This window comes from Pagrus major, chromosome 13 (assembly GCF_040436345.1).
Source record: "Pagrus major chromosome 13, Pma_NU_1.0".
Classification (NCBI taxonomy): domain Eukaryota; kingdom Metazoa; phylum Chordata; class Actinopteri; order Spariformes; family Sparidae; genus Pagrus; species Pagrus major.
The window spans coordinates 1,967,858-2,039,946 of NC_133227.1; the positions used below are offsets into that span (position 1 = coordinate 1,967,858).

At 38.9% G+C, this 72,089-nt stretch overlaps 4 protein-coding genes across 4 annotated transcripts; 3 read left to right on the plus strand and 1 right to left on the minus strand.

Moving 5' to 3' along the window:
- The first annotated feature begins 20,005 nt into the window (after positions 1 to 20,005).
- Positions 20,006 to 26,256, plus strand: LOC141006739 (V-set and immunoglobulin domain-containing protein 1-like). Its single transcript, XM_073478961.1, has 7 exons — positions 20,006 to 20,048; positions 20,167 to 20,330; positions 21,855 to 22,062; positions 25,083 to 25,238; positions 25,484 to 25,600; positions 25,926 to 26,070; positions 26,160 to 26,256. The coding sequence occupies exons 1-7, from the start codon at positions 20,006 to 20,008 to the stop codon at positions 26,254 to 26,256; spliced, it is 930 nt and encodes a 309-aa protein (XP_073335062.1).
- A 1,715-nt stretch (positions 26,257 to 27,971) lies between these two features.
- On the minus strand, positions 27,972 to 38,146 carry tmlhe (trimethyllysine hydroxylase, epsilon). The gene is made up of 8 exons (XM_073478999.1): positions 38,062 to 38,146; positions 35,337 to 35,473; positions 35,078 to 35,254; positions 30,747 to 31,026; positions 30,526 to 30,645; positions 30,170 to 30,406; positions 29,263 to 29,401; positions 27,972 to 29,092 (listed from the first exon to the last, which is right to left on the minus strand). The coding sequence occupies exons 2-8, from the start codon at positions 35,470 to 35,472 to the stop codon at positions 28,961 to 28,963; spliced, it is 1,221 nt and encodes a 406-aa protein (XP_073335100.1). The 5' UTR covers position 35,473; positions 38,062 to 38,146; the 3' UTR covers positions 27,972 to 28,960.
- Positions 38,147 to 47,426: 9,280 nt separating this feature from the next.
- On the plus strand, positions 47,427 to 58,792 carry mpp1 (MAGUK p55 scaffold protein 1). Its single transcript, XM_073478997.1, has 12 exons — positions 47,427 to 47,793; positions 52,053 to 52,181; positions 52,271 to 52,349; positions 53,370 to 53,455; positions 53,565 to 53,633; positions 56,158 to 56,354; positions 56,489 to 56,592; positions 56,678 to 56,758; positions 56,940 to 57,020; positions 57,108 to 57,310; positions 57,840 to 57,914; positions 58,007 to 58,792. The coding sequence occupies exons 1-12, from the start codon at positions 47,671 to 47,673 to the stop codon at positions 58,181 to 58,183; spliced, it is 1,404 nt and encodes a 467-aa protein (XP_073335098.1). The 5' UTR covers positions 47,427 to 47,670; the 3' UTR covers positions 58,184 to 58,792.
- A 5,671-nt stretch (positions 58,793 to 64,463) lies between these two features.
- Positions 64,464 to 67,537, plus strand: LOC141007245 (vesicle-associated membrane protein 3-like). Its single transcript, XM_073479595.1, has 5 exons — positions 64,464 to 64,512; positions 65,839 to 65,845; positions 66,417 to 66,516; positions 66,819 to 66,977; positions 67,433 to 67,537. The coding sequence occupies exons 1-5, from the start codon at positions 64,464 to 64,466 to the stop codon at positions 67,535 to 67,537; spliced, it is 420 nt and encodes a 139-aa protein (XP_073335696.1).
- Positions 67,538 to 72,089: the final 4,552 nt, after the last annotated feature.

Sequence of the window (72,089 nt, forward strand, 5' to 3'; positions counted from 1 at the left end):
GATGTACTTTAATACAAATGTAGCGCCTCTCGTGCAAGAGCTGGTCGACAGCGAGGCATTCTACTGTAACAATATGCCTTTGAAAATAAGTTTTAGAAATGCAGGCTACTAGCTTGCAGTTAACATTAGGTAATATTGGGCTACACACACAAACAGCTCACTGTTCTCTTTTATTTATTATTTTGGTCGATTTACCCATCAATCCGCAGTTGGTACACTTAGCTAGGACTGCCATTTCAAATGTTTATGAAACACTGACTGACTGACTGCATTCTTCCTTATCAAAACTGGCACCTAAATTGAGGTTTGTTATGCTGTATGCAGACCAAACGCAAAGCCTTTTTTGCATCAAGCGAGCATTCGTGTTAGTTGAAAATATTGAACTCAAGCAAAATTTTCGCATGATGCTGTGTCACGAAGGCCTGTCGGCGTTGACGTTCACTCCGACATCATGACGTTCATGTCGCTGATGTTCATGAACAACAATGGAGGAGAGGATAATAATCACTAATGGCCTAGTGGCCGTTTGCAGACACCCAGTGCTGACCGATAGCACATCTTGTCCAAGACAGGATAAATAAGGAGCTGCTGTGGAGGGAAGTGAGCTAGAAAGTACGACTACCTGGTAAGTTTTGGAAATACGTCTCAGCACAGCACAGCATAGCTCTTATCGATCCGAATTCCATTCAGGGAACAAGCATTTTAAAAGTTGTTTGCTTGTCTTCTGGCCGACAGACCTGACGAAGCATGAATTCAGGCTTTTAGAGAACATTTTTAACATATCCAGTATCTCTCCTCACGACCTGTAGACAGACTTTGGTGTGTAAAATCGGTGGAGTCCACTTTAATTCGTCCCTGCAATTCTAACATGAAAACTGTTTTCATTTGATGCGTCAAATGTTAGACTTCAGGGGGTATTCGGGCATTTTTGAGGTGGTGATTACCAAGTGCATCACATTCATGTTTCAGGTAACTTTGTCCTTTTTGAAAACATAAAGGAAGGTGGTAGAAGTTGGTGGATAATGAATGCAAGTTCATTCAAATATTGCGCTTTACAGAGTGTATTTGTTTTATTTATTTATTTTGGTTTTTTTGCATCATTTCATCCCAGTTTGCACACTAACAGCTTGTCAAACTGTTACAAGGCAATATGATGGATCTCTACTAAGAGTTGAGTCAGACTGTGACGCCAGAGGATACTATTTGTTCTAGTGCAAGACGAGCACATACTGTTTGTAAAAATGTGGGACTTACGGCAACTTTAAGTGTTATTTTAGCCAAATCAATGGATCATGTTTGACCAGAAAGAAGACTTATCCATCTACTCTGTGGTTTCAATGAAATGCACTTAAATTTTGTAACGCAAATTCTCGTTCAGGTCACTTTACTCCCAGAAATGAATACGAACATGCCTATTCAGGTGTAAATTCTTTTTCAGATAGTTGATCTTTAATGAACTCCAAGAAAAAATTAGCAGCCCTTGCATGCTCGCAGTAAATATCACTCATTTCACTCAGAACATGTATTACCTGCTTTCTGGACATGAAATCAGCACATTCATCCCAAAAGCTGTGAGGATCTTCTGTTCTATGCTTTTCCTTTTAGGATATTTGCTTCTACAAGAGAGAAAATAGATTTTCTTTTGACACATATGTTCAAGGAGTAGAGGAGGAGGAGAAAAAAAGTGTTGAACTGATTTCAATGTGAATTTTCTTGCCTCTAGTGTATATGTGTAATTACATGTGAATTGTACTGTAAATATGATATCTTTCACTTAATAGTTCTTAATGCATGAACAAAAACATGGCAGTTCGTAATACCAGCTAGCCTCACTGCTAATGGCATGGACAGCTTCTCTAGCATTGGCATACTTCTGCAAACGAAACCTAAAAAATGAAACACAAGAAATACATGGTGTGGACAAAATAATGGAGAAATCGATGCAAAGTCCTCTCACAGTGACGGAGTTTCCTGGTGGCTCTGAGCTTGTATTGGTTCACCTTTTTAAGGCTAACGCTAATGCTGTTGAAGATCCCTAAAAAATTACAGTATGCCTTGGTTCACTGTCAGCGGATGGGATGGTGGCCCCATTTACCATATCCTAGCTTAGTATTTACGGGAGATTTCAGCACAGTATAGCTGCAGTGTTTACCTCAGTCATTGTTCATGAATCTGCTAGAAAAAAAAAAAAAAAAAGAAGGGCATGATCGGCTAGCTGGCTTATAGAGGCTAGAGGAGCAGGATGGCCTTAAGAAGGCGAGAGGGATGTTCTTTCCTGCTCCTCAATAAGACAGTCATGTGTGCCCTTGAGCAAGGTACTTAGCCAATTGCCCTAGTGCAGCTGCTCACTTGCTAACAATAGAAGTCTGTGCGGGCGAGCTCCCAGAAGTAAATATCTTTAGCTACGTTAAGGGGAATTCATGGAAAATTGTTCCCTGGATACATGTAAAGATAGAAAACAGTTCCACTAATGGCCCTTGGTTCTGCACAAGTCAATTACACCCAGAATTATAGTGTGATGATCATGACATTTTTTGTTGACTCCAGGCTCCATGTTGGAGTGTTTCATCAAGTGATGGGCTGAACCTGTGAACACAAAACTGTAGTGTGACTTAAGAATAAGAGGGAGGCCGACCTCCAACAAAAGACCGGATCACAACCATGCAAGACGATCTCATCCACCAAACACCAGAACATGGCTGACAGACTCCTCACTGTTGGACGAACTTTTGCTGGGTGCATTCATTATTTTGTATGTACCTTGTAGGTTTTGTTTTGCATGACCTGAGTTTTGGAAGGTTTATTTTCATATATTTTGAACTCCACGCCATCTGATTCATCGCCACAGCCAGGAAAAGAAAGATCCAGTGTTTACATGCTCAAATTGCACTTGTTTTACAGCCAGCTCTATAAAATCTTGTGAAACAAACTGTTCGAAAACTGGAAAGGAAAATGTCAAGGACGTACATCATGTGATTCATGTGAATCACGAATATGTACTTCTATACAATGTATTTACTGTAAATCACGCAATTTGGAATAGATGCACCAAGTGCATGCTGTAGTTTTATCAGGTTCAGCATAAGCATTGACATCAGTCGCCCTTCAACTACAAAGGATGTAAAGGATGCTCACCAGTAGCATCTGAACGTAAGCCATGTGATTGCACACTGAGTGGGTGTTCCCTGTATTTTCTCTTTAATAAGTTGCCTCTGGTTATGGTCTGTTGTCGATTACTGTATGATGATCCTTGCAAGAAGCTGTGCTGATTCCCAGTTACACACATCAGTATACCTCCCTCTTTGGAAGAGCATAGCAGGGAGACTTTCTCATGTTTAACCAGTAGGTAAGAAAGATTTTCCAACACTTTATAAAAAAAATAATAAAAAAATTGGCAACTAAAAGAAAGAAACCCACAAAAACCAACAGCCCATTTATTTTTCAGTATGAATTAGTAAATGATTTTATTCATTTCTGTGTTCATTTCTGATTTATTGTATTTGTTGCATTTGTTATGGATTGTTATTCTTACTGTTGTTGTTGTTTTATCATATGAAGGAAATGTAATTCATCTGATATACTGGCACTGGAAGAAAAATGCATTTGGTTTTTTGTACTGTAATTGTTTTGTTCACATTGGGCGCTTATTTGATTCAGTTGTTTAATAAGGTGTTTGATTTCATTTGGAGTCTGAGTACTCATGGAATCAACATTTGTGTAGTATGAAGTTGTATTTTTTTTGTCAGTGCAAATTAATGTTATAGTGTCAATCAGCTTTTTTAGGTGTTTGAACAAAATGTGTTTTTTACAAATACAAGGTGTTCAAGTATGTGGTATCAAAAGGGTTATCATTCAAACAACAGACTTTTTACAAATAAAGGCTTATACAGTAAAGAAAACTAATGTCTTTTCATTTGCCCTTTGAGGACTAATTCAACATCGTTTAATCTGACTTTTCATCAATTTATTTTCTGCTATTAGTCCCCAAAAGGTAAATAGCACACAATGTTGCAAAACGAGAGGATAAAATCAGGTACTTACCGTTGCTTTTGCAGGTTGTTGTCAGAGCTCTCACCTCTTAGTCGGTGTCTTGCTTGTGATAAGGACTGTTGGATATGAAGACAGTCTGAAAACAAAATTTAAGAAAACTCAAGAGTATCTTCTTTTAATTTGGTTACAAAACATTGCAAGTTTATGAGAATATACCTCCTTTAATACCTTATTTCCTGAATAAAGACGCAAAGTGACTCCTTCTGACAAGTGTAATATTTGCCCCATTTTGAATTCAGGAACTATTACCCTTATGCAACGGGAATATATTTTCCATATATGTAGATTTATTATAAACATTCTAGGTTCTTTATTCACTATTTGTGTCAATTTTTTCACCTTGTAATTACACTGATATAGGAGTTGACACAGGCTTATGTTTAAATTATTGTCATCTTCATATGCATTGAAAATATTAATATATTAATAATGGACTTACTGAATATATCAAAAGATGTATTCTCTGTATATTCGCAAGTATACAACAACTAAAACTTATCTACTAATATATGTAAAAAATATTTAAAGTAATAGCAAAAATGATAATATATTGGCATGTATTGTCAAATAGCCCGTTCTCACTCCCAACAAATATGGCAGCCTGGTCAGTGGCCCTACAGTATGCTTCTAAGTTTGAGCCTGGTACCCATCTAGCGTCACTTCTTAAAGCGCCTACTCTAGTGTAGTAGTATAAAGAGCAAGAAAAGTCCAAGTTGGGGGGTGGCTGAGTGGGTCAAACAGTGAACTTTCAAGTAGTAACAAGTAGCCCTTGGGCCTAATCCTAACCAAATCATGACCGTTTGACAACATTGGTAACAGTCCAAAACTCATAATATTCTATTATATGTGAACTGTTTGTCAGCAAGCTATATTTTGAAAGTCACACTAGACGTTGCATATAACGATTGTGCTAATTTGACTGCAGAGCCCTTCACGTGCAAAACTGATGCTAGAGGGGTAGGTAGAGCGCCATAATTTAGGCCACCAACGAGACCAAGTCATGACCAAAACCAGAGTGTATTGAGACTGAGACAAGACTAAGACTTTGGGGAATTGAGACCAACTCAAGACCAAGACCGAGTCAAGACCAACACGCAATAAAATGTGGAGCATACAAACCACAGGCACTCCTAAAATTAATCTAATCCTCATTTGCATACAAACACCCACAGAAGACAAATGGAAATTCCTCTTTATTCACCTCTTTTATTGCCATATACATATACTGTATGTGTGTGTATGTATAAGTGCACCATGAGAAATGTCTTGATAAAATAATCAAAAAGCATTGCAGGGATTATTTTTATGTGTGGGACTTTAACTTTGTCCATGAGCAAACAAATACAAACACAAAGGAGCTGAAATCAACATAAACATCTTTATTCAACACTCCTTTTCTATGGTTTACCATTTACCTAACACAATACAACTTTTTGTGCAAGCATCATTTGCAAAGTATCCTGTGTGACATGGTCTCGAGCACTACAACACTACACTGACCAAGCTGCTGTATCTAAAGAGTGGGGAATAAGAACATGTTGGTCAAATATATCTGAACCCCTTCCATATATTCAATTGTAATTTTAATAGTTTACATTGTATTCTATATGTCAATATATGCTTGTTCCGTAAGGGTAAATAGTATCTTATTTTACATTGTTGGCAAATATAAAATGAGTGAAAGTTATATACTGTAGTTCAGGTTGGATAAAGTAACTTTGTGGTCTACAAAGCACTAATAATTCATTTGTTTAGTCCAGAGGACATATGCTGTTGAAACTCTTTGCCCAGAATTTTTTGTCCTCTGGTCAAGAACACAATGCTATTTTTGGTAGCGCATTTTTTTTTTTTTTCTTTTTGGATGCACTCTTGGCTTGAACCACAGCAAATGTTTCGGTGGTGAAGGTGAATCGAATGGCCTCTGAATGCCCCTGAGCACAGAGAACAGTAATGATCCAGCCAGACATTTGAAATATTATGTTGCACATATGCCTCTAAGCATTAGGAAACAATGCATTGCTGTCCAAAGCAGCTCATTGATGTTATAGATTCAAAGCAGAGGTGGTGTGGGGGCTTTTGGGTACAACCTCTGCCCCAATTTTTGAGTTTCGTGTGAAGCAACAACCTGATTAAAAGCACAATCTATGCTCATGAATATAAACAAAACAGTCGCACCTACCACAAAACCCTATAACAGCTGCTAAGCACAGAAATCTTATCTCTCACATACACTATACAAATGAAATGGCAGCTGCCTCTCTGTGTGGAGTTTACATGTTCACCCGTGTCTGTGTGGATGTCCACTGGGTCCTCCAGGTTCCTCCCACAGTCCAAAGACACGCAGGCTGGGCCCACTGGAAACTCTACATTGCCTGTAGGTGTGAACCTGAGTGTGAATGTGTCTCTCTATATGTGTGTTGGCTATGTGATAGACTGGCAACATGTCCATGCCTCACATCCAATGCATGCTGGGACGGATTCCAGCCCTCAGCAACCCTCAGCGGCATAAGCGGTTCAGAAAATGGATGGATGGTTGGACTCTGCATGTCAAATTCAATGCATACCAGAGTGTGTTGTTAATCGGAAATTGATGGCTTTAAATAGTCATCAGTTCCAGGATTCATTAATGATTTTTGAGCAGCAACATCCCCAGACACTCATGCTTCAATGTCGTCAGGAGCAGGACCTGGGGCCACGTGTGAAACGGTACACATGCATACAAATGACACATGCAGGTCGGTGTGCAACATTTACAACCCATTATACAGAATAAATGTTGTCCATCTACATTTCAGCAAACCACAAATATGTTGAATTTCTTTCTGAGGAAACGTTGTGACAACGCTGTGCTTATGGTCTGGTTAGGTTTAGGCGCAGAAGGCACTTGGTTAGGGTTCGGAAAAGATCATATTTACTCCTGTTCCCTGACATCTTCAGGTGGTTCAATCCAGTGGTTTCATCCTACAAATGTTGAAATACTGTCTTGAACACTGGTCTCTGGCTTAAACGTGATTCTGTATGACAAGTATAGCTGAAATGTAAATATGGTACATATGATGTGTACACATTTGAACATTTCAATGGTTTGCAGAAACATAAAATGCCAACATTTTATTCCAGTGGCTGGGCTGACATTCAGGATTTACAGTATAATCTACACATTATTTAATTTTGGAAGGGATTTGGGTTTGGGATGATGAAGGGGATGGGGATTATGTACCTCTTTTATTACAGTACAGTAAGTGCACCGTACAAAATAGTTTTCTAATAGCCACTTATGATGTGGAAATATTACTTCACTACACAGTCCAAGAGATTAAAGATAAAACTGTGTTATATAACCTACCCTGTTGCTCTAGAAATCCTGACTCACATAATAAGTATTCAAATTCCAATTGATTCAATATAATCATATTAGACTCATGGGAGAATAAACAAGACTAAGAATCTACAGCCATGCTCGCAGCTCTGTGGTGTTTTGAGCTAAACGCTAACATCAATGACAATGCTAGCATGCTGATGTTTAACAGGTTTAGCATGTTAGTATGCCAACATTTGATAATTACCACCAAACACAAAGGAGTTTTGCAGGTATTTAATCATAAACCAAAGTTTTGGGAAAAATGTAAGTTTTGACCACCAAAGCTATCAATGATTTCAAATTTGATGTTGCCAACAAACTGCTAACACTGGCAGGTTAAGAGAGCCCAGAAAGGTAATATACATTACAGTGAACCAAATGAAAATCAGACAGTATGTAATACATTCTGCCTGTTCTCTTTCTTGGTTCGCAGAGGACATCAGTTGAGTAGGCGGCCCTGCAATGTGGCCCAGGACACATGTCTGCATGCACCGCCAAAAGAATGTGGCAGCATGCGGCCGAGACTACCTCTGAATGTGAATTGAGTGATCAGATATCAAATGTGTCTTCATTGCGTCTTTGGGGGTACTCACACCTGTACTTAGAGCTGTCCACATGTGATCCAGTCACTCAGGATGCATGTTGATACCAGGTCTGAACAGCCTCTAGGATTCATCCTGTGGTCACCATAAATGTGTATACAAACGTTTGAGGAAATCCATGAAATAGTTCTTGAGATGTTTCAGCGGTGCTATGCCTACAGCCATGGCTAAAACAGTTAAATTCTCATATAAAAATGATATTGTGATGAAGGAAAGTTTAGCAATTTGAAGAAAATAATTGTGGTTAAGATACATATAACTGCAACATCTCCTCTTTTTGTGATTTTGCTGTCAGAACTGGTACTGTTTCACATGTTTCTGTATGATGAAATAGCCGCATCCGTGCAAGCCAATCAGAGTGACGTCTCACTGAAAACAAATCCTGATAACCCGAGGCCAGTTATATCTGCTCGTTATTGTCAAGGGATGTGATGTAGCGGGTTTCGCTTGATGCCAGGCCTTTGTTTCTGCCTCGTCACAGTAGGAAAAGCACAGGTGTTAATAACAACAGTAGCAACTGCTGCGTTCCATTCAAGTGTCCCAGTAACTCATGACAGTGTGACAGCGAGCCAGCATGCACAGCCGAATGGAATCTGGCCATTGTTCATGTTGTTAATCACACCTGTCCTACTGTGACAAAATGTCTATTGTAAAAGCGGCCTGTTGAAGCCTAATGAATTATATTGTTTTATCTGTTACATTAAATGAAGACAAGGAATGGACACCAGACACCTTCAACTGAACAACCTTCAGATGGGTTAATGATGTTAGGATTCAACTCAAAATGCCAAATATTTGGAACTTGGTTTTAGGGTATTCAAAAAAGAGTTTCAAAAAGTTGTTAAGCTTGTTTGTGTTTTGCCTTGGTAGGAAAGCTAGCAGCTGGATAGCAGCTGTAGGCCTAACCTCCAACATGCAAAACACCCACCTACAGTAGCAACCATTAAAATAATAGCTATACAGCCTACCTTGCTCTTGTTTTTCTCCACTTCTGCTTTTTTCTGCTCTATATCACTCCTTTTTAGAGACATAGCTGTTTTACTATAAATAATGCATAGGGGCAGGAAAGGGAAATGCAGCAGCATAGTTAAAGGAGAGAGGGTCATTCTTAAAGTTCCCAATGTATACAGTATATACAGTAGTATGAACCAGTGTACGTTATATAACATCACAAAATGTAGGTTAAGATGTAGCATTACAATTGGTACATCATGTAGTCAAACTTACGATGATGAAGTGTTTTAGAGTTGTTTCTCAACACAGAACTTAAAAAATACAATTATATGCCCTATGAAAATGTCGATGTATGACTGAAAATTCCCACGTTATAAATTTACATTTTCACATGTAGGCCTAAATAACATACATTCACATTTAATTGCTGTTATTTCACATGTAGATAAGAAATTTAACATGCGGCAACAAAACATGGCACATGAAATCTGCTTGTTCACATGTGAATTCCACATTTTTTTTACAGACTTTCAAATGTGATTGGTTATCCTTACATGTGAACAAATATTTTGACATAAAAGAATAAATAAATAATGCCACATTCATTCACAAGTGATTTGCTTCTTCACATGAGAATGAAACTTTTCACATAAGAGACTGACATGTTCACATGTGACTTACTCATGTTTATGCACAATTTGCTTATTCCCCACATGTAGGTTGGAATTTCAACATGTGCAAACAAAACATGGCACGCAAAGTCACATGAACTTTGCCTTTTCACATGTAAATTCAACATTTTCACACATTTTCATATGGGGCTGACTATTTTCACATGTGAAATTGTAAAAATGAAATAAAAAAATGAAATTTTCAGAAGTGATTGGCTACTATGGAAATTAAAATTTTCACATAAGAAATTGACATTTTCAAAAGTGAATTACTTAACAATTTGCTTTTTTCCCCACATGTGAAATAGAATTTCCATGTGTGAAAAATTCTGATACTTATATGGTAGTTAAGAATTAAATTGTCAAGTCTGAAATTCAAATTTGTTACATATTTATTTTACATAGAAAGGAAACAACGGCACATTTAGTGAAGTAAAATGAAAAGTATTTAAGTATTTAAGTATATTTAATGATATTGAACGGTTTTATTTCAGGAAACGACAGTATGCTCTTACACACCATGTGCATATGGTATGTATTTAAAAAATCTCTAATGTCAAACAATTGATCAGCAGCTACAATTACTCTTCTTCTTAATCTTCTTAAGAGAACTGTTATTGCCAGTATTTACACGTATTAACAAGACTGATTTCAGGTCAGACGTCAAATATTGATTCCAAAGAATGAGAAACGTCAGATAGATAACCAGGGCGACCTTCATACTTGGACAGAATCAATGGCACTAATATGCAAGCAGGTCATTAAAAGCTCAGGGAAAACAGGTTGTTTGGCGTTTACTGTGACAACATCACCAATAGAGACACAGTAATGGAGCTTTAGATTAATTATCTGGACCATCTGAAGGCATACTGTATCTGTTTGAAATGTGATCGATCACCATTCTTTAATTGATTAAAACAGATTCAAGTCAAAGTTAAGATGAAATAGACTGATATCTTCTTACAGTAAGTGGTCGATAGGTTTGTCGCCAGTCACATTTAGACGGTCGTCTAACCTCTTTTGTTGTTGTTGTGTGTTTGATATATTTCATCATGGTTATCCTCCTCTAGTTGTGACCTGTGTAATGATCCTCTCCCAGCGCGTCAGCCTTCAGATACAAGGCAGATTTAATGCACAGGTTTGTCTCACCTAATTGATTTCTTTTAATTTACTCTCGGTCGCCTCTACCAAGCACTTCGACAGTTGATTACACTGCTAAGAGAGTTCACCTTGAGAGGAGCTAAGGTATATAAATAATCTGTGCAAGGATGCAAAGAGATCAACCTATATTAAATCACGATCAAATTATACCTTTTACAACTCATCACGAAGCACTGTAATCAGCAGTTGGAAAACAATGTCAAAACAAGGATGTACACTACTAAATACAACTACTACTAAATACTACTTTTGCCTTTCAATACACAACTGTTTTGGCGGGATTTCTCTTGCTGAATTAAGCCTGTATTTTCATCCTTCTTCGCGTGGATTGGCTCTCTCCACATTGGAGTGCATAGCTCTGTTGAGAAGATGGCTACGGAGCTGGTGAAGTAGCTCGGCAATATGTGCCTTCCATTTCTGCGTTCTATTGTCAGCACTCCATATAAAAACATAAAATATTGAAAGGATCCATTAACATGGGTCAGGAATTGATGGTTGTTCCTCTGTAGGGAAAAAAAAAAAAAACTGAAAGTGGTCAAAAAGCAATGAATGCTTTGGCTTTGTGGCCCAGAATGGCTGCTTGTGCTTTCTGCCATTGACATTTTTTTAATAAATTGCCTTAAATGAGTCCAACTGATGCATTAAAGGTGACCTGAAGTCTTTATGGAGCATGAAACATTAATTCTAATGCATAGATATTACATGTATATATATATGTATATATATATATATATATATATATATATATATATATGTATATATATATATATATATATGTATATATATATATATATATATATAATAATGACTTTAAGAATGAAGTCATGATTGGTCAATCAAGCATTTCAAGCAAAGCTCATGTGAACAAATGCTTATTACTGTAGACTTGACAACACAGTGGTCCTGATTCAGGGAAAAGATGCGCAGTTTTCAAGAGATTTACTGTAGCTGATTTCTTCCTGGATCGGCTGGCTAGATAATGTCCACTAAAATCATCAATTATTCACCCAACAAACAGTTAAATCTGCTGGCGGTTTACCCCAAACAAGAATCACAAATTCTCTAAGCATCTTTGACATGATAAAATGTCAAGCAGCAGTGCGGTGTGTCCATCTCTTTTTCCTTTTACAGGATGTTCATCTATGTGTTGCCATGGAGTTCTTGTTTGGGGGTTGAAAAGAGAGTGAAAAGATGAAGACGAGTGGTAACATAATGTGTCTAATAAAATATTAAGATACATCTCTTTTATGCAACGTGGCCAGGCTGAACCACTAAACCCAACCCCCCTAGGGACATCATGTAGAAAATCTTAGGGTATAGCGGAAGAGGCGGAAAGGCGGGTGGTGGTGGAGTAGTCAAAGGTGAGATTATACTTATACATATGTGCGAAAAGAGAAAATGTAGACACTGCATATCGAATGATGAATGTAACTACACATAGCATCTTTGTCAGAGGCAAATTTCACAATTAACTGATACAGTGTGGCTAACACTGGCTATGTTTGAGATTGTCATTGCCCTTCAACATTTGCATTATCTCATGAATATCATCAGCACACATAATCTCATTTCAAGACATTATTGGCTTAATCCCATTTCCATGTGCCCCCATGCCCCTCACAACAGAGTATCAAGGGGTATTGGATGAAATCTCCCCCTAAGAAACCGTGATACGTCATCAGTAGTCATGGTGTTAATGTAAACAGATGTGACTAGACATTTCCAATATGCCATCTTCAACTTGCAATTCTAGTATCATCACAATGCCATTTATCTGATGGAGATAAGAAAAAAAAAGCATGGATGCTTGCAATTTGTTTATGCTATCAATCAAGTCATCAAATAAAAAAGATCTTGCTTCAGTGGCCACTAGCAGCACTGTATAGGCTAAAATTAGCAACCGTCTCCCAGTTAAAGTGGAAATAGACAACTTATCAACTTTTCACCCCCCTAGTGTTTCCCTGTAGAAATACTGTTTGCTCCACTGTCGCAGACCCAGCATTAGCAAAGAAGCTACTGATAGCAGCCTGGCTGCTGTCCAAAGCTAAAAACAACTGTAAGAATCACATTTTGAACTATAAACCCTCAGTGCTATGAAAAGGTAGAGTAAAACACCTGGTTGTATGTAAGTAGGCAGGTTTTGTTAGTCTAGCAGAAAGAATGCTGGTTTTGAACCATTTGAGTCGTGCTGGTAAGGGGAAACATCAAAAGGGGGACATACTTTGACGTAACACCGGAGCGCTCTCCATTGAGTGAATGCCAGTTCATTCACTCTTGTTTTGTTTCTGTTACTCTCCCTCTTTGCCCTCTTGGCCTCCTCCATTAGCTGGGTTTTTTTTCTTTTGCAGTGTAGGGTTTCCATAGTTATTCCAGTTGTTCCACCGTTACCTGGGGATAGCGACCGGGTATTCCTGTTTTGGTTGCGCCATGGTAAGCGTGCTTCCTTTGTGCTGCAATGCTGCCTTCATTTTTCAGGAAACATCCGGAAATATTCAATAGCACAGTCAGGGAGAGATTTATAAGGGTGGTGCCATTTGTCTACATCTATTACACTGTTAAATCAGTATTTACTTCAGCATCAACATCATGCTCGGGTGGGAAACTTGAATGCTTGAATAATGTACTGCAGCTTTGTTCCAGGTTGCAAGTCTTATGAATGTAGGTAATCTGACAAATTGTTGTTGTTTCACTGCTGAAAAGATGATGGATAGTGAAAATCTGGAGGCACATTTAGCCATATTTCAAGGTAAAGCAACATGACGACAAACTATTCGTTTGCTCTAATAACATTTAACAGCTTCCAAGCTAACATTACTGTTTGATTACATCCTGTGTGTTTCACTTCCAGATTTAGACAAATGTCTCCAAGATGTGTGTTGATATTTCTGAATAAATTTTACGCCTTTCCTAATTGTATCGTAACGTTAGCTAGAATGCAGTTAAATGCTAACACTAGCTGTTGTCTAATGGAAGGTGGTCGGTTATCAAACCTGTTGTTTTACCATGAAATATGGTCCGATGTCCCTCTGCATAAAACTATCCATTTGACTTTACAGTTGCAAATCAACCAGGTACCAGTGAAATCATAATTTGATAATTTGATTTGATTTATATAACCTGCACCCTGGAACACAACAGTACGACAATTGAGGTTCCCAGCTTGAGTTTAATGTTAGTAGAAAATGGCTGCCATGTGAATACGGTCTATTGCCTGTTTAAATTTAAAACATCATATGCAATCAAAGGGGTGGAGTGCATCAGCAATAACAATGTGATGTTAGCTAGTTAGCTACCAAGATATCAACAAACTAGTAATGATTAATTTATGCCTATAATGAAGAGAAACATTATACAAAGTCAGACAGTCCTCATAACCGCAACACTTCGCCCTACCTACCTATCCCAACAAGAATCAAGACTCCCTACCCCTTGACGTGAATGCACAAAATGGAGAGTTAGGGCTAAGTGGTAGGGGCAAGGGGTGTATTGGGATTGGGCCATTGAAATGTCTTTTTTATTAGACATACAGAAAGCACCGTGAGTATCACTTGAAAACATGACGTTAGTATTCTGCACGGAAAACACAAACTTCCTCCAGCCAAGTGAAATCCTTCAGTTAAATTTTATTGAGATCACAAGTCAAACACATAAAATGAGACTTTTCTGGCAAATCTCAACAGCCTGCTTCTCAATTTATTTTGGCATTTTCCCTGGATTGAAGTCAGTCACTGAAGGACAGATTTTAGATGATCAAAAATGCCATTAGACAAAGTGGATATGGGAACATAATGTGTCTCAGGGAAGCATAATGTTTCTCTATGCCAATGAGGGTCAACTCCTTTTTTTTTTACTGCGGGCTCTTTATGAAAGTTATAGCTTAAATGCAGCACTGACAGGCTGTCAATTAGACTGTTTGCTGATATAAACTCCCTCCCTTCCTCTGGCCCTTGTTTCATGCTTTTATCCTTAGACAATTCATGATAGGTCACCTTCTCTGTATTTCAAAGATGACAAACACATCAGGAGATGTTGTCTCTGACTATCAGTGTCTCCCTTTTTTTTTAGGTTTATTTGCCCAATTGTGTCAATCTCTGTGAAAGCGCTGTTTCATGTGTGCATTTGATGCCAATGTGAGCTGATAGTTCAGTGTCACTGCGTCCGGCTTTTAATGCCAAGAAAAGAGAATGCAATGCAAAGGAGACCTTTACTCCTGAGTGAGTCAGATGATGTTTCACACCTCTGTTTGTGGTCGTGTGTTCTTGTTCTCGCATATAATTTGGTTTTGTACTGTTCCTATTTTTAAAAGTGGTTGCTTGGTGCATGTAGGGACGATAGGTAAAGTCATGCTAAATGTCTGGCCCATATATTTTGTGGTTGAGGGCAGGAGAGGAGGGTGAGGGGGAGTGACGCCGGAGTGGGGCGCTCTTGGCACTGTTGCCAACGGCTGCCTGGTGCTCCCCTCACCCCATCAACACAGTCATGCACACACACAAAGAAACACTCCACATCTAACAGCCTGGCCTGCCATCTGGTGGCCGACTTTTGAGATGCATCTCTGTCTTCCTTATGGTAGTTACAATATCTCGACCAAACCACAGACAAATAACATATATGCATAGATTATCGCATTAATCGACTGATAAATACATGATTACATGCCATTCTAACCTAAAAGCTCTCCTCAGACGGGTCTGTCAAACAGGAAACGAAAACACCACACCTCAAATGTGTACTCACTCTCTCTGAGCCAAAGCTCTGACTCACACCTCCTCGCAGTCTGTTGACAGGGAAACACTGGTTGTAGTGGGCGGATGAATAAGTCTGTGTGGAGGTATTACACTGAAGCCTGCTGGAGGTTTGAGTAGGACACAGTTCCAGGCCCAGCAAACTTCATCTCACTGTGCGAGACAGCTCTCCACATTTGTGCACGCTGGGGGGCGGATTCGTCATCGGCCCTCCAAACTCACACTCAAAGTAGTAACTGAAGAGTCATTAATGTGATGGTGATATGATTGAGGGTAAGTATGGTATGCTAAGAGGTGAATTAATCAGATAATGACTACAATATATTAGACTTGGGCGGATTGATCCCCAAAGTATTGATACTACCAATATAAAGTGTTGTTTTGAGTATCAATACTAGTATCAATAGGACTGACACAAAATAAAACAGATCCATCACACGTCAGATCACATCCTGGGTACACTTTTTATAAGTCACATGATGAACATTTGCAATTTGCCATTAAAAATTGTCTTGTGTGATGAAGTCTTTACGAGGCTAGTAAAGAGAAACATGTCATGTTTTCTGGCAAATAACTTGGTAGTAATTAAGATATATTCAAAAGTATCATTTTAACAGTACATTCACCTCATAAATCATGACGTATTTCTCTATGATAGCACATTAGCTGCTTTTAACAATGAAAAACATTGATATCGGTATTGATATCGGTGATCCTGGCCCTAGTATTACTTGGTATCAAATTTAAATCAAATCCTATGGTATGACCCACCACAACAATCTACTATTCAATTTGTAGATAACTTGTTATTATAGAAATTCTTAGTTCTGGTTTATCACACTAGACTTAACTGTCTTAACGAAAATATGGTGGATTGTCATGACATTTTGTAAACGGTGCCCAGTGGATCAATCGAAATCTTGCCCACAGCAAGTCAAAGTTTCGACTTTCACAATGTCCAATACCTTGGTTTATGACCAGATGCCTGCAAAACTGTTGACATTCCCATCAGCCTCAATTTTACTTTGTGTTTAGTGCTAATTAGCAAGTATTAGCATGCTACCACTCTAATCTAAGAACATGATAGACATAGCTGGAAGTTAGCATCACCTTGGATCCCTCGACAAAAAAGCTTATGGGATTTTTGAATTTGATTTTCTATTATTGTTGAAAATATAATAAAACACAGGATTATGATACTTTACACATTTTGTTCAGCAAGATAATCTTCACAAATGAACATCACTTTGATGATTTTCTAAGCGTAAATGAAAGCAAATGCTAATGTTAGGCTACACCCCAGTCACATGACCTTAATATCACCACCGCTAAGTGTCTCACTACACAATTACTATATACATTTTCTGTATATAAATGACTCTACAAGTTAGTGGTTAGGGTTACCCTAACCCTAACCCTCACTGATTTTCGGGTTTTAGGATTTTTTTTACTACAGCACACCTTGTAAACATTAGGACTGTTTTGGTAAAATTGTGTAAACCATAAATGGAAATAGTAGAACATAAATACAAAACTAAAACCTTGCACACCAAATGGCAAAAATGTTTTTCTAAAGAAGCTTCACAGTCATTCACAAACAGTTAAAGGTTTAAAACAACATCATGTGTTCGAAATGGCAGACTGTTCAATTTTAGAAGTCTTTTTATTTCAATCTTTTTGGGATAAGAGAGTTTTCTGATGCGATGAACAAGTCTGAATGTATAATCAACATTTCCAACATATAACCAGTAGTGTGGTTTTGGTTTTCCAACTTGAATTTATGGAATCAGAACAAAATGCAACATTCATTCACCCCCTTCTTATCACTTATTTACTCATGCTGGCAACTCGATTCTTCATAAATCTTTCTCGGTCTTGGTTTCTGATGAGTTGTTCATGAGTCATGCTGTTGATTTCATTTATTCAAAGACTGCCTCTTGTTGTTGCAGCATACTGTTCTGCCCGAGCTGCCAACACATGTTGTTCTGTTCAGGCCGAAGTCTTGAGACGCTGACATCGTCTTGCTTCCCATCCTATCACGAAAGTGTCCTCTGGATAATGAGCTCTACACGCCTCCCTCCACTTCCCACATCGCCCACTGCCTCCCTCCCTCACCCCTCAAGTCACCCCTGATCAACATTTTTCAAGTTGTTAATCACTTATGTCAGCTTCTGGTAATTATAGACAATTAATCATGTGTGATTCACTGTCTCTCTCTCTCTCCAACAGCATTGTGCTCTACGCTGTGTGAGTGAAAACGACAGAGGTGAAACTGCCTTTATTAAGTAAGCAGCAGCAGGGAGTGAACTCCCCAATGATAAGCTGCATGTTGCAGTGCTTTGGCTTACACTTCCTTGAGGCGAGCGATAAAGGCCAGGTGGAGATTAAATTACATTAATTCCATCGCCAAAAGCCCTGACCCAGAATGACTTACAAGACAAGGAGGATGGAGTGATGAGCTGTAGAGAAACTACTGCCAAAGTACTGAAAAATGAATTAACCATCAGTGTCACAGCACACTGTGGTCCTAACCTGCAATGTTATGGCAACAACCTTTAACACACACACACTGCAAAAACAGAAAGGCAAAACACAAGAAATAAACACTAAATCTGAGCAGAAAATGACTTAATACTAGTGAAATGTTCTGTCCATGTAGCTAGATACTTTTTTCATCTTGAAAGAAGTTCAGTTTTTCACTTGAGATAGGACTTTCTACAGCACAGTAATACGTTAAAGTGATTAGTTACATAAAATGTCATGGTAAGTAGGTGATAGCCTTTTTTAAATGTCTTTGAAATGACCCCCCAATTAAGACAATAATTACTTAAAAATGTACTGAAAATAACCCGAACAAGATTTGATAATAATAACCTGCTATTTTTTTTTTCCAACAAGAGGTTAATAAATAGCTGGTGATACATTTCAGAAAACTGAGAATAGTTTCCTTCAGTAGGCTACCGCACTGAAGTGAGTTGTTGCAGCTCTATTTCCATCTAGTTTCTATCTAACTTCTGCAGGTAAGTAAACTGAGTTGTGTCTTTTTAACCCTTTTGCATTCTCACCAATACCACTTCAGCAGATCAGTCCAACTTTGGAACAATTTTCCTAAGAGTCAGTTTTAGTTAGCTACCATGAATCGCTAAATACCAACAGATACAACTTCATAATCAAGAACCAAGTGACCCATTTTAACAGTTTCATACCTATGGAGGCCTGCTGTCACACAACTCAAGTAAAATGTCATTATGTTTATATTCTGAGATAACAATACATTTGAGACTGTTGGTTGTTGAATTGGTGAGAATGTAAATGGTTAAAAAAAAAAGTAAAGTACTTCAACTGACCTGTAGAAGTGACAGAAACTAGTTGGAATTTAAAATGGCATGATCAGCAGGCACTAAGCAGAAACCAGTTGGAAGTTTCCTGGAAATGTATTGAAGAAATTACCAGCTATTTATTCACTGCTTATTGGAAAATAGCAGAATGTTATTATTAAATAATATTGAGGTACATTTGGATGAATTTTGGCGTAATTATTGTTGTAATTTTGGGTTAATTTCAAAGAAATTGCAAAGTTTTTTGCATTCTTTATCTTAAGCACTGATTACTAAATACCAGTGGCCTTTTTTACTATTAAAGTAATCAATTCTACATATTCATGACCAATTAAAGAATATACCATGAATTAAAAAAGCTGTAAACGTCGTCGTCGTTTTAGCTAACTTCCTGTCCATTTTGCAGTTAGCAATCCCCTCCCTCTTCTCTACGTCACCACATGAGCAGTAGTCGCCAGACATAGCAGCAAATGGGAGGATCCTGCTCTCTGTGTGTTCAGAGCAGACGGGACCGCCTCTTTATGGAGTTCTCTGTCCTGATTGGATAAAGTAGGCAGGGATACCAGAAAATGTCTTCTTGTCTTGAGACACTTGGGTTACTGACCAAACACTCAGTGATTACTGTTGGGATATAGAGCTATTTAACACTTATTTTGATAAAAACAGATCACTTACAGCAGCTTTAACGATATGAACTAGTAAATAAGATAATTCATTGGCATAATTTCTTGGCAAGCACAGATTGTTTTGCAGTGCAACAGGCTGCACTGACTGTAACTCTGTTTGCTGTCATTTAAAATGCTCTGTATTTATTCATTCCTACAAGTATGAACCTGTGAGTGCTTTCCGTCATCTCTCATTTTCATCTGCCCCCACCCGAAACTATTAACGACAAACGGCTATTTTTGAAAAACAACAGAATCTACACACCCAGTCTGGCAAACATGGATATGCAAACATTGTGTTATCAACATGCACAGTATCAGCCAGTCCATTACCAAGCATACTGTAACCTTGCCTATGATACTCTTAACGTTTTTTGTCCTCTCTTCCGGGGTTGCTTGTAACAGTCAGTGCTGTACGGTTGTAAGTTCAGAAGCTCTGTGAGTGCACTCCTGTGAAGATGTTCTCCACACTGCGATTGTTGGTGCTTATGAGCATAATAGGTAACTACTACTTCTAATGATGTGTTTTGGGCTGATTTTATTTTGTGTTGCTTCAAGTCAAGAGTGTTGAGCTTTGGATCAAACTGTCTTGTAACGTGATGAACGTGTTGTTTTGCAGGATGTGTGGAGTTGATCACGGTCACCACTCCGCAGAAATATGTCAATGTTACAATGGGTGGAAGCGTCCTGCTCCAATGTATGTTTGTTTCCACTATTGAGCAGACTACCGGCCTTACCATCCAGTGGGACTATGTTTCGACGTCCGAAATGACGCCACAGCAGGTAGACACACACACTCAGAGCTCTGCACCAAGTGAAGCACTTTTGATGTGCTCAGATTTGCTTAAAATGAGTACTATTACCGACTGGGTGAGGTTTAGTGACTTCCTTCATTGATAGAAAGTGAGATAGAACAGATATATTTCCTATTAAATGTATTGAGCACAAAGAAACTCCTTTATCTCTAGATTTAGTTTGAAGTCCAGCAGCTCACAGTGTTTGTTCAATGACTGCACAAGGCTTTGAGTGATACTGTAAAGACTTCAGTCATTTCGTGTTTCTTTCGAGTTTGCAAATGCAGGACAGGCATGTTGCTGCTTGAACTTAATTAACGAAAAGCAACAGACCAGTTGGACTCACACCGGGTGGTATGACATCTAATGAAAGAGCTCGACATTTTTGAAAGATATTCAAAATCACTTCTTTTTTAAAAAAATTACTCACAGAAAGTCGCATCTTGCGCGCGCTCACACACGCACGGGTTCCCTCCTTTTTTTCAGTGTGGCGCCCAACTGTTCGGGTCACACCTCACTGAGTCAACAAAGGCTGTGAGTGAGAAGTCAGATAAAAGCAAATTTAATATGAAACACCATCCTGAATGATTGCAGATATTAATGAGCACGATTATTATTTTTTAGTTTATAGTTTTAAATGAATTCAACAGGACGACTAATGTGCAATTAGCTGCCACAGGTAATCAAGTTACTTTTTGAATGAATAGAATTTATGTATGTATGTAACTACACTATAAGTTATCATTTAGGCCCTGAGGACAACTTTTTAACTTAGGGTTAGAATAAAACATTATTAAATCTCAGTATCATTTATAATTTAAAAAAACAACTAAATGTTCTCGCTGCTCCTGATCTCCTTATTTTTCATGTGCATGTAAATATATCTATAGCTTTGTATGAAGATGTGTACATTTACTGTATGTATTTTGACATTTTTTAGCAGATCTGTGTGTATGGAAGTGGAGTGTGAATGTTATTGTTTTGTATTTTCTGTATATTTGTGTTAACGGTGCAATATGTAGGATTTTAGTTGGATCATACAAAAAATGATCAACAGAATGTGGAGAAAAAAAAGTTCTGACGTTGTGATGTCTGTGGATTGTGTTGCAGAGTTGTCGTTGCATCTACTGAGGTTAGCATGCTAACCAGCTAGCCCCGGCCTGTCCGGGTCAAAGGCCTCTCTGATATTGGTGTAAACGCCTACACTACCCCTGTGCTGTGAGCTCCCATTCGTGACCACTAGCTGCACGGCTAACTGAGCTATCTAGCTAACAGCAACAACGTTTAGCAGAAGTTATGAATTCAACAGGTGGCAACAGGTTTATCCTTCTAATACTGACGATTGCAACAGTGTTACTTTATTTCACCAACTTTGGATCACAATAGATTGAAGGTCGGAGAATGATAAACTCCAGACTTCTTCATCAAACCAGATCTATGACACGGTATGAAGAAAAATTTTTTGTGAAAGAAGTGTCTTCATTGTGTTTAACTTGTTGCCATGTGCTTCCAGGTGTATTTCTATCAGTCAGGAAAGGAAATCATTGTAAAAGGTTACGAGAGCAGGCTGCAGCCGCCCTCTTCTCCCGCCACGACCAAAAACGCCTCAATGATGATAAACAACATGCAGTCATCAGACGCCGGAGTTTACACCTGTGAGGTTCACAACTTTCCCGATGTGGACGGACAGTCTCAGGTCAACATTATGGTGAATGTTCTTGGTAAGTTTTGTTAACTCTAATAGACATGTTTTGCCCCCTTGGATAGATAAAGTTAAATACACAATGTGAAACACTGCTGCGAGGAGCTTCTCAATCAAAACAAAAGAGTTAGGTAGTGTGGGATCATGGGAGGTGTTGCATTTATTTTTAAACAAGCTCTTTTGTTGATGAAAATCCATCTAGGTGACTCAGGCAGAAATGTTCATGGGCGAGGTGACATTGTGTTTAGTCACGATCACCGACCTGCCTCCTCTCCCTCTGATTCTCTTGGTGGAAATGATAACAACAGGCGACCAAATGAAACGCACCATTACCTTAAAAATTAAGGATTTCTCTGGGTTTGAACACTGTTGGAAACATTTGGGGATAAAATATAGAACAAAAACTAGTTGGTTTTTTGAGACATTTTGAAAAAGATGTTACATATTATATGATTAAAGAAAAGTTCACGGGTAAGGAGCTTTGAATATTTCGTAAATGCAAACTTTAGAAATATTCAGGTTACTTTAAAAGTCAGAGAATTGCGTATGAAAGTATATAATTATTTATGCCAATCTGTAAACATCCACACAGTGCTGAGTCTTGATCTAATCAGGCAAGGTAATCAAAAACACTGTGAGGGTGTATAGTAGGAGATTTCTCAATGCTGGGCCACACCCGTTAGCGGTATCGGCTGAATATTTGAACTTATGGGAGAAAGCAGAAGTCGCGGATCATGATTGTATCAGCATTGTGCTCTGATGTTCTGCTTTTACACTAACCATTAATATCTGACAGAGAAAAGAAACAAACCCCCCTAATCTGAACCTCGCGCTGGGTGTTCAGCCATTACTCTCCTGCTCGTACGGGTGTGGCTACCTGAAAAGGGAGAGCCAAAGTACACAGTCAGCCTCTTTGAAATCAGCCTCTGTGAATTACTGTACGTATGTAAAATTTTAACCAAAGCAAGAGTACTTTGCTTTCAAAGAGATGTCTGAGATTACTGTATCTTTTATCAGTGCTGCAACATTAACACATCTATTAAAACAGTGGCCCTGAATGGTGCGATTAGGGAATTAAATTCAGTTTGAATCCACTCATTCACTGAGTTACCATGCAGGGACAACCTCGCAGGCCTCAGTATCCTCCTCACTAGTTTCCATGGTTACTGCAGCAGTCTCCTCATTGTCAGTGTTGGAAATTAGAGTAGGACTGTGACTGCATCCTTGTACTGCATACAGAATATACATCAGCATCTGCTGCACACTGAGCACACACTTGGGTCTTCATGAAAATGTTTGCATATATGCTGTATGAATATGTATGGGTGTTCTCATGCTGATTATCCAAGGATGAGAGATTTGTTTTATCATCACTGACTGTTACATAGAATTGCAGTTATATTACAGAAGAGTGAGCAGTGTATCGTAAATTACAAATATGTGTCAAAGCCTTACCACTATCGTGAAAACACAGTAGAGATAAATATATATATATATCTGATCTGAAAAGCCTAACAGACTCCATGAAATATACAGAAAGGATTCAGTCACAACTCAGGAGCAGAGAGCTGTAAGTCCTGCCTCATGATGACTAATGGAAAGACATGTGACTTCCTGTTTGATTAACAATAAGCAAACGATCCGCCATTTTAACTCTTAAACAAGATGCACACGTTATCTTTTCCCTGCTTGGTAACCCTTTATAATAGCCATCATTAATGAATGGTAAATTTATAGTAGATTAAACTTGAGTTTATAGTTATTTCACACACAACAAACAATGAAATGCTTTATAAACCATTTATAAAACAAATTGTTTATTGTTAAGTTGCAACTGATGTTTACAATATTTTTTAAATGGTTAATAAATACTGTGTAGTTCATGTGTACACATTATTTGGATGGCCATTATAAAGTTTGAACTGATGTTTATAAGCCTTCACAATTGCTTAATAAATTATTTACAAAGCATTTCACTGTTTGTTAACAGTGAAATAACTATTAACTAAAGTTTAATTAGTTATAAATGCACCTTTTATTAATGATGGCTGTTATAAAGTGATAACATCTATCTTAATGCGACTTTCACCACCGGTTTTGAATAAGCAAAGTGTGGTTTAAATAATGGTCCCACCATTACTACAGCGGAAAATACACAGTACGACTCCCATCTTTCATTATGGCAACAATTCTTAAGTTGTGATTACGGTTTCATCCAAGTGTCTTTTCTAAAGTAACGGCTGTGATAAAGACACAATACTGTGCAAATAACCATTAGTTGGCACCATTAACAAACACAATGATTTAGTCTTTGACCAATCAAATTGTTATTGCTGCATCTGCTGCCATTACTCATGGTGAGTGATGTGTAATCAAAGTCAATGATATTTTTTTTTTCTTCAGCTAGTTAAATCTGATTAGCGCCATGTAGAGGTATAAAACATCACATTTCACTCTAGTTTTGGCATTTTATGTCTGATGATACCACCCAACATCATAATTAATCATGAATTAAAGAGATTGGGCAGCATTTTGTTAATGGCCACAAGGTGGAGCTGTTCTGCGCTTTATTATGTGATGCACACGCTCATGAGACATGGCAGAACTCCAAAAACATGTTGGTGATAATACTTTTATATTTTTACTTAAATGGGACTTTAATGGAGTTTTTATTTTATTTTACCTGCAATGGAGCATCTAAATTGTGAAAAAGTACATTTACTGAAGTAGATTTGTGGAGAGTGTGTACTAGGCCTACATAATATATTCCAAAGAAGTCGCATCACATATTTTAATTGGCTGCGTGAAAAACAGCACACATATCAAGACTACAAACTTAAAAATTTGACTTAAATGACCACAGTAGTGTAAGTGAACTCATATTAGACTTCAAAGCTGATCAATTCACTCCAAAGCTCTTGCTGCTGAAATGATATGAAAACCATTGACTGGCTGAACATGTTATTCATTATAAAGTATTTAGCAGACGGAATATAAAGTAACCTAACGAACTGATGCCTTCTTCCTGCGGTGTTTCAGAGAAACCCTCTTCTCCGTACTGCTCCGTCCACGGTGATGTGGAATCGGGTCACCTGGTCACTCTGACCTGCCACAGTGAGCGTGGGAGCCCTCGACCGAAGTACACCTGGACCAGACTGGATCAGACCAAGACAAGGAGGCCCGTACTGGGAAGAAGTGAGTGCTGAATGTTTCATGTGTTTTTGTGATATACTCAGGGACGGAATGTTGATTGAGGTGCTTGTCTGTTCTTAAGTCTTTCAAATTTCTGCTACTTTATACTTCCACTACTCTATATTTTGGAGGGCAGAGTAACATTTTGAACAATATCTTTACTTTTACTCAAGTATGGCTTTTGGAGACACACAACTGTTAACACGTATGCATTCATCCTTTCATAAACATGTGTGTACTTTCTGCAGCGACCACAACCGGAATCCTGGAAATCCGAAACATCTCAGAGTTTGAGTTTGGGGAGTACCAGTGCAACGCTACAAATGCTGTGGGATTTTCAATTTGCACTGTAGAGCTGAGCCCTGGTATGTTTATAGTGTTTGTTATTGAGAATATGTACAAATATGTACAACAAAAAACACTTTGTAATGGCCATCATTGATAAATATAGCATTCATAGTAAATACCTCAGTTAAAAAATGAAATCCTTCATAAACAATTCATTCAGCAGCTGTAAAGGTTTACAAACATCTGTTGCAAATGTATAATGGCAATCATAATAATGTTTATAGATGAACTACACATCACACAAATACATTTACCATGTATTAATGATGATTATAAAGTAATATAAACCCAAAAATACTTAAAATGCTCCTTTAACGGATATTAAAACGCCTGTTTGTGTAGAAGTGGGAGATGGAGTGATTGCTGGTGCTGTGATCGGCGCGTTGCTCGGCTGCGTCCTGATCATGCTGGTCGTGTGGTTCATCGCTCACTCTGTGAAGAAACACAAGTACAAAGCGGTCAAAGCAGCCGAGGGCAACGAGATGAAGTGAGACTTGAGGCTCTTGAACGTCGTTTCATCTCATCGTGTCGTCTCTGATTTGAGTGTGTGACTTCAACTCTCTCTGTGTCCACCAGGAGGAGCGCTCCACAGGCCCAGGGAGCCTCGGACAGGGTTACCGTGGCAACCACAGCCGGCAGCCTCCATGCTGAGGATGATGAGCCAGGAGCTTAAAAAACAGCTGGAGCAACGTCACCATCGTGAGCAACAGGAAGTCCGTGATGTTCAGGCTTTATCATGCGTCATCCTCAAATGGAATCAGTGGGATGGAGCTAATGTTCGTGTTTGAAGATGGAAGTGTTTTCTGAATCGAGGGAGTTACCGTGCTTACCAATGATTGAATGCTTAACAGTTTTTTTTCATTCACAATATAGACACAATATTTTTGCTTTTGTGTGTTTTAGCTTTTCATAGTTAGTATGACATTTATGTAGATGAGCTGATTTTTTTTGTGTCTTATACAGTTACCTTTTCTAATAAAGAAAGACATTACTGTGTTTAAAACCCCAATGACAAAAGCCTGCACTCAAATTCAGTCTTTACAGTGATAAAATATCTGAAATATTACAATGACTTAAGAAAATAAAACTGTTTTCTAGGTATCGGATATTACAATTGGCTCCCAGGTCAATACAATTTGTCAAGCAGCCGTGTTTGAAGTGTAACTATTTTATGTAAAACCTGATTCAATAAAATGATGTGTTTTCCAGTCGCTGAGTCATGTAGCTCTTCCTGTCCGACCATAATTGTCGATATCAAGTGTCATCTAGGTGGCAGCAAACATACACTGAAGCCTCACGCTGTGAAACTCGAGAGTCCCTGAGATCTCCATGGAGATTTATTGTGTGGGTTTGCATGGCTTTCTTTGATGATATCAAATAAAACGGTCCTATAGAGCACTGTGACATGAGTCTTACTGTCTTCACATGTGTAGCATCAGCAGCCCTATCTTGTCTGTGTAATAATGTCTGTTCAACATGAAATCCCTCAGTGAAAGAGAAGCCCTGAGCTGACAAGACTGAAGTGTCAGGTGCTCTTTTCCTACAGACTCTCCTTCAAAATAAGAGTTAACTTCTCAACATCTTATATATATCAAGAAGAGGCTTGTGCACATGTGTAGTCTTCAGATTATTAATTCATAAAAGATTAAGAGGGCAACTGTGGTGACAGCTTGCACCGTTTTATCCTGAGAGAATAAGTAAAAGCCAAGAATCACTGGGGCAGATGAATTACTGACATTTTGGACTATACAGTCATGTCATCGTTTTTTATTTCACCATAAATAAATGAAAATGTTAATAGCTAAACACAGCCAAATCTATACATTTAATACAAAACAACCCAGCTGTCCCTCTGCCAATGCCACAGTTTTATGATTATTCGACAAGCATGAAGGCAGCACAGACACCTTCAATATGTTTCCTGTGACTGAGCTGGTTGACATCTTTACGGAGCCAGATGGGGAGTTGACTCGCACCACCACAACTTGGCTAAGACTAAACGCATTTGCATGGATAATGCAAAGAGTCTCTGGTTTATAGCACAGCCATATTGTCCCACAGTTGTCACACTTGCCAAACAACATCTTTACCCACTGAAGGCATAATATTTTTGTGATAATCAACATGGCGGAGCCTGGTCCCAGATTTCTGTGATGGCAGGAGGAAGAGAGGTGCATAAAGTAACGGTGATTGGGTGTCAAGTTTATAATCTTAACTTTTGGATGGAATGCCATGAAATTTTGTACAGACATCCATGATTCCCAGAGGATGAACTGTACTTACTTTGGTGTAATCAGCTGTAACTGTTATGCATTATGTGCAATCCCACTCTCCATTACACCTTTTCATGAGTTTACATGATTGTATGAGCTCAAAAACGACAAACCATTTGAGAACTTACAAGTTTTATTGTTTCAAGTAGAGTTCGGGATACATTCAAACAGTATTGATTGTAGATTCAACTACAAAACAATGTACAATCTAAAACAATCAATATGTGCAAAGAGTGAGACATGATTGATGGCACTGAGCTGTACTTTCAGTGCAATTTTAATTAAACCTCTGTTGTACAGTGCATTCAGAGGGTATTCGGTCCTATTGTATTTTTCCACCTTTTGTTATGTTTTAGCCTTGTATTAAAAGTGTTACATTTATTATGACCCCATCAATCACAGTAACTAAGAATCAGATGGTCACTCTGGTTGAGCCCCAGAGTTCCTCTAAAGGGGGAAAAATTGCAGAAGGACAACCATCAGTGCAAGACTCACCGATCTTGCCTTTATTGCCAGACTGAAGCCTCTCCTCAGTCACATGAATGGAGTTTGCAAAAAATAACTCAAGATTCTGTGATCGGATGGAACCAGGACTGAATTGTTGGACCTCAGTTCAAGGCGTTGTGTCTGGAGGAAACCAGACATTGCTCAACACATGCACAATACCATCTCTATAATGAAGCATGGTGTTGGCAGCATCACGATGTGGGCTTTGTTTTCAGCAGCAGGGACTGGAGGACTGGATTGGGTTGAGGGAGAGCTGAATGGAGCAAAGTACACATATCCTTGAAGGAGAATTTAGTGTTGTTTTTTTTTCATCTGGGCCCTATATTTACATTTCATTTGAAAAATAATTACATTAATAACTTGTAGCTATGTTGCAGCCATGTCATAGGAGGTAATCTCCTGGACTGATTCCAAACCTTTTAGTTAGTATGAATTATTTAGCAGGAGTAGCAAAACTTGTTGCGTCATACTCAAGAAGACTCAAGGCTGTAGTGCTTCCACATAATAGTATGTTAAAAAAAAAGTGAAGGTGTTTGGATGCTTTCTCAATACGCTGTAGGCCAAGTCACAGAAGTGAAGGGACCTTCACACCCAGGATCAGGCCTGCAGTCCGAAGCAGCGTGCAGCGCTGAGGATGTCGTCTCTGGTCAGATAGCATCCACAGAGCTGCCTCAGGCCGGTGAACGACTCCCTCCCATGCATGACACGCCAGTTGTCTATGAAAATCACCTCATGAAGACAAGAGAGGGTAAAATCCTTAGATTACACTTAATTCTCTCTGTTTGCTTTTCAATCATGCTAAAGCTGTAAATCGATTATTTCAAATTGACCTGGCTTGGGTATTTCTAAATGCAAAGATTTATTGGCAACTCCTTTAAAAAAAGCGAAGTGAAGCTTACTTTGCCTGGACTGAGTTTCACCCACAGCTCGTTCTCTGGACGCCTTAATTCTGTTGTTAACTCCCGATGTGCCACATACCACCGCTGAACAACGTCATGGGGGACTGTGTTTATCACTGAACGGTCAAAGTTGTTGTATCTGGGAAAAAAGGAAACAGCATGGTTGTTGATTTTAAGATTAAAACATTTCCTTATACTTTTAAAAGTACAGAATATCCCTTTGAAATGACATAAAACAGCAAAAAATGTACTGTTCTCATTACTAAGAAACTACAAACCAGCTCTTGGGATAAGGTTGCCAAGTCATTATGTTAAAGGTGCAATATGTACGAATCTTTGTTTAAATCATATAAAAACATTGTCAATAGAATGTGAATAAATAACAGGTTTATGTCAAAGATGTCTTTGTATTTTGTTGCAAATTCTATTGAAGTTAGCATGCTAACCGGCTAGCCCGTAGCCACTTTGTACCTCAAGAGGTGATAGTCCGATAGTAAAAAACACAAACACTCCCTCAGTGCTCTGAGCTCCCAGCCCGGGCACAGTCTGCCAATAAGGCCACTAGATGCAAAGTTGAGTGAGCTAACTAGCTAACGGTTAGCTGTTAGGTGGCCAGTTCTTACATATTGCTCCTTTAATGCAGGAAAACATCCTAAATAGTGAGTGCTATGAAGCAAAAGTGCTGGTGTTTCCACTGCTAGCACTGGAGCTTTTGACTGTGATGGGATAGGGCTAGCTGGTTTGCATTCTGTCTTTAATAGATATCTCTGCAACAAAACATCACGTCATAACATCAAAACAGTTATTTCTTCTCATGCTGTTGATCATTTTAGTTAATTTTTGAATGCTGTCAACTAAAATTCTTACATATTGCAGACAGACTGATTAAAATGAAAATCAAACGTACCGGATCAGGTAAAGTTCATTGTTCCAAGGATACATACTGAGCACTGGGCCGATCCCCGTCATGTGGTTTTGGTGGTTGTCAGTGTTTTCAACGTACTCATGTCTGATGGGTATATTGGCAAGCAGCTCAAAGTTTTCAGGAGACTGCTGGCGAACTTTTTCAGCAGCATAGAAGCCATCCACAAGTAATGTCCTCCCCCCTGTTCCCTCGTGCTTGAGGCAGTGGAAAACCTGGATTCTGCAACAATAAATTGACTATAAAACTATTCAAATGCACATTTTCTTGGGTTTCAATTGGGATTTATCAAAATTCTGGGTTGTTTTCGAATCCCATACTCCCATGTCTCCTGCACCTACCCACATGGTTCCTGAAAGTATGAGGTGTCAGTATGACGGTCCAGAGCCAGCTGGCTGTACGCAGTGTCTCCTCTGGAAAAATCGGAGGTAAAAGACCACATTCTTCCATATGTAGTCTCCCTTGTGGATAAGTAAAAATGGCCGATTAAGATTAGTGGCATGACTATGTAATTTACAGGAGACAGAGGTTCACACAGGCCAAAAAAGTCCAGTCTTGGTACCTGATAAGACTGACCCTCTGGGTGACTGCCTCTGTGGCCTCCACTGTAGCTGGGACACCATCTACAAACGCAATCCCGTACAGAATGTAGTTTTGAAGGAACTTCTTTAATTCTTCGTCGCTGCTCATAAACGTGTCCCATTTGGCAGAAGGTATGTTTGCATTTTTATAGATGTCTGAGTTCCAAAGGATGCGAGGCTGGACGGAGCTCTGCTTCGTTGCTTCATAGCTGTTGTCAGCCAGCCAGCTCAGGCTGTACTTTGACACATGACCATCCGGCCCTGGGACACAGAAACGGAAAATATTATTAGGAGCAATTGCATGAATTAAAATGCATGACCTGATGTTGTTTAGGGAGGGTTAAAGCATAATTGGGAACTGCTATTTTGAAAAAAAAAAAAAAAAAAGCTTGTTATTTGTATATGTATTGCTGGGTACAAGCAATGCACATCTAAACTGATGATTAGCAAGGTTAACAGCTGGACAAAGTGCAACTGCTAAAAGCCCTGTCCTCTCAAGGGGCCCCGCGTCAAAATCTACCTTTATTGTATAAAGTTAATGTATATTTAATTAAACTGCAAAAAACAAACTGATGCAAAGAAAACCCGGGGCAGAATATGTGAGGAAATGTGTTCGGTTCATGATGAGTACTCAAAGTTAGCAGGATACATACAGTTTGCAAAAAGAGCACGAGTAACTGGAGGGTCATTATGGAGCCCACAGCCTAATTTCACCCAGGGCCCCCTGGTGGGTTAATCCAGCCCTGTTAGGAAGTAAGACTTAATACTTTGCACAGTCATTTTGTCTGAATCCAACTGCTGGATTAGTATAACAATGCCAGAGTTTACTGTCGGTGACCATTTTTATGGCATTTTATCTTAACCAGTCAAGTGCATGAATATAAAAAGGAGTATATTTCATGCAGGTTATAAAGGATTACAGTACAGCTCATAAAAACACAGCTATCTGTGTGACCTGTGAAGACAAGGTTTGGTGGATCAGGCCCCAGCCTGCTGAGTCATCCTCCAGGATCCACATTTTTCACATATTTGACAATCTTATTGTATCTGTATACTCTTTTTTTTCTAGGTAGATGGGGGGTGTCCTTATGGGTGAGAAGATGAGTATATCTGATCTGTGTGCAACATGGGGGCCTTTGAGAAGGAGCATTTAGAAAAGCAAGTCAGTGAGGGATGTGTTCATGGAAAGATTGTGCACACCAAACTCAGCTGACCTTGAATGTGCACCACCAACAGGGAGAGGCACACGTGACAGTACACCCACAGCAGTATGTGCATCATAAACTGTCTCGGGGCTGACGGCTCCCAATTTGTCAGTTTATGTAAGGTTCAGTGCCACTCTTGTGCATACATAACAGCCCAGCATCCAAAAAAAAAATGCTGGAGTCCAGCAGCATACAGGGAGGCATCAGTCAGCCACATAAGCCAGACAGACAGAAAGCACAGGCCTCTCCAAGCTGCCAGACTCTGCCTGCACTGCTGTGGTATTAAAAGCTTGCAGTGATGGTATCAACCTGCCCACATCATGCAGCCTAATCCATTTTAAAAATGAAATCCTCCAGCGCTATAATTACCTTCCTGCTCATGTCAGACCTGACCCAAGCTATGTTGTGGGGTCACAAGGTAGGGGTAATGTCAGGGTGCACATGAGCAGCTGGCAAGGGACGCTGTAACACCTGTTTCCTTTTCCACACCTGGCTGCTGAGGGACCGAAAGAGGGAAATTAAATCCCACATGACTTTTTCCCTTTGTGCGTAGGAGCAGGCAGCTACTGGAGACAGATTGAGGGATAGCTCCATCTAGTCGGGGGTTGGGGCTGATAAGCTAGTTCCACTCAGCCTGCTGGGGCCTCTGAAGGGAACAGCAGTGAATGATGAATTGGAAGTCAGCTTTATGGGACACAATTGCATGAGCAACAGCTTGAAACCATGACTTTCACATTTCCTTTCACTGTGTCCAACTACTGTTGTGCAGGGCTGGTTGCACTGGTGTGCCTAACTTATTAGCACATAATTTAGGTGTACCCAATGCATTTTAATTTAATTTCTTAACACATTATGTAACTGATTGTACCTCTGGAGGTGGAACAGGCACCACAGCATTTTTCACGACAAAAAATAATCAATAGCCCGCGTAATAGTGTACAGTGAAGTAATCTGGCTGTTTGTGGCAGAGGAACACTGCATAAACACAAATGATCCTGTGGTTAAACTCGCTTCGCGGGTGGTGAACCACCATTGCTGATTAAAATCTATCTGACTCGACTCAGGCACAAATGTTAACAAACGAGGTGCCGTTTTAAAGTTGTACTCACCTTAAATGTAGTCTTATAAGCTGACTTCTCTATCTCGTAAGTATTGACGGCGACTGTTACTTTAAGTAAATTGTGGATTCCTCTGGGTTTGAAGATTGTTGGAAACATTTGGGATAATGTAATCACCCAACTCAACAAAATATATAACATAGGTCCAGTTGTTTTCAGACATTTAAATGCAGAATTCCTACATATGATATCTTTAAAGCCAGATGTTTGTTGTGGCAGCGTGTTAATGGTGCAGTTAAGGTAATGACCACACCTTAAGGATAACCTGATATCAAAGAGGGAAAAGTCCACTTTCACCTATATGTGATGTAAACTGGTATATTGTCTTGCTTTAAGTAAAAGATTAACCCCAGGTTTTATGTTGTAAATGCCTTATGTCATTGTCCTTAGATTTGTTTTCTTGGTGCTTTTGTTCCCAAACAGAAACAAATTATTTTTGCATATGGCCGATGCAAATATTTTCAGAATAAATGTGCTGTAAAACATAAGTGCTAATAAATTGTGATATATCTGAATTGCTCTATCAAATACATTACATTTGACTCAATCCCATTTAAGTTCTGACTTAACACACACCAAAAATATTTCCCAGAAACTCCAGACCGCTCTTTAAGGGTCTTTAATCTGCAACAACTTTTCCACGATTTCCCAGTAAACTCCTGTCAGAGTTACACTTGAGCACAACAATGTAGTAGGAACATGCAGAACAAGTCATTAAAACAATTTATCATAGTAACAACAATTATTATTATAATATAAATAAACCATGAAAACCATTATAACAAAATAGTTATCACCGCTGACATATACCAGAAAAATATCATCTCAGTTGCTTTATTAGGCAACAAGGAAAAACAAATCAGATTACAGAGAGTAGAGTTATCTTTTCGATCAAAGCAGCACATAAATGGAACGCTGTACCGGTTCACATCAGGTAACTCAACACTTCCTTCTTCACACACAGGTCCTTTTCTCAAAAGTTAAGAATGGTTTACAAGTCAGTATAAAACCTGCACGCTGCTAAACTACCCAGCTGCTTGACCGAAGTTAGTTTGTTTTTACTGTTGTTACTGTCTTTTGGTTATCTTTGCTTTTATCTGATTTTGCAAACTTAACTTTGTGCTCGCTTGTGTTTGCTTTTGCTTCCTTGCGCTGTTATTTGCTCTGCTCATCGCTGCCCATGTCTTTGTCCTGTTTTTACTGAAGTTGACAGGCCTTACTGTACATCGTGATTGTTGTTTTGAACTTGCTTCTTGATTTTAAGTTTGCGCCTTGCCAGGGATACAGCTGAAAACCCTCCTCTATGCTAATTCTGGCATATTACATTAATGTTCATTATTATGTTCTTGATTTTGTGTCACAAACACATGGCCAATTTTATAATGTGTTTGCTCAAAAACAGTGCACACAGCAAGGAGTTTTATGTTCACCCAGAGACCCACAAACCAGCAGGGGTAAATCACAAGTTTCATGATTTCAGGATAAGGCAACCGAAAGGAGTCGTGCGTGGAAGGAAACGGTGACACAGATGTGTCATGGGAATTTCAAAATAAAGGCCTATCTTAATGATGGCGGCGATATGAATCGATGTTTTCACTTTGCATCGATTCCCTTGGATCATTGATCATTGAGTCGATATATCGATCCGGAATACACATCGATCCGGAGCCAGCCAGTTTTCTGCGTATGAGTTGGGTTGTTGTAGTTTGGACACAAGGCCACAGGATTATGCAATACTGCAGGGCCAAAAGGATGTGATTTTGTATTATTTCCATTAAAAATTTGCAATGAATTTCCATCATGTTACATGCATTGAAGCAGGGACTCCTGTTGGTTGGAAATCCAACTCTGTATAATGACTTATTACTTTGTGGTTAAGGTGTATTTGTTTATATTGCTATTCTGAGGTGAGATATCACAGTGACACTCTGCCTGTCAGACCACCTCACCAACACACTCTTGCATTTCCTGTATTTATAACGGACTTACATGAGAGGACGAGATGACCATCCTGCACACTTGTGCTGTCCGGCCGGATGGTGAGGTCTATGCTCCCAGTGTCCACGTTTCTCTGGTTGGTCTGGGAGTTGTATGAAGACGCAGAGCGGCAGTGATCCCGCAGCCACACGTAGTTAAAATGCATCGGGTTCCCTCCATAGTTGAGCACTGGTGAGTTCACACACAGGAGTTAACAGTCGCCCCAAGTGATGCCCCGTACATAAATCGGGTTGAAATGGGATAAACTCACCGAGACAGTCCTCAAGTAAGTGGAAAGTTGCTGACGCACACGCACGGATCTGCGTCTTGCGACTCCACGGTGCGACAGACAGCATCTGAGCCTGTTTCACCGCAGGCTGCAGTTTTCTGATCAACGAGCCCAACATCCTGCACGTAAACACAATCTTCTGATCAACAAACTACTTGTTAACCCTCAAACTTTCTCCTCCGTGGTCACCGCGCAGTCCTAGAAGCGTCACCTGAAGTGAGACTGGCGAGCTTCATAAAATGTCTCAATATGCCAACATGGGACGAGATCAATGATTAAACGCAGCATAGTAGTTCCTGTTATTCTGGTGAAATGTTGTAGCCATAACACGCTCAGGCCTGGATGGTGGAGGGTTTTTGGCGCATGCGTGGTTCGCTTTACTGCGCAGCCCGGATGTAAACACTTTGGAGGTGCGTTTGAGGCTCGGACACCTGAACATTTATCTGACGCCTTCATTATGTTGCCACTTTATTAGGTACACACAACAAATGCAGTCTAACATCACAGCCCTGCATTCATGGTGTTGAGGCACTTATAAAGAGGTGTTGATTCAATCTTATGGCCATTATGGAGGCTGTAGTTCCAACAAGTAGGTCTGCGTACGACACGTGTGTGGATTATTAAAGTAGAGTAACTCTTCACAATAAGGTACACAAACATGGTTATCATTATTGAATTACAGATAGATACAGTTATAGATTTGTGGTGCAGAATCATTTATTAATCAGCATCTTCTATTATCTCATGTAATATTCACTGTGTATTTTTGTGACTTACACATTAATGAAAATATAGGCTATATTTATTATTAGTAGAACAACTACTACTTTTAATATTATTATTACATATTTCATGAATGTTGCTTTTTTATTATATTAGTATATGCTATTAAATATCATATTCTTGACATGCAAATTGTATTGATAATGTTATATAGATAAAAAAAACAAATTATCACTCAATATATTCTGGTTAAATAACATGTCTGTGAGAAAACATTTGTGCAATGTCAATAATATTTACCAATTAGCCACCTTAATCACAAGTTATTCTTTATGTGCGTCTTAAAGTAAAGTGAGACATAACACTGAGTAGTTTGAGTTCAAAGCATTAGGTTCAAAGCGATGTCTGCAGCAGTGAACATTTATTTTTAAGGCAAGTTATATAACATACAGAATATGGCCGGCATGTGAATATTAATACATCTTTGGGAATCCTGCTGTCTCTGGTTTGTTTGAAACAATGAAAAACAGAAAAATCTCACCAGCTACTTGTCATTATCATACATTTATACTTATAAAGTATCAAGTATCAAGAAGTACTCAGTATGATGTATTACCTTACATGAGTGTGAGCAAAAATATTAACTAATAATTAAGTAATCAGTAGCTAATGACTCTACTTGGTAACTACTCAGTATTATGTATGACTACTTGAGGGGGCACAAAATAGTAACTAATGAGTAATTAGTGACTTCACTTGGTAACTTCTCAGTATGATGGATGAAACTTGAGAGGACACAGATATACTGCATAATGATTAAGTGACTAGTAATTAATGACTACTTAATAACTACTCAGTATGATGTATCATTTTACACGAGGTGGCACACAAACAGTAACTAATGATTAAGTAATTAGTAATTAATGACTCTACTTGACATCTACTCTGTGATGTCTCACTTTACTTGAGTGGTTACACAAAGAGTAACTAACTAATAAGCAATTAGTAATTAATGAGTCTATCTGGTAGCTACCCAGGGGTGAGGTGCACAAGAACAGTAACTAATGATTAAGTACTTAGTAATTAATGAGTTGTTACTGGCTTGTGCCACTCTGCGGTTGGTTCTTAGTTAATCAGGAACATCTCCTGAAGAAAGTGGTCAGTATGTAGATTCACAGATATTTATGAACTAATCATTAACTAGTGATTCATATATATAGTATCTTTCAGTTCATTTACTAGTAATTCATCATTATTTAATATATAGTACTCGATTCACAGTTATTCAGACATTACTCACTACTGATTCATTAATTACCAAGTCATTCCTGCTTAATTTCTCAATAGTTCCTTTGTTAATACTCACAGTTTTGTTTATGTTATTGTAAAGTGTTACCAAGTTGGCAAATAAGGGGTCAGATTAAATTCAGCAGACAAAGCAATACCTCAATAATAATAATAATCTTTACTTGGTGTAAACTCAAGCTTACAGTCAGCAACACATTATGATATATAAAAAAAAATACTGCCTTTGTGGAATAGCACCGGAAGGTTTACATTTGAAGACATACTGTACCGAGTGTTTTCTGGTGGCCCACTCTGAAAGCTAAAAAATACTGCAGGAAGCCCTGAACAGTCAGAGGTGCAACTTCTTTGGGCTATTAGCGCACAGATGGGGAGTGACTGGGTGTGACATGACAGGAAACGTTAGCAATGCAATCAGGCACTGATAAAACAGAGTAACTATTGAGTAAATCAACTGCGACAGAAGCAGTGTTTGCTGCTCCCCCAACAGTACGAAAGGCCTTTTCTAATGTGAAGTTAATGACCTGTACATTTACAGGTAGCCATTGTCATGGGTTCTGCTTTTGTATCAACTGGCATTAACATGTTGATGTTAGTGTTGGATGGCAGATGGAAACCTGTATGCTGGCTCCCTCTGGAGTCACCTCTGGAAATCGACTGTTTATCAGGAAGCTCATACCTTCTCACCTGGCTGAAGACCTCTTTTCCTTTTCCGCAGTTAGAAGTCAGTTTTTACTTCCCTTCTTGTACATCATAGCATCGACCCTGCAGCTGTTAGAATAAATGAATAAATAAGTTTCAATACAAGAACATTCATCACACATAGAACATAATAGAGCATCCAAGCAGATTAAATGTTTTCATCAAGGAAGTGACGTCCCTCAGCCATTATTTTCAACACTCTGAGTCAGCTTTCTGATTTTGTTATGCAGCTGTCATAAAAAAAAGGTTATACAGATACATTTGTACATAGAGTCAAAGTAAAGAATGCCTTTTTGCATGTACCAGACATAAATCATGTGTATGATAATGGATGATTAGGCTTTTGTGGTGTTTCAGGAGACTAAAGTGCTGGTTGTGTAAATGCATTTTTAATCTGATGTATAAGCTACAGCAAACTGGACTGGGACCATTAGAGAAGATAAACAGATGCTCTACTGTACTAACACTCTTGAGGGCTTGTTGTCAAAGTAAAGTGCATACATGCCTTTTATTGTTGCATCTGCACACATTAGTATATATGCTGTTCATGGGAATAGGCTGGGCAGTGTTGGAGGAAGTATTCATCCATTATTTTAGAAGTAATGATACACTGTAAACATACTCTGTTACAAGTAAAATCGGTATGGAAATGTAATAAAAGTATTGAAAGTAAGTCATATTATATATTATATCATTAGATTGCTATTCGTTATTCGTGTTAATGTAATGGCAGGATTTCACTGATGTAGCTGGTTGAGGTGGAGCACATTTTAAACTTTTTTGTATAGGACTACAACTAAATATTATTTTCATGAAGGATTCATTTGTTTTTATTTTAATACTGTGTTCTGTATTTTTCTTCTGTGTATTTCTGCTGTGTATTTCTACTGTGTGCTGTGTATTTCTGCTGTGTATTTCTACTGTGTATTTCTACTGTGTGCTGTGTATTTCTACTGTATATTTCTACTGTGTGCTGTGTGTTTCTACTGTGTATTTCTGCTGTGTGTTTCTACTGTCGATTTCTACTGTGTGATGTGTATTTTTACTGTGTGCTCTGTATTTCTGCTGTGTATTTTTGCTGTGTACTGTGTATTTTGACTGTGTATTTCTACTGTGTGATGTGTATTTTAACTGTGTATTTCTACTGTATGATGTGTATTTCTACCGTGTATTTCTACTGTGTGCTGTGTGTTCCTACTGTCTATTTCTACTGTGTGCTGTGTGTTTCTACTGTGTATTTGTACTGTGTGCTGTGTATTTCTACTGTGTATTTCTACCCTGCAATTCTACTGTGTATTTCTGTTGTGTATTTCTACTGTGCGCTGTGCATTTCTACTGTGTATTTCTACTGTGCAATTCTACTGTGTATTTCTACTGTGTTCTTTGTATTTCTACTGTGTTCTTTGTATTTCTGCTGTTCATTTCTATTGTGTATTTCTACTGTGTTTTTCTACTATGTGCTGTGTGTTTATACTGTCTATTTCTACTGTGTGCTGTGTATTTCTACTATGTGCTGTGTATTTCTACTGTATGTTGTGTATTATTACTGTGCAATGTGTATTTATACTGTGTTCTGTGTTTTTATACTGTGTATGTATACTGTCTATTTCTATTGTGTTTTTCTACTTTGTTTTTCTGTTGTGTATGTCTACTGTGTATTTCTACTGTTTACTGTGTAGTTCTGCTGTTCATTTCTACTGTGTGTTGTGTGTTTCTGTGTATTTCTACCGTGTGCTGGTATTTCTACTGTGTATTTCTACTGTGCATTTCTACTGTGTATTTCTATTGTGTTTTTCTACTGTGTATTTCTACTGTTTACTGTGTAGTTCTGCTGTTCATTTCTACTGTCTTTTTCTGCTATGTACTGTGTGTTTATACTGTCTATTTCTACTGTGTGCTGTGTATTTCTACTGTGCATTTCTACTGTGTATGTCTACTGTGTATTTCTACTGTGTTCTTTCTATTTCAACTGTGTATTTCTACTGTTTACTGTGTATTTCTGCTGTTCATTTCTACAGTGTGCTGTGTGTTTCTGTGTATTTCTACTGTGTGCTGTGTATTTCTACTGTGCATTTCTACTGTGTATTTCTACTGTGTTTTTCTACTGTGTATTTCTGTTGTGTATTTCTACCGTGTGCTGTGCATTTCTACTGTGCATTTCCACTGTGTATTTCTACTGTGTGATGTGTATTTCTACTGTGTGATGTGTATTTCCACTGTGTATTTCTACTGTGTGCTGTGTATTTCTACTGTGTATTTCTACTGTGTGCTGTGTTTTTCTACTGTGTATTTCTACTGTGTGATGTGTATTTTGACTGTGTATTTCTACTGTCTGATGTGTATTTTGACTGTGTATTTCTACTGTGTGATGTGTATTTCTACTGTGTGATGTGTATTTCTGTGTATTTCTACCGTGTGCTGGTATTTCTACTGTGTATTTCTACTGTGCATTTCTACTGTGTATTTCGATTGTGTATTTCTACTGTTTACTGTGTAGTTCTGCTGTTCATTTCTACTGTCTTTTTCTGCTATGTACTGTGTGTTTATACTGTCTATTTCTACTGTGTGCTGTGTATTTCTACTGTGCATTTCTACTGTGTATGTCTACTGTGTATTTCTACTGTGTTCTTTCTATTTCAACTGTGTATTTCTACTGTTTACTGTGTATTTCTGCTGTTCATTTCTACAGTGTGCTGTGTGTTTCTGTGTATTTCTACTGTGTGCTGTGTATTTCTACTGTGCATTTCTACTGTGTATTTCTACTGTGTTTTTCTACTGTGTATTTCTGTTGTGTATTTCTACCGTGTGCTGTGCATTTCTACTGTGCATTTCCACTGTGTATTTCTACTGTGTGATGTGTATTTCTACTGTGTGATGTGTATTTCCACTGTGTATTTCTACTGTGTGCTGTGTATTTCTACTGTGTATTTCTACTGTGTGCTGTGTTTTTCTACTGTGTATTTCTACTGTGTGATGTGTATTTTGACTGTGTATTTCTACTGTCTGATGTGTATTTTGACTGTGTATTTCTACTGTGTGATGTGTATTTCTACTGTGTGATGTGTATTTCCACTGTGTATTTCTACTGTGTGACGTGTATTTCTACTGTGTATTTCTACTGTGTGATGTGTATTTCGACTGTGTGATGTGTATTTCAACTGTGTATTTCTACTGTGTGATGTGTATTTCGACTGTGTGCTGTGTATTTCTACTGTGTATTTCTACTGTGTGCTGTGTTTTTCTACTGTGTATTTCTACTGTCTGATGTGTATTTCGACTGTGTATTTCTACTGTGTGATGTGTATTTCCACTGTGTATTTCTACTGTGTGATGTGTATTTCGACTGTGTATTTCTACTGTGTGATGTGTATTTCCACTGTGTATTTCTACTGTGTGATGTGTATTTCCACTGTGTATTTCTACTGTGTGATGGGTATTTCCACTGTGTATTTCTACTGTGTGACGTGTATTTCGACTGTGCATTTCTACTGTGTATGTCTACTGTGTATTTCTACTGTGTTCTTTCTATTTCAACTGTGTATTTCTACTGTTTACTGTGTATTTCTGGTGTTCATTTCTACAGTGTGCTGTGTGTTTCTGTGTATTTCTACTGTGTGCTGTGTATTTCTACCGTGCATTTCTACTGTGTATTTCTACTGTGTTTTTCTACTGTGTATTTCTGTTGTGTATTTCTACCGTGTGCTGTGCATTTCTACTGTGCATTTCCACTGTGTATTTCTACCGTGTGATGTGTATTTCTACTGTGTGATGTGTATTTCCACTGTGTATTTCTACTGTGTGCTGTGTATTTCTACTGTGTATTTCTACTGTGTGCTGTGTTTTCTACTGTGTATTTCTACTGTGTGATGTGTATTTCGACTGTGTATTTCTACTGTCTGATGTGTATTTCGACTGTGTATTTCTACTGTCTGATGTGTATTTCCACTGTGTATTTCTACTGTGTGATGTGTATTTCGACTGTGTATTTCTACTGTGTGATGTGTATTTCCACTGTGTATTTCTACTGTGTGACGTGTATTTCCACTGTGTATTTCTACTGTGTGATGTGTATTTCGACTGTGTATTTCTACTGTGTGATGTGTATTTCCACTGTGTATTTCTACTGTGTGATGTGTATTTCCACTGTGTATTTCTACCGTGTGATGTGTATTTCTACTGTATGCTGTGTATTTCGACTGTGTATTTCTACTGTGTGCTGTGTTTTTCTACTGTGTATTTCTACTGTGTGATGTGTATTTCGACTGTGTATTTCTACTGTGTGACGTGTATTTCGACTGTGCATTTCTACTGTGTGATGTGTATTTCTACTGTGTGATGTGTATTTCCACTGTGTATTTCTACTGTGTGATGTGTATTTCTACTGTGTGCTGTGTATTTCTACTGTGTATTTCTACTGTGTGCTGTCTTTTTCTACTGTTTATTTCTACTGTCTGATGTGTATTTCGATTGTGTATTTCTACTGTTTACTGTGTATTTCTGGTGTTCATTTCTACAGTGTGCTGTGTGTTTCTGTGTATTTCTACTGTGTGCTGTGTATTTCTACCGTGCATTTCTACTGTGTATTTCTGTTGTGTATTTCTACCGTGTGCTGTGCATTTCTACTGTGCATTTCCACTGTGTATTTCTACCGTGTGATGTGTATTTCTACTGTGTGATGTGTATTTCCACTGTGTATTTCTACTGTGTGCTGTGTATTTCTACTGTGTATTTCTACTGTGTGCTGTGTTTTTCTACTGTGTATTTCTACTGTGTGATGTGTATTTCGACTGTGTATTTCTACTGTCTGATGTGTATTTCAACTGTGTATTTCTACTGTGTGATGTGTATTTCCACTGTGTATTTCTACTGTGTGACGTGTATTTCTACTGTGTATTTCTACTGTGTGATGTGTATTTCGACTGTGTGATGTGTATTTCAACTGTGTATTTCTACTGTGTGATGTGTATTTCGACTGTGTGCTGTGTATTTCTACTGTGTATTTCTACTGTCTGATGTGTATTTCGACTGTGTATTTCTACTGTGTGATGTGTATTTCTACTGTGTGATGTGTATTTCCACTGTGTATTTCTACTGTGTGACGTGTATTTCTACTGTGTATTTCTACTGTGTGATGTGTATTTCAACTGTGTATTTCTACTGTGTGATGTGTATTTCGACTGTGTGCTGTGTATTTCTACTGTGTGCTGTGTTTTTCTACTGTGTATTTCTACTGTCTGATGTGTATTTCGACTGTGTATTTCTACTGTCTGATGTGTATTTCCACTGTGTATTTCTACTGTGTGATGTGTATTTCGACTGTGTATTTCTACTGTGTGATGTGTATTTCCACTGTGTATTTCTACTGTGTGACGTGTATTTCCACTGTGTATTTCTACTGTGTGATGTGTATTTCGACTGTGTATTTCTACTGTGTGATGTGTATTTCCACTGTGTATTTCTACTGTGTGATGTGTATTTCCACTGTGTATTTCTACCGTGTGATGTGTATTTCTACTGTATGCTGTGTATTTCGACTGTGTATTTCTACTGTGTGCTGTGTTTTTCTACTGTGTATTTCTACTGTGTGATGTGTATTTCGACTGTGTATTTCTACTGTGTGACGTGTATTTCGACTGTGCATTTCTACTGTGTGATGTGTATTTCTACTGTGTGATGTGTATTTCCACTGTGTATTTCTACTGTGTGATGTGTATTTCTACTGTGTGCTGTGTATTTCTACTGTGTATTTCTACTGTGTGCTGTCTTTTTCTACTGTTTATTTCTACTGTCTGATGTGTATTTCGATTGTGTATTTCTACTGTGTGATGTGTATTTCGACTGTGTATTTCTACTGTGTGATGTGTATTTCGACTGTGTATTTCTACTGTGTGACGTGTATTTCGACTGTGTATTTCTACTGTGTGATGTGTATTTCCACTGTGTATTTCTACTGTGTGACGTGTATTTCGACTGTGTATTTCTACTGTGTGATGTGTATTTCGATTGTGTATTTCTACTGTGTGATGTGTATTTCCACTGTGTATTTCTACTGTGTGATGTGTATTTCGACTGTGTATTTCTACTGTGTGACGTGTATTTCGACTGTGTATTTCTACTGTGTGATGTGTATTTCCACTGTGTATTTCTACTGTGTGACGTGTATTTCGACTGTGTATTTCTACTGTGTGACGTGTATTTCGACTGTGTATTTCTACTGTGTGATGTGTATTTCGACTGTGTATTTCTACTGTGTGACGTGTATTTCGACTGTGTATTTCTACTGTGTGACGTGTATTTCGACTGTGTATTTCTACTGTGTGACGTGTATTTTGACTGTGTATTTCTACTGTGTGATGTGTATTTCTACTGTGTATTTCTACTGTATGCTGTGTATTTCTACTGTGCATTTCTACTATGTATTTCTACGGTGTATTTCTGCTGTGTATTTCTGTTGTGTATTTCTACTGTGTGCTGTGCATTTCTACTGTGTGCTATGTATGTCTACTGTGTATTTCTACTGTGTGCTGTGTTTTTCTACTGTGTATTTCTACTGTGTGATGTGTATTTCTACTGTGTGATGTGTATCCGACTGTGTATTTCTACTGTGTGATGTGTATTTCTACTGTGTGCTATGTATGTCTACTGTGTATTTCTACTGTGTGATGTGTATTTCCACTGTGTATTGCTCCTGTGTAATGTGTATTTCGACTGTGTATTTCTACTGTGTGCTGTGTATTTCTACTGTGTGATATGTATTTCTACTGTGTGATGTGTATTTCGACTGTGTGCTGTGTTTTTCTACTGTGTATACTGTGTGCGGTGTTTTTCTACTGTCTATTTCTACTGTGTGCTGTATGTTTCTACTGTCTATTTCTACTGTGTGCTGTATGTTTCTACTGTGTATTTCTACTGTATGCTGTGTATTATTACTGTGCAATGTAATTCATGTTATCAATTTATTGACTGATAGTTTGGTTTGTTGACACTCTGAAAAAAGTGAGAAATAGCGTCACAATTACACAGAACCCAAAGTGGCACCTTCACAATGTTTTTTTTGTCCATCCAAAATTAGTCAACATCAGTGTTGTAAAAAGCACCCAAAACTCATACTTGAGTAAAAAGTGAAGATATCGTGATAAATTATTACTTTGGTAAAAGGGGAAGTCACCCAAACCAATGGCACTTGAATAAAAATAAAAGTGTACTTTAGCATCAAAAGTACAAGAAAAGGTCAATTCTACATATAGTTACATGTATGCATGTACTGTACAGTATACCATGGGTCAACCAATTAGCCTGCCTGCCTGGACAATTATCAGTTTTGATATTCAGCATTTTTCTGATTTTTTTTTTAAAAATCCGATACACTGCTATCGCTGGGATGCTGCATGCAATCTGCAAATTATAATACTGACATAATAAACTTTACTTATATAGTACTTTTCTAAACAAGGTTACGATTACAAAGAACTAGTTACTAAAGTTACGAAATAAATGTAGTAGTAGTACCATATTTGTAGTAGGAAGTAGTAGAAAGTGTCCGAAAATGGGAATACTCAAGTAAAGTACACATACCTTAAAACTGTACAGGTGCAATATGTTAGAATTTTAGCTTAAAACAAAAAAAATCAACTTAAATCATCAACAGAATGTGACGAGTTATGATGTCTATGTACTGTTTTGCAGAGATATCTACTGAAGTTATCATGCTAACCAGATAGCCCTGACCTGTCCAATCCAAAGCCGCGAGCGTTGTAAATACCAACACTCCCCCCGGTTCTCTGAACACCTAGTCCAGACTGCTAGCTGCACAGCTGACTAAGCTAACAACCTAACGGTAACTACAGTTAACAGCAGTTAGCGGTTACTCCAGCAATTTATTGCATCCTATTCATTTTGAATTTGACAGGTGGTCAACTGTTACATATTGCACCTTTAAGTACAGTAGGCTACCTGAGTAAATATACTTAGTTACATTCCATCATTGTTAAACATACATTATGAAAATAGTTTAAAGGAAATCAGTTGTGAAGCTTGAATAATGACATTTTTTTACGTCATAAATGATTCAATCAGGTATTGAATTAAATGACAACATCTTTTCTGTCAACGGATTAATTAGTTATTCAACTTTTCAATCAACAACATTCCAGTTGTACTTCTATACACATCATATTTTATAATTTCTTTATATGACTTGTGCAAAAGATGAGATGCAGTGGAGTGGAAGTAAGAAGGAGCATGAGAAGAAAAGACTCAGGTAATTACAGGTACTTCACATTTGTACATAAGTACAGTAGGCCTTCTTGAATAAAAGAAGCCTACTTAGTTATGGGCCCCTGGGCTAATATTAATATTATATGTATTTGTATTTATGTGAGAAAGACCATTGTTAGTTCCAGAAAGGTTGCCCCCTGTATGAACCCTCAGGTATCCTGTATGACACCCTCTGTGCACTGCTGCACTTCATTCATCTTATGAAAACACACCCGTGCATGTTGCAACCCTGTGGCCATTTGGCTGGAGGGTGTGTGTCGGCAAGCCAGTTAGTGTATGATGTGATCCCCTGTAGACAACTGTCGTGTTACTGTGTTTAAATTCAGACAATGTGCAGCTCGGCTCGTTGTTCTGTTCTGGACATCTTTCCAAGTGATCCGCTGGAGGCAGCGTCAGCAGGACTCCGTTATTTTGCTTCCTTGTTAGCGCAGCCCTGCTGAGCGCGCTGCGGTAACGCTGCATTCAGGTACTGTCGGAAAATACTAATGTTTATATTGAGTTAGAACAAACGTCTTGTTTGGAAGTTAAGAGCTAATATAGCTAACATGGTATCGCTTTTAATTCATGGCAGAGTTGATGTATCTTTGTACGGAGGTTCGTATCTATAATTAGGTATCGTGAAAATGAGATATGCGGAAAGTTTAGTAACTTTGAGCAGATTGTGGAATCAAAGGAGAAAAGGAGATTATGCTACAGATATACAATATAACAACGTGAAAAGGTCAAATAAGACAGTAAAGGCTAATGAAACACTATTATATAGCAAGACAACAATCTTAATTACGTTATTGATGGATACATATTAAGATGAACATAAAATCACATGCTAGGCTAAAGTAGCCTGTAAACACAACAGTAGACTTGAGCTAGGCTGTAGCTAACGTTAGCCTAGCCTACATATGTAGCCTGAACGTAACGAGACACATACCTTAACACCCCTTTCACACCACCGTTACACAGCGCTTTTAATGTCTGTGCAGTCACACTTCAATGCGTGCTCACATAAACAACCGGAGTGCTGGGATTTCGGAGCCCGCAGGGGGCACGTGAAGGCAGCACGAGCCTGCCCCTCTGAGCAGCAGTCAGTTACATGTTTACTTGCTTTGTCAGCGGTGTCCCCGCCGCAGATATCTCATGAAGCTCACCTGCTGCTGATCAAAACCTTGGACTTTTATCTTACGGAGAGTTTTATCACACCGTCAGGCCTCCTTATCAGCTGTTTCGTCTCTGTGGACGCTCCTCTTGCGGACCTTGAGCGGGGGCACATCGGGTTCACAGGGTTTTTTTTTTTTCTAGCTACCAGGGAAAGATGACGTTAAAATCCAATAAAAACGAACCTGCCGTCATACTGGAGTCTGTGAACAGCGTCCGGACAGCCCTCTCCGATCTGTACCTGGAGCAGCTCCTCCAAAACAAACCAAAGTCTGACAAGGTAAGGTGTCGTTTTTTGTGTTGTTTTTTTTTTTTACCTCTTTCTTTTTTTTTTTTTGCCCCCTAGATTTTGGTGGTGGTGGACTACATGTTTGCTTCCGGGAAGCAGAGATGGGGCACATGACTGTGGTTTGTCCCTCGACAAGACCTCTAAGAATAGACCTAGATGTGTTTACATGATTCAACTTGCAGCAGCTGAATGTGTGGATCCATTAAACAAAGAACTATGCGTGTAGGGCTGTCAGCTGGTCTGTGTTAGAAACCACTGCATTGCTCAGTAATGCTCACTCAGCCTCAGCTGGGACCCAGCAGACTTTGCATTTGCAATTTCACTTCTGCTTTTCCCTCAAAACTGCATATGGAATCATTGACAAATTGGGGAAACGAGGATTTATCACACGTCAGAGTTTCTACACTTACAGCTGAGATCATGGGGCCTGTTAGTGAGTAGTATAGAGCCTCACTAATGGTATAGGATCAATCCCTTATTAGCCATCTTAACATGTAGCAGTGAAGTGATCTTAAAGTACAATCTGCAGGTCAGATAGGTGGGGAAAAAAGTCACAGTTCCTCCAGTGTAATATAGCCTTCAGCTATTACTGCTGCTGAGGAATTAGTGTCAACAGTAAGCTGAGGCCAGCCGGGTTGTTTACCTCAACACACTGTACCAAGCTGTTCTTTTAGGTATAAACTTCACATCAACACCAGATTATGTTACGAAACCTCTGACTTCGCCTTTAAACCCGCCAGCAGCAAAGTAGTCACAACAGTTGCAACGACCCCCCCCCCCAGGCCTCAGCTTGGAGTTTGGCAGCCGGTAACACCGAGGGAACTCTCTGTGCTAAACTTGTTCTCTGAAAATCGAAAAGTCAGCAGTGAGCTACTGGGGGAAATGGTGAAGGGAGGAAACTCCTTTCCTGACATCAGCAGTCTGCAGTTCAATAGCCCTGAGCAACAATCTTGCCAATGCGTTGTCCTGCTCAGTGCTGATATGTGAAATCAGTGCCTTTAAGTGAGGTCACGTGATTCATTCTCCCACAGTGCAGACTGCGGTGAGTAATGTTGGTCATATGGTGCAATATGAGTGTATATTTAACACCGCATCTGGCTGATTTACTGTGTCTTATGGATTCTTTATATTGAGTCGATATTGACTGAAGTGAGCAGGCTTGTTCAGCTCTGTACATTTTCCAGCTGCTCTCGAGACTCCCCCACATACTTCAGACTTAACTGTGCACCAGCCCTACATAGACGGTCAGTCATGCATTTCAACTCAAGGACACAGCTACTTTACTGGTTATGTTAGCCACACTTTCACTACGCACTGCCACTACGGGCTCTTCTGTCAGGAAACAGATAAGTGTAAAACGCTGATATGTAATGTAAAATTACTGAATAAAGGACTAAATTGAAGTCACTCAAACTAGAAATGAAAGTCCAAATTCAAAGACCCCGACAAGTTCAGGTGAGCCAGAAGAGACCTCGCATGACACGGCTGACTGAATGTCACGTTTCAACAGCGCGTATAATCTATCAAAATTCCTCCAGTTTGTGTTCAGAGTAGTTGTTAAAGATTTTGAGTGTGTCTGGCTCATTACCCACACTGTGTGTTTCTTTTAGTTTCATCTAGGTCAAGTATTGATGTCCTACTGTGTTCCTTCACAAGATCAATATCTCTTTGCCTGTTTGGCAGGAGATCCGCCCTGAATCCTACTGGGGGAAACTGTTAATAATGAATGTCTCTTGATTGAAAGGCAAATCATCCGAAGAGAAAGAGCAGATGAGAAATGATAATGTAATCACTCATATTAGGTCATGATACTATTAGATTTGTGTTGTCTTATCCGGAGATGCACTTATCACACTCCATTTGATCTGTTTCAAACACAACCAAACGTCTTCTTTAGTTGAGATGAGCGAATGTCCAGAACAGGAAGTGCTCTGCTTTTTCCTGAATGCATTCTGCCTCCCACCCTTTGGCTCTTTGTTTATCCTATTGCTTCTCCACACCCACAACTGGCATTCAAGTTTGCGACAGGGCTTCGTGACCGTTCACAGTGATTGAAACGCATTAATGCAAACCGCGTGTTTATCTCTCCACAGTGATAAGAGCTGACGATGATGAGAGACACTTAATGAAAAATGCCTTTTAGTGATAATCAAATCAAACATTCAAACATACTTCCTCTGTTTCCTGCTGTATGTGAGAAATCTGTCGGTATTCTTCAGATATCTTCAGTCCTTTAGAAGCATGTTATCACAGTGATAACGCTCGACCTTTAGATCGAACCTTTTCCTGCCTGCTCAGTCCTGAGGGTCGGCACTCTGCTGAGAGGAAATACAAGTCTCCTGCTCTGTGCCTTGAGAAAAGCTGCCAAATGTGTGTGAATATAGCTCTGATAGTTAAAGGATAAGTTCATAAGGTCATTATCTACTCACCCACATGCTGATGGAAAGTTGGGTAAATTTCGTAGTTCACAAAACATTTCTGGAGCTTCACAGCAAAACAGCATCGCAGCATTCTCCTAAACAACTGAAGTGGATGGGGACTTGATTTAAAACCCCCAAACATGAAATGGCTCTTTTCAGTTTGTCCTGCGTAATCCTAAACTCCAGGATCCCAAATTGGTCTGAAAATATGTTTTTCAAGCTTCTGCACCCACTTAAGATGGGTTTAGGTTAGCAGCTACAGTGAAGATGCAGCTTTAAAAAGGGTGTAAATAAGGTCTTCTCAAATCAATTTGGGCTCTTGGAGCTTCCAGAGACTTGTATTACAATGGACAAGCTGTATGGAGCCATTTGTTGTTTTTTTTTAATAAATGTCATTATATGATCCTCCAGCTGGTGGAATTTCATCTAGTTTATTTACACTAGTCATGTGGTTTGACAAAATTAAATCGCTGTCTTGTTTTGGAGCAGCTCCAGAAGGACATGTTTTGCTCTAGGAATAGAAATATTAATAAGACACCTTTGGATTTCAGAGATAGAAATCAGTGTGTGGTGTTTCAGGGTAAACATTATTATGTGTTGGTTCTTATCTGCAGCAAAATTGCTGTTCCGATTCATCTCCTCAGAGGATGTAATTTCATCGTTTCAGCATGGGACTCCAAACAGTCCCCCCGGTACTGTCCAGCCGTGACATACTGTCTAACAGCATGAATCATGTTGCACAGTAAAACAACTGGGTGACTCTCAGGAACAGGAAACAACAGGAACATTGTATTCTTATGTTATTTATTATCTAAATAATTATTAAGTTTTCCTGAGGAGGCACTTAAGTCAACTAAGAATATACAACTGCTTTTCTGCACAGTATGTCAGGGCTGAGGTCAAAGGCCAGCAGGAGGAGGAGGAAGGCGATAGTAATATTTATTGGTTTATTGTAGTGCTGATGCTGGAAGATAGATAATGTATTTTTTTGCTGAAGCAGTGCTGATGAGTCATTTTCACACAGAACGTTTTTTGCTGATGCGGCTCATCATATCTGATGACAGTTTAGTGGCCATTTTATGTACTTTTTCATATTGTGCATTCAATGATACATGAGTGACATCCACAGAATGCCAATACCCTCTCGAGGGAACATTATAAGGAAGTTTATCTTGTACCTCTTGGATTTAATGATAGCATTGTCTTTATTCATCAGAGGAGCTCTTTCTCACACAGCTTTAAAAAATACACAGATCTTTTTTTCTGACGGCGATCTGAACTATAGACCATCTTTGGAAGTGGCATGGAAATCTTCTGAGAATGGGGATTTCCTGCTTTTGTGTTCATTCAAGTGTGAAAGCACAGTATGAATCCACAAAGCCAGCCGTTGTGCTCTTCTTTGATGTCTGTAGCAAACTTAAAAAAATCATTCAAACACTACACTTTGTAAGATTGCCTACAAGAATCATCTTCCTTTCATCTAATGCTTTTCTTTGACGTGATCACCTGATGAGACTGGTGGTATCCATGACCACATGAACCTGGCGGAGCATATCACTGGACGTGGTTAATGAGGTGTTATAACACTGGGTTAATTTTCAACCTTGAACATATGTTGAAACTACAAATGAAACGTAGCTGTTGGCAGAAGGCTTTCACTGCCGATATTGAAGATACCAGTGTCATAATGATCTCATTAGTCCAAATGATCTGACTCTTAATCTTTTGAACAATGAGTTTAATTACATTCATAAATGAAGGTTTTAACGTCATTTTGAGCATTTTTTTCTGAAATAAAACATAACTGTAGCATATTTTCTTTTTTCACAGGCGGCAATGCAAACCTATGAGAATAAGGGAGCTGAAGTATACACCAACGGGAGTGCTGGACACATCAACGGCACAGAGCTGACCAAGATGAAAGAAGTAGAGTTTGAAAAGAATCCCTCCGAGCCAATGGTATACCATCTGCTTCTACACACACACACTTGATGTTTTCACATTTGTGTTGTAGGTTCTTCCTCATTGACTGTGTTCTTTGTCTGCAGGGGGTCACTCTGAAGCTCAACGACAAACAAAGGTGTACCGTGGCCAGAATATTGCACGGGGGCATGATCCATAGACAAGGTAATTAATCACACATTGATCCGGGTGTTAGTTCTGACCTAGTGTGCGTGTGTCTGTGTCACAGTGTTTTAGCCTAACTGGAATAAACGGGCAAAACAGGGAACAGGCTTAGCGTTGTGTCGCTTGCTTCGCACACTTTCTCCACCTGCACTGTGTTTCTATTGGTCAAATCGGCAATTACGAAGTTGAGTAGCAGCACATCCTTTTCATGAAGATTTCCTCAAAATGTTATGTTAGTCATGGATAAATAACTGACGGCAACTCATCTTCAGAGAAAGAAATCACATGTAGTAAAAAGAAAAAATCAAATCCCCTCCTCGTGTTGTCAAATCGCTCGAATCATATCTGGATCATTTTTCAAGCTCTTTCACTGCACATGCAAGAGTTTGTAGCATCTGTGTGCACTGTGTGTTTTTTTCCTCCAAGATAGTGAATGCATAACCCACCTTACTCTGCCTCTGAATGGTTTACCCTGGTGTTCTTGCCCTAACGCTTACCATTCCCGCACCTCCTGCCTAAACCTAACCAACCCAACCAACCATTAGAACCTGCGCAGCTATTCCAGGAAGCTCACAGACCAGTCACACGAGAGGCAACAAAAACAGAGCTTTTAATCAAGAATGGACAGACTCTTCCATGCTCGTTCTTCCCACAGGCAGTTCAAAACCAGTATATCTCATGTGTTCTTAGACTGTGGCGATTATTAAAAGCGCCACTATGAGATGAAGCACGAGTCTTTTGAGCAAGCACAAAACAAACTCAAATCCGAAGTACGAGCGCAAAAAAATAAAGGCAGCTTATTAAAGCAAAATATCATTCCAGGCTCACCAATGAGCACCGTAAAACCCACTGAATTTCTCACTAAGCAGGAGAAAGTGTGGGAGTTGGACATAAGAGGGAAAGAAAGACTGTTCAGTTGTTAAGATGTGTCAAGATCGTTTATTGTAAAGATGGTTGAGCCTGTTGAGGTGTGAAATATTTGGTGTTACAACACTTCTCCCGACTTCTTTTTCTCTTCAGGGTCCTTACATGAAGGGGATGAAATAGCAGAAATCAACGGGAAAAGTGTGACAAACCAATCTGTAGATCAGCTGCAAAAGATCCTGGTAAGCTGATGCCTTCTGTCTTAGACTGGCACTAAAGTCAATGAGTCTCTTGACATAATTATTACGTTTATAAAGCTAAAGTGTAAAACTGTGTCATCTTTACCTACAGAAAGAAACCAATGGAGTAGTCACAATGAAGATCATTCCCAACCCACAGAGTCGATCCCAAGCCTGCAAGGTAACATGAGCAGCAGAATATACACCTGCCTTTGGTCTTGTGACGCCTGTTCTGTGTGCATTTTGTGTTTTGTATTTGTGTTTTCCAAACGTCTTTAAATTTGCATGAGTAAACCGAGAAGATTCGTTTTCCATTCAGATCCAATGGTAACTTGTAGTGGTATGATCTACAAAGACTGGTTTGATTGCATTTCTTTCCGTTTTTTTTCCTTTTCCACATTATTTTTCAATTTATTTTGTTCTTTATTAGGTGAATCCTCTGTTAGTCAATGAACCACCCAGGTGACTATAAAATTGGTTAAAATCTAAAGCACATCGCTCGCTTTAGTTTTGGCTAGTTTGACTTGAAACACTTCAGTAGTGTGTTTCACTCTGCTATCGACTGGCCACAACACATCACCTCCAGCAGTCATTCATGTGCCTCCTGAGGTGTAAAAATGGCTGCTGTTATTGATTTAACAACATATATGAATTTAAAAGAGCTTTAATTTGACAACCATTTATCTTAATACATTTTATTACTGCATTATGTTCTGTTTTTGCTGTGGTCAGTGATGGCAGTCTACTTCAAAGCTTGTAGTCCATTAATATGTAGGCTTAGTTGATATGCCTTTCATTCTTTAATCTTTCGCTCAATGAACATAATTTTTGGTTACCCAGACCACTCCAGTGTACTCATGTACAACTACCACTGGAATGACTTGGGGAAACCACAAGTGTTCATGAACTCTACTAACAATCGTGATAATTTATCCTGAGGGGAATTTACATGTGTTCCGGTTGTGACATTTGACAGCTTAGTTAAGATTTGTATATAAACTGATCATTCCAACAATAAAAGAGTTATGTAGCACCCAATAATGTTATAATTTCCTTAAAAAATGTATTGAAATTTGTACTTAATATTATTAATAATTAAAATAATTTTTGAGGCCGATGCGAAAATCAGGGAGTTAAAAAAAAATTCCAATATGAATATGCCAGCTGATACACACACATTTTTTTCAATGACCCGTTAAATGTATTTATCAAACACACAGGATATTTTGTAGTTTAACAACAAACTTTATTTTCCAGTGCACTGAAACAATAACCTTCACTTGAAATGTTCTAATCATAAATTACCTCGAGCATCTTTTTCTGCACTATAACATCATCATAACAACAAAGTTTGCATTACCAGTACATATAAGACAGCATATACAACAATACTGATATATCTCCGATAGGCCAATAATAACGATATATGAGTAGGGCTCTATAATGTAATAACTTGACCAATAACAGACACTTGATTCAATAAGAATCACAGTTGAATCAGATGGAAAAGAACATTTCATGGAGACTGAATCGACTGTTTCCTTCATTACTCACTTGTGTAACGTCGGCCATCTTCTGCAGCATTTGTCATCTTCTGATGGTGACTGATTTAAAATCCATTCTGGTCTAATGGACGATCCTTCCACAATGACAAATCAGCATCGGTGTAGGCAGGTTCATTTTACCACTGATGCGATTTTAGTTTAACAACATAACACTTCCCATCTCCGGTAAACTTTAAATTGTACATAAAACCTTCTTTTCCAAACATTAAATTGGTGTTATTAAAATTTAAAATTTCAGTGTTTTCAGTAGGCTAATATGACGCTAACAGTATTATACATTTTGTATACTTGTATACTTTACATTTCCACGAGAAAAAAGCATACATTTTGACATTATTACACTATTATCTGTCAAAATCATTACATTTTACAGTTTTGAAAAATCAAGGCCCACCTGAAAGGTATTAAGTTATAAGTAAAAGTGTCTTCAGTCTGAACATTTCATTACATTATTGGTCAAATTATTACATTATTGGTCAAATTATTACATTATTGGGTATACTATTATGTTTTCAATCAAGTGAAGTGCAAATTTTATTACATTTTCAGGAAATTATTACATTAGTTGGTGCTTCACACACACACACACATTATTCTAATCTGGAGTATGAAGTATAACGTCAATTAACATCGGTTGGATGTCAACACCATGGACATGAATGGCCACCATTTTCCAGATGTTGGTTCTGTAGATGAACTTTATTTAGGTTCAAATTTAGCCACAGGAAGTGAATTGATGATTGAATAAATTAAACCTCAGGCCTGGAGAAAATTGTTCATTTTCACAATATGAAGTGAGCTGTCCAAGATCATAACATGAACTTGTAAATTCTGTTTAAGGGTGAATTAACATTTGCAGAAAGCAAACATATGTGTTAGAAAGTCTTAATATGAGTATTTATTGTTGAACAGAGACAAACAGGAGTTTAGAGAAACTGTAGAATATGTCTGTTGTCTATTTGTTTCAAAGTCAAATAAATACACAGATATCAGATAATGTTTTCTCAGCTAACATACTGTAGGTCATGGGAGAGTATTGATCACACTGGTACTGTTCAAACACCAAATACACACTGCAAATGTTTATGTGCTCTTTTTTTCCTCCAAAAAGCAAACACATCACGTTCTGTTAATCTATAGATGTACATGAGGGCACAGTTTGACTATGACCCCACCAAGGATGACCTCATCCCATGCAAAGAGGCAGGCCTGAAGTTTCAAACCGGTGACATCATTCAGATCATCAACAAGCAGGATCCCAACTGGTGGCAAGGCAGAGTGGAGAGCAGTGCTGCTGACTTCGCCGGACTGATCCCCTCCCCAGAGCTCCAGGAATGGTAAACAGCTCTGTCATATCTGATGACCAATCCTGCACTGTGATGTCACATTTGACATGACGTGCCACATCAGCATGGACCACAGAACTGAGCCCAAATGTTCCCAGCTTGACCTAGATCTCTTTTGCCTTCAGGAGGGTGGCGAGTAAAAGCAAGGCCAGAGAGGGCAGCCAGTCCTGCAGCCCGTTTGGGAAGAAGAAGAAGTGCAAAGACAAGTACCTGGCCAAACACAGCTCGAGTGAGTGAAGCACTGGAGTCACGTTTCATGGGCGATGTTTTCTCAGTTGTACTGTTTGTCTAAAACGAAATCCCTTCTGTTGCAGTTTTTGACCAGCTGGATGTGATTTCTTACGAAGAGGTCGTTCAGCTCCCTGCTTTTAACAGAAAAACTCTGGTGCTTATTGGTAAGATTCTTATAAGTGTAAGACATTTCTGATCATCCATACCAATGCAGTTAGAGAACCACTTATATCCCAAAGTCCATTTGTTTTAGTGTCCAAACAATTAAAAGGTAGTTTAATTATGTAACTTAAGATCTCAGACATGAAAGTTAATGTTTAATGAAAGTGTCATTGCTCATTTTAGGTGCGCCTGGTGTAGGAAGGAGACATATCAAAAATGCACTCCTGACCAAATACCCTGATAAATTCTCCTATCCTGCACCACGTAAGTAGACATTTTGCTGTCCTTTAAAGAGAACAGCCGCATTTGTTACAGTTGTTGTTTAGCTTAAGTCTTTAACTCTCTCCACAGACACCACCAGACCCCAGCGTAAGGACGAGGACAACGGACAGGAGTATTATTTCATCTCCAACGAAGCCATGACCAAGTCCATCTCTGGAAACGAGTTGCTGGAGTATGGCAGCTTCCAGGGGAATATGTTCGGTACCAAAATTGAGACCATCCAGAAGATCCACGAGCAAGGCAAAATCGCTGTGCTGGATGTAGAGCCACAGGTGAGCATTCACAGCTTGTTCTGGAGACAGAACACAAAATTGTATTATTATTTTATCATCACCTAGGGGGGGACTTTAGTGTTTATGCCTATTTAAGCCGTTTGAAAGTATTTTAAATGGTGAGATTGAGTAGGAAAATACACCTCCAATGATAAATTATTTTGCGGGCACATTGGCAGGAAGTCTACAAGTGCTGAGGGCTGTCCAAACCCACATCTGGTCCAGTTCACACGGACCCTCAAGCAGACTTTCTTCAGATTTACAGAGTCTGCTTGAGGTGCAGACTTCACCAGACTTCAATGATTTAATTACCCACAATTCTTTGCAATATGCAAGTGACGCTGAACTTATTATGAATGTGTAAATATTTACTTCATTAAAACCTTACTTGAGACATGTAGGCTAGAAATAATGCATTCAACCACATCATGATACATACATAGAGTTATCAATGGCTTAGGCTCAAAGATCCCCCACCCAGTCTAACTAATTCTGCTTATCTTTTCTTTTACATTTTTTTTTTATGCAGACCTTGAAAGTCTTGCGGACTGCTGACTTTGCACCTCTCGTGGTGTTCATCGCTCCCACCAACACAGCTGCTCAGGTACTAAATCTTTATCTGAATACACTCCAGTACTTTGAAGCGCCAGATTCCGTCAGCCAACGGCCGCTAACCCTCTCTGTCTTGTCTCCTAGACGGAAAACCTGCAGATGATCCAGAAAGAGTCGGACACCATTTCGACCACTTATAGACACTTCTTTGATGTGGTTCTGGTCAACAACGACGTGGATGAAAGCGTGAAAGGTGTGGAGGAGGCCATGGAGCGTGCCACCTCCACCCCGCAGTGGGTGCCTGTATCATGGGTGTACTGACAGATGTCTGGCCCCAGTATAATACCTTTTTGTTTGTTGAGAAGCAGTGCAATATCACTCCTTACACAAACCCAGTTAGTGATGTCCCAGGTGTGTATGGGTTTACCTTTGGTTAACTGTCACTGAGATTTTTTGCACAAATTCATCCATAAAATAAGCAATATGTAGAATGGTTGATTTTAGAAAGTTGAGAACCTCACCAAGGGTGTTTTTATTTGGTTGTTTAGACGTTTGTGCTTCAGGCTTTTGAGGGGTGAGGGGATAGTTTTGGTGCTGTGATTGTTGGAACGTGAGCAAATGCAAAATAGGACCACAACTGTGAATGAAATCCTCACCTTTAAACGACAGGATTTTATCATGTGAAGCATTATTTCTGGGTCATTGTTCTTTTTTTTTCTGTTCTCGCTAGATTGTGCCATGAAATTGAGATTCTGAAACTGTTTGTTCATACAGAGAGTGCAACCCCATACAACGATAATGTCTTGTACACCAAACATTTTAGTCAGTCATTAACAACCTCACGTTTCATCTCATCAAAACTGTATACCTCATGGGGTACTGTAAAGGCACTTTTAAACAGAAAAATAAAATTTCCCAACTCTGTTGCAACTGCTTCTTTGACTGTTTCATGTGGAGACCTGTTCTCCAGATCCCTCAAGGAAAAATGTGGCAGTTCTAAGTGCACACATAAGACAGGACAGCACGTGGCTATGTCAAGAAGAACAAATCCATGTGACTTAACTGAAGTATAAAGGCTGGTTATACTATTTTATATCCTGTTTGTCCAACCCAGACTTTATTTTAAGTTTGCTGTCTGCAGAATATGCCACACTCATAGACCTAGACTATCGAGGCCATGTCTGCCTAACTTATTTAGAAGAAGTCATGGCCCTCGGTTTGATCAATTATAGATGAAGACTTGCGCGTTTGAGCTGTAGTAGCTGTATCTGTATTCTCCCCTCATCCACAGTGTGGGAGAAGTAGTTACAGGTAATACATGACAATGAATTTGCTCACAGCTTCTATCCATGACGGCTTTGCACAGTTTCCCTGTCTCACTGTCAGAATGGTACTAAAAGATCAAATATAACGGATGAAAAATTGTTTCTTTTTCTGTGAATTAGAATGAGCTATATTTATTATGCATTTTCAATGAATAAAAGCAAAATAAGTAGCTACATTTAACATGGCACTTTGAGTAATGGAAGTACAAACAAGACAGCGTGGTTTTACTTTTTTTGGTGTCATGGGTTGAAAGCTTGGACATATCTGTAATAACAAGGCATGCAGTACATTGTGATCAATCTAACTACATCTAAAACTAAATAAAGGAGCTCTATGTATACATTCGAGGCAATTGACATGTATTAATCACTTTTTTATTGGCCTTATTTTAGCAGATTCAAATGAAATGAGACCTTCCCCGTCTCTCTCAGTTGCCTTTACAAACCTGTGGACAACCTAATTGCGGATTTCTTTGTGAAAAGACTTCGCTCAGATTTTCTGTGACAGTCCATATATATATATATATATATATATATATATATATATATAATTGGGGAATATCAATATGGCCTAACATTTTTAGATTTATTTTTATAGACCTTTTTAGAAGTCAATGTAAAACATTTGCAGAATCAATATAAATATACTTAAAGAGCATTTATTTTGCATTAAGTTATATACTTTCACACAAACAATGCCAGAAACACTTGTCTGGTCACGTCTAGTATCTTCTAAAAAGTCACCAGTATCCTATACTAGTGTTAGAGAATATAGGGTCAGGGCTCTGCAGATTGCAACTGAAGATAACACTAACTCAAGAATGATGACTGACAAGTGTGCTAAATCATGCCAGCTGTGTGCATTCTCCAACATATTGAGGTCACGACCATGAGTGGAGACAGCCACCTCAGTCTGCACTTTCTTTTTTAAGGATGCTAGAAATGATGCAAAGCTGTCCTATGGCGCCACCATGTGGGTTTTGAGAATATGCACCAAGTTGAAATCCCCCTACTACAAGACAGAGCATTTATCCTTGACGGAGCTACACAATGGCTTGTACACGATGTTCAGATTACAATTTGTCAATCATGTAGCAAAATGATTCAGCCTACATGTGTAGTAACTGATTGCACTGAAGCTACTGTATGTCATTATATGGGTTTTATATAGCTTTTCATCACACTCACTTCTGAATGATTGTATATTCATTTGACCAGCATGTTAAGCAGCATGTAACTTTGTTTTAAAGGAAGAATATATATTTTTTTATTATTAAATAGATAAGCGTCAGGTTTATATGTAGCTGAGTCAAACTCATATGAACACATAATGTGCTTGTGGGTGTTGATGCAAAGAATAAACCTAAACAAGAAAAATGAAGCTATTCTAGAAAACATCTAGAGTGTATTTGGTCCAGCAAGAGTTCAGTGGTGAAACTGAGAGTGGGTTTACAAACTCACATGAGATTTCAGCCTGTGTAATTCACTGGCACCTGTGGGGCTAATGCTGCGGAGAAAGCCAATTGATGTGTCAAGTGAGGTCAAGTCGGGTTTAGTAGGTTCGATATGTAACTGGATGTTTGAGTGATTGGATTTATCCTGTCTAGGGATGCCTTCAGTGTTAGTTACCAGCACAACATTAAAGCACTTGGACATAAAAAAAACTGATATACACAATAAACTATGCACTGTTTGTCTCCCAGTATGAGCAAAAAACCCACTGAGGCCTTACTGATGCACAGATTGTTGATTAGATCCTGTACTAGGTGTCAGGTGGCTTTTCACTCTCTTTGGATTTATGGAGCAGTAATCTGTGAAGATAATAGATCCAAGACCTATCAAGAAGGGCACTTAGGAGTGAAATGCAAATTAAACTCAGACTAATAAATAAAAACATTAAAAAAAAATTAATTAGCTTAGCATTTGCATGTACTTTCTAATTAATAAATGCTGTTTTAGGCTGCTATTAAGGGTCATTCTAATAACACGTTAAAAAATGTTGTGGTATTTAAAAAAATGCCAGTATGAATCATCTAATTAGAACCACAATATTAAATTCATTGTTTAATTATTTTCTAATGCTTTAAAGATTGTGTTTTTCCTTTTGTTGGGAAACCCTGAAACCCTCCTCAGGGAGCAGGAAGGGTCCCCGGGGCCTTGAGGGGCCAAAGTGTAGGGCTTTAAAAACACCCTGTGCTCACATTGATTAGCCAGTATCAGACAATTTAACATACCATACTGAATGCAATGCAGATTAATTCAAACCTGAAACACACGCTTGTTGACTCTCTCTCAGGTGGTGTCCTCTCCACTACATCACTATCCATATTTACTATGAATGATAACCAGGCGCCTACTGCGAGGCTCGCCACACCCCCTTTCGAGGAACGCCATTTTGTTGACACACAAGACTTTGCGATCAAAATAATCTCTTTTAAAGGCGCTTCAAACCCCAAGCACGACCGTGACATGTGTTGCCCGTCAATGAAACACTCGCAGAGCCCCGTTTAGCAGCGTCTCCGGACAAAAACAGCGCTGTCCCGGGCGTCAAAAAACGTCTGTCTGAAAGTCTCCGGCCACCCATTTCAACATGAAACTCGCCGCGATTGACGTCACCGAGCCATCTTTGTCCACCTAATCCAGGCGGCTGTTTATTACACCGTCATTACCCGCACGGACCCTGACAGCGCCAGGCACTAGTAATAGCCTGCAGGTGCCGCATCCTCGTAGAAATAGGACGAGAGACGAAAAGGTTTTTTTTATTTTTTGTTGTAAGCGAGGGGACGCGTCTCAGCGGCAGGTACGAGCCAGTGTTCCTCCTGGGCTATATAGGCAGGGAAACGCCACAATAACCAAAAGCAAAGGGTGCCAGAGGGTAGAGAGGAGCGCAAGAAGGCACATCCACATCCATCTGCCAGCCACTTAACACGCGCTTTTACACTTCCAGTCCGGATTTCAAGCACAGCTGCCCAGCCAACACCGCCAGGAAACATGTAAGTACTGCACACATTTAAACAAATAAATGAAATTTATTACTCCAATTCCGTCCTCACGACTGAATTGGCAGGGGCTATTTGAGAGATTTGTTTCCCTGTGCGTCTCCATCGTCAAACACTTGAGCTTTTATCACACCGCTAAACATCATTTCTATCTTTGTTGAATTTAATCCCACGCCTCTCCTTCCCCTTCTCCCTTTCTTTGACAATACGAGCCAAGCGTTCAGAGTAAAAAGGCTAACGCGTCGGCCTAACCTTGGAGCAGGACGCAGGCTCCGGGTTTATCTCTCATTAAACAACATAATTAGCCGTGTTTTTTCCCCCCCACGTTTACACGGTTGAACTCGCTCCGTGTTTATAACGTGCCTCTTTTATTTCACTCGTCTGGTGCTTTCCACCCGAGCCAGCACGCATTTTATTTATTTAATTATATATTTATATATTTATTTTCCAGTTTGGACTGGTTTGACCACCGTCTGCGCGATTACCCACAGGCTAATTAACAAAAAAAAATTTAAAAAAAAGCAACGTTAAGGAAAACATCTCGTACGATAAAAGCCTTTCTGTCCTCACTGGCCTTAGTTTATTTTGTCGGGTTTTTTTGTATTTTAGCGTCGCTTGTTGATCCGCAAGTGACCAGAAACAGCAAGGACACAATGTTGAACACACGCAGCGTCGACATTATTCGACAAATACCCCACACAGCCTCTTATAGGCGGTGGTATTATTAGCTGTGAGGCAGGCTTATAGGCCTAGTTTACGTGATATTTGCACCCTTACAGCGGGGGGTGGGGATAGCCTAGCCTCCTACTGTATGTCGTCGATTGTCGTGCGAGGGCGGACAGCTACATGTCTCACCATGTTTCGCCACTGTTTGCGTCGTTAACAGCAAACCAATCCTGTAAAAATGTCTGTCTTCCATTTCCTTATTTGTCCTCGTCTATTTCTAAGCACACATTTACAAGGGTAAGGCTAAGAGAAGACAGCCACGACAGCCTCGTCTGTCGTTTTTTTTTTGTTTTTTTTCCCCCAGGTCAAAACGTGAAAATAAGCCCGGTGCCAACACGTTTGTTCCCCTCTGTGGGCTATAAGTCACGTTCGTCACCAAAAATGTGGTTATAATGGTTTTATCCAAATGCTAAGGAGCCTCCCCGCCCTCGACGTGGTAGGCTTTCAGTGTATTTACAGGCCGTGAAACGTGATGTCTTCCAGGACATTAATGTAGGCCCGGTGGGTCTGGTAGTGTGTGTGTGTGTGTACGGTCAGATATGAAAGAAAGTGAGTGTTGTGGGTTTAGCTTCCAGTTAGGTAACATCACACAGAATGGGATAGTGAGGCTGGGAGCAGAGGCTTCCTGCTCTGTGGCTGCTGAGGCGCTGTCCAGTGCTGAAATGTCGCTCTCCAGTGCTCAAAGTCAGACAGCATGCTTCTTCATGACACACAGAAACCCATTAGATTTGTTAGAAATATACATCAAATGTGAAATTATGTGATCTATCTATCTATCTATCTATCTATCTATCTATCTATCTATGGAGGGCGAGACTATTTTTATAAGCTCTGTCATGACAAAGGCCCTGGATATAATTAGCTTTCACCCAATCTGACTTTAGGAGTGGACTTCACCCATTAACTGTAAATATATCGCCATGTATTCATTGATTTATCTGGTTGCGTCATTTTCTAAGAAGAAACAGTCAAAGTTCTTTTGATTCCAGCTTCTTAAATGTGAATATTTTCTAGTTTCGTTACTCATCTATGACAGTAAACTGAATATCAAGGCTTATGGACAAAATAGAACATTTGAGGACGTCATTTTGGGCTTTGGGAAACGATGAAGGACATTTTTCACCATTTTCTGACAGAAAATAAGCAACAGATTAATCAACAATTCAAGCACTTGTCAGTTGCAGCCTCAGGCTGTTGAGAGAGGAATGTGATACCTGACAGACCCATCCTGTTCGGTCAGCTGCCTTTTTCAGATCAGAGCTCTTTTTGTATTTTTTTAATGTTTGATTGCAAAGTGTTGCACTGTTCTGTTGTCTTCCTATAATACGCTCTGGTGAAACACCAATTCATCGGCAGGGAGAGACGATATTCGTCAAAAGTCAATTTTGAGACAAGTGAAATAGGTTCACCCGGTTAAATTCACCACAAATACCTGTTGACTGCACCCATCAAATCAAGTCGAGTTTAACATTTTCACCTCAAAGTGAGGAATCGTGCACCAAAGCTGCACAGATCAGAAACAGTTGCCCCACCTGGGTGTGGAGCTGGAGTATGTCGCTCCATCGAGCCCAGTGGGATTATTCACAGGACGTGGAAGCTGGTGAGAAATCTTGTCACTGCACTAGCAATGCTTCCTAGTTTGGTTGTGTGCCAGTTCAGAGGTGATGATAGCGTAGACTTCTGGATTTATTACACCTACTTTCTACTTATCTTATGTTGTTTAAGACACAAAATATTAATAAACAAATATAGACATCGCAGGTTAAGGTTTAATACTGCCAGTTTCTATTAGGGCTGGCTGGCAGCTGATAGGGACCACCAGCACCACGAGACTATTCAAAAGGATTTGTTGTTGTTAGAGGATTAGTGATGTGTGAGCGTGTAAAGGTGACCTTTATACAGAGTTTTGCCTCACACTAGCAGAGTAGCTGGTTATAATTACAGGATATTCAGCAGTAGATACTACAACCCTAGCTTTATCATACAAGATTATAATTTCACTTTGATGAATTAAGCATGCTGAGATACTCTATAAAATAATCTATAGATACTCTCATTTTAAGCCTTTAAAATGTCCTTTTTAACGTATGTGATGCTACATTATGTTCGAGAAAGTTTTAATGATAAGACTTTTAATTGATATGGGAACAACAACATTCTTATGAAGGTCAAATGATTTAAGCAGGTTGTAATAGTCATATCTAGTTAAAAGAATAGCATTAGCATACTGTTTTTGCTCTTGACTTGTGTGGTTGTAATTGTGCCTGCCCTTCAGCATTTCAGAGATATTTGACTTTGGCTGAGCCTTTATTTTTCAAATTAGAGATTGTTTTCCCTTACCTTGTGACTCACAAATACAGAATAATAAAAAGTTGAACACATATTAATTGAAAAATGTCCTTACTAAAGAACTAAAACAGTCCCAGTAGGTTCAGGAAGGCCATGAATATCAGGCCATTATCTTTCAGCAATTTAATCTCTTTTATGAAGCTTATGTTCTAATGCATTTCAGAAGAAAAGTGTATTTAATTCATTTCTCTTTGTATTAAAAAGTATATCCTGTCAGAGAATTAGGAGAATAATGCCTATTTGGTGAATGTGATGAAATTTGGAAATTCTGCCAGTTGTGTTTTTTTAGGTAGGTTGAGGCTCAGCTGTTACATGATGTTGTCCTCCTAGTTTTTGATGAGTCTTGTATCACTAATAATTTTCCCTGCATGAGACATACAGTTGCTGTGTAGTTTGTACCCTGAAGCTGTCACTCAGAATAGGTTTTTGTTCATCTTTTATTGCTCATCATTCATGTGAGATTTACTCAACAACAACAAGAGCTTGAAGGAACGGGGCTAGCATTCAACTTGCGAAAAGAAAATAATGGCTATACATTTTTGTATTTCTGTTTTTTTTTGTTCCTCTTGCTGCAAAGAGCAGAGGTACGACTACATGTTAGCATGAAGACGAGATACTTTTCATTGAGCTTTCAACGACACTCTCGCTTAAACTGCCTGTCTCTCACTGAGGTCATTATTTGTGCATAGTGCGTCCAAAAGAAAGGGTATGTAGGTCACAATACAACATGACATGACACATCAGCTTAACTTTTGCAAAGCCTGCAGTCGATGGTTCTTTTATTTCAGGACTCTGGACCCAATACTAAGCATATGGATTTACATATTACAACAGCATATAACCAGTAGTGTGTCCATGACTTTGCCATTATTTAATAGCTTCCAGTACAGTTCACTCTCAACATCTGAGTGAATTATCAACAAACTCTAATAGATGTGTCTCTTACTTTCCTTTAGTTTTTCAATCCAAACTGCTGTCTTTTTCTTTTCTTTCTTTCTTTCTTTCTTTTGCAAAATAAAATCCCTGTGGTGTATATACAATGTGTATGTTGTATAAGATTTAAAGTTTTTATGTTGTTTTATTGTGTTTTCAAGGCTTTCAAAACTTTTCTGAGCTTTATATAAAAACTAAATATTTGTATATTTTTATAATTAGGTCTGCCCCAGCCGCTGGAGCCCCTGCAGCAGAGGGAAACCAACCTCCCAACCTCACCAGCAACCGTCGTCTGCAGCAGACGCAGGCACAGGTCGATGAGGTGAGTACTTGCTGCTCAGATGGAGACATTTAAGGTTCTAGCATCACTCATCGGTGACTTACTGATAACTCAGTCCTCTCTGCTTGCCCAATTCTAATCGGAAAAACAGTAATCGTTGTTAGGGATGGGTTTGTCTCTAGTCATTTGTTTAATATTCAAAATAATGTTCAAACACAAAACATTCTTCCACAAACATCAACTTCTTTCACAGTTCAGCTCCATCCTGTCAGACCCTCACTCATATGGGTCATTCTGTCTCGATAGCTGATTGCACTACATTGCTCTTGTGTGTCTTTCCCCAGGTGGTGGATATCATGCGTGTAAATGTGGATAAGGTTCTGGAGCGTGATCAGAAGCTGTCAGAACTGGACGATAGGGCTGATGCCCTGCAGGCTGGAGCCTCTCAGTTTGAGACCAGCGCTGCAAAACTGAAGAATAAATACTGGTGGAAGAATGCCAAGGTGAGGACATGCAGACGTGCTTACTTGAATAGCAAATACGTTTGTATAAAGGCTAGATGAAACTGTTCCAGCCAGTCACAACAGTTTCTACTGAAGCATCCTTTTTCTGGTACAATAATATGACTGTCATTGGTTGTTTTGGGGTAGAAATTCAAGATATACTATCTACATCATCATGGGATTACACAGTGACATGTTGCCAGGGGAATCATCGTGCTGCCATGTTTAAAAAATGGGAGGCTGCTGGAATTTGAGGTTCATCTAACTGGGGATTTGATGAAAGTCTAGAAATTCATAATATGTGAACATAAATAATACAGTCAGGGCAGGTGGAATTATGTCTGGGCTACATGACCTTTGGTGTGTTTTGTGCTTTTAAAAAGTGTGTTAAATTGAAGAAAATGACACATTTTACTGCTTTTTTAATGACTTTTTTAAAAATCCTCTCACTACAGATGATGATTATCCTGGGTGTGATATGCGTGATTGTCCTCATCGTCATTATTGGTAAGAATCTTTTTTATTTCGCATACATTCGTCTTCATCATCTCAGGAATTAATCAATTGTAAAACAGTGAAAAATGTTTATTCTACATATATACAGTATAATATAAGGTTACTATAATATAATATATAATATAAGTTACTGAAGAACAGAATTACATTCAAGGTGTTCTTGATAACATTCAATCACTAAATGTGGCATTCATGTTACAGCACCGCTGTTGTTTGAATCATCTGTAGTTGCCAGTTTGTTGCACAAGTTGATGTCGCTAACGTTAGCTAGCAAACATTACCAACTCCAGCTAATGCTATCGTTGCTCACGCTAGCTCGCAAACATTAAGGCAGCAGAGTATGCTGTAGAACTCAGCCATTTTTACATGTTTTTCCAGAAACTGGCAACTTCTGCTTATCGCTGATGAAACAAAGATACCATGAGATACCAGTGGTGTTATACTATTGGCTGACTGTTCTGGAATCAACAATCATTTAGGAACCGACAGACATTTTGTCTACTTAAAAATGTTATCAATATGACCTTTTATTTTAACAAATCTAAGAAAGTTGTTGGAAAATGTTGGCTGATGTGTTACATTATAATTATGAATTCAGCTTCATCACCTCTCTTTTCTCTGTCTTTCTCTCCACAGTGTACTTCAGCACCTAAGAAGAGTTGCTCCTACCCCAGTCTAATCGCAACTACCTTGCTACAGAAAAAAAAAACCCTCAAATTGATTCCAAAATTAACCATGAGAAAATAATTTATTATATCTATCTACCCCTGATTAGCCTCGATATAACACCCCTAAACCCTTCAGGGCCCCATGGCTCCCCCACTTCCACCACCTCGCCTCTGGACCCCTGTCAATATTTGTCCTGTGAGTGTGTGGCCCTGTCTCCTTTCTGGGTCCTCTTGGCTTTTCTAACCTGCCATACTGAGAACCAAACACTTGTGACGATGCAACAACAGAAAAGGAAACAACGATTGGCGATTAATTGTTACATAACTGATATATATAGTTCTTTGTAGAGTTTTATTCTGATATATACTGTTTTGTAGGTGTGTGTGCGTGTGTGTGTGCATTTTGTATTTTTTAATTTTTGTATTAATTTTACGTATGCTTCAGCGTTAAATACTGCCTATTAATCAAAGTGTGTACCTTTGCATGTTATCATCATCCGTCTGTCCCCCCTGCTTACTCTCTCTTTTTGGTGTATCTTTGCACAGTGGAGTCAGTCTCCATTCAACTAACGAAATACCAGTTGGTTTTCGAGTCCATCTGTGTTACTCGTGTCCACTAAGACGGTCCAAAATAAGCCGAAGAGATCTAAAACTTGTCATCAAGTTGCAGGACTTTGAGCTCAAACTGCCCTTGAAAATACTCTTACTTCAGCTCCAGATTTCTATAACTTGATGCCATGAAGTTTTAGACTCTTTGCTGGCTTTCTGAGAGAATTCATGCTCACTGATATTGATCCAACATACAAATAATGCATGAATTGTTAAACTAATCCCTGGTAATCATCATTTCCAGTCCTTTCCATCTGAGTGTCATTTCTCTTTCTTCATCTCACCCCCCCTAATAACTTCCATCTGTAACGTCTGTCTCTCAGCATGCTTGAACACCTCAATTTCTTCTTGATGATTTCGAAACTGCCATAGTCGGACCAATGTCTGTAGATGTTTTTTATTTTTTATTTAAATATTACGTAGTGTCTTATTTCGAAAACATTCCTTCATTGCAGTCTAGTGCAAATGGTCTTACCGTAGCACATGTAAGTGTAAGTATCTTTAACAAAAAAAAAAATAATACACGCGATGAAACTTGTGTCGAAAACGTCGGTCATACAAACCATAGGAGAAAATAGTTATAGTTAATAGCTGTAAGGGTAAGTTTTGGATAGACATGATTAGACTTTCAATCTGTCCAAATGATTTTCTTTTGTAAAAATGATGTTATCCTGACATTACACTTACAGTATACTATGGAGATGTCATTAATGTCAAACTGTGGACATGGGCTTACAAAAGAATTCTAATTCCAGGTGATAAGATAGGGCCGTTGCAACAATTGACGAGTTCACACTGAAAAGCCTTAGTCTTCAGTCACTGTAGAATATTTGCAGTCAAACACACCCTCACACTGTAAGTAAGTGCCGAGGGAGTGGCTGACTGCCAAAAAAAGAAATCTGTTGAAAATGCACAAACAAACCTTGTTTTTGATGGCGCTGTCTGGCTGGTCAATAGCCTGGCCAAAGGAGATCCTCGTGCAGCAAAACCTCTCCTCATGAAGAGCACATTTAAAAAAAAAAAAAAAAAAATACAATTCAGCCTTATTTTGCAAATCCAGGAACAGAGACAGAGGCTAATGAGAAAAAAAAGTCAAATTCACAGTTGAGTTTTTAGTTCAGGGGGAAGGCTCAGAGATGTACAGTCAAAGGTTAGCGACAAGAGACGTAAGAAGCAATTATTCAAAAAAACTGGAGTGTTTTGCTCGCGCAGTGGTTCTGTCTCTTAGTGTTTCTCCCTAATAGTTAAGGCCTTTTTTTCTTTTTTAAGAATAATAGATTATATTTTTTATTATAGTATATTTTTGTGTGAAACAGACAGGTGAAGAGGAAGTGTGCAATCAGTGCTATTTGCTGCCGACAGCAGCGAGCTCCTCTTTACCTCTGTCTGGTGTGTTTTTTGTAATTCAGCTCCGTGCGTTATACACTGCCAAGCATCAAGGGAGAGGCTTCTATTGTTCTTTCTTTCATTGGTGCCCTCGCTGGTTCGGTCTTAAAACTATTCCTTTAGCTTGTTTTGGTGCATACTACCTTTTTGGCTACTTTGTGAGCAGGGGCAATGTGATGCACTTGTTTTTTAACACCCTGTCAAACTAAGGCCTTGCACACATGGGACAACATAAACCTAAAATTCCTCAAAACTGCTGATGGCATTTTGGGGGGGAATTTTACCTTCAACTTACTTGTGGTCGTGGTAAATTGAAGCTCTGAAATCAGTGAATTGATACATGCAATTGAAAATTTTGAAGGTTACAAAGCTGCATTAACAGGTAGCAGCTCGGCTCATGCTGCACTGCCACTAATGCTATAATTAACAATCCTAAAGTGTATAAATTGAGCTTTACAGAAAGCTGGAGTCACTGAAAAGATATAGAAACCAGAAAACCACCCACATGTCTAAACAAGTGTGTAAAGCCTTAGTAGCCTTGTCTCTTTTCAACAACTTTTTAACTTTCCCACCAGCTGAGAAGACCAACCTGCCCCCCTTTGCTCAACTCACTGATTCTGAATCCTACAGTGTGCATGTGTGCGAGTGTGTTTGTGTGTGTGCAGGTGCATTAATGTGTGTGCGGCTGTGTGTGAGTGTGTTAGAATAGCTCTGTCTTGGGAATATCCCCAGTTTATCCCGACAGATTAGGCCGCTTAAATCTCAGAGTGAGGGCACGTTGTTTCCTTGACCACTGAAGTACACAAGCAGAGAGGTTACAGATCTGTCGGCCAGTTCTACTTAGGAAGGACCCCAACCTTAATGAACCCGCTCCTCCCCGCTTCCCCTACAGGTTTTGTCCTCCAAACAGAGCAAAAGTAAACTGCAGAAGATTACCAAAGACCAGATTTTCCATGCTTATGCTGCCAATTGCCATCAAAAACAAGTGGAGAGAAACAGGTTATCCAAACTATCCCAGTCTGTTTGAAATAGCTGATACCCTTACCCTATTGATCCACCATTACAGGACCTTTTAAGTGTCAGTTTGGCTTGTGAGTGTGCCATTCTAACATATGCAAATTAAACCAAAACATAAGGACCGCATGCTTCAAATCTCAAGTACAGACTGCCCCCTGACATGTGTATCCAGGTCTGAAGAGCTTCTCTAATCGGTAACAAGTTTTTAGACACATGATCCTATAACTAATAATAGCACAACTCTTCTTTTTTTGTGTCTCCATAGTGCTGCCAAGTTTGAAAAATGAAAAGACATAAATAGCTGTTAGACATAAACCAAGAAAAACGTTATAAAAAATCTGCATTGTTTGGTGTTGTAATATGGGGGTGTTTTGGGGAGTAGGGGGTCCTATATCCTCAGGTTTAAGGTATTAGCAATTTACCAAAATATATATATGAGGACAAAAACTATATTATAAACTGTAAAATTGGGTTTTTGGCAATAGAAAATCACGATAGGGTTCCAAATGTGGTCCTATTATCAGCCATCCTGCAGGAGTTAACCACACAGTGGACTGAAGTGAAATAACACTACTGATTGGGGTAGGACTTCTGTGTTATCCATAAAAATCCAGCTGTTGTGAGTGCTCAACCAATTTGAACACAATGGTGAAACTGAAGCGAGTGCTCTCTCTTTTACTTTCTGTTGCTTTATTGTCTGTATGAAAAAGAAGTGCGCATATGTTTTAACACCGTGGCACTTTTTCTGTCGTGGTTCGTTCATTTTTCAGTGGGATGGGAACATGATTCAGTGGGGAATATTGTCTTATGTGTCAACCTCGAGAATTGTTCAGCGATCTCAACTTAACGCTGCGTTCGGGTCATTTGGGGGCGGACGGAAATGCAAGTTGCCAACACGGTAAAAGCGTTTAAGTCC

Excerpts from the sequence above, each read along its gene's own strand:
- LOC141006739 (XM_073478961.1), top strand. The coding sequence starts at position 20,006 with ATGTTCTCCACACTGCGATTGTTGGTGCTTATGAGCATAATAG. Across the intron at positions 20,331-21,854 it reads CCGAAATGACGCCACAGCAG|GTGTATTTCTATCAGTCAGG; the intron begins GTAGACACACAC and ends ATGTGCTTCCAG. Across the intron at positions 25,239-25,483 it reads GAGGCCCGTACTGGGAAGAA|CGACCACAACCGGAATCCTG; the intron begins GTGAGTGCTGAA and ends TACTTTCTGCAG.
- tmlhe (XM_073478999.1), bottom strand. The coding sequence starts at position 35,472 with ATGTTGGGCTCGTTGATCAGAAAACTGCAGCCTGCGGTGAAACAGGCT. Across the intron at positions 30,646-30,746 it reads CAGAGGGTCAGTCTTATCAG|GGAGACTACATATGGAAGAA; the intron begins GTACCAAGACTG and ends CTTATCCACAAG. Across the intron at positions 29,093-29,262 it reads TGAAACTCAGTCCAGGCAAA|GTGATTTTCATAGACAACTG; the intron begins GTAAGCTTCACT and ends TGTCTTCATGAG.
- mpp1 (XM_073478997.1), top strand. The coding sequence starts at position 47,671 with ATGACGTTAAAATCCAATAAAAACGAACCTGCCGTCATACTGGAGTCT. Across the intron at positions 47,794-52,052 it reads ACAAACCAAAGTCTGACAAG|GCGGCAATGCAAACCTATGA; the intron begins GTAAGGTGTCGT and ends CTTTTTTCACAG. Across the intron at positions 56,593-56,677 it reads CCTGGCCAAACACAGCTCGA|TTTTTGACCAGCTGGATGTG; the intron begins GTGAGTGAAGCA and ends CTTCTGTTGCAG.
- LOC141007245 (XM_073479595.1), top strand. The coding sequence starts at position 64,464 with ATGTCGCTCCATCGAGCCCAGTGGGATTATTCACAGGACGTGGAAGCT. Across the intron at positions 66,517-66,818 it reads CGCAGGCACAGGTCGATGAG|GTGGTGGATATCATGCGTGT; the intron begins GTGAGTACTTGC and ends GTCTTTCCCCAG. Across the intron at positions 66,978-67,432 it reads ACTGGTGGAAGAATGCCAAG|ATGATGATTATCCTGGGTGT; the intron begins GTGAGGACATGC and ends CTCTCACTACAG.